This window comes from Andrographis paniculata, unplaced genomic scaffold, assembly GCF_009805555.1.
Source record: "Andrographis paniculata isolate CXL003 unplaced genomic scaffold, ASM980555v1 Contig9END, whole genome shotgun sequence".
In the NCBI taxonomy this organism is placed as follows: domain Eukaryota; kingdom Viridiplantae; phylum Streptophyta; class Magnoliopsida; order Lamiales; family Acanthaceae; genus Andrographis; species Andrographis paniculata.
This window is the reverse complement of record NW_026137639.1, coordinates 2,837,318-2,909,406: the sequence shown is the minus strand read 5'-3', so window position 1 is coordinate 2,909,406 and position 72,089 is coordinate 2,837,318. Positions and strand designations below refer to the sequence as shown.

General features: G+C 34.3%; 7 protein-coding genes across 10 annotated transcripts; 4 read left to right on the top strand and 3 right to left on the bottom strand.

The window, feature by feature from the left end:
* Nucleotides 1-13,667: 13,667 nt before the first annotated feature.
* Nucleotides 13,668-17,201, top strand: LOC127244024 (putative E3 ubiquitin-protein ligase XBAT31). 4 transcript variants are annotated; one of them, XM_051264301.1, is made up of 8 exons: nt 13,668-14,063; nt 14,167-14,226; nt 14,317-14,388; nt 14,489-14,610; nt 14,809-14,967; nt 15,396-15,503; nt 15,593-15,839; nt 16,442-17,201. In XM_051264301.1, exons 1-8 carry the CDS (start codon nt 13,884-13,886, stop codon nt 16,784-16,786), a joined length of 1,293 nt encoding a protein of 430 aa, XP_051120258.1. In that variant the 5' UTR covers nt 13,668-13,883; the 3' UTR covers nt 16,787-17,201. The 4 variants fall into 4 exon arrangements, with proteins under 4 accessions (XP_051120258.1, XP_051120260.1, XP_051120259.1 ...); XM_051264303.1 differs by having other exon boundaries at nt 13,673-14,063; nt 16,460-17,201; XM_051264302.1 differs by having other exon boundaries at nt 13,674-14,063; nt 14,809-14,955.
* Nucleotides 17,202-33,089: 15,888 nt separating this feature from the next.
* LOC127244402 (outer envelope pore protein 16, chloroplastic) lies at nt 33,090-36,005 on the bottom strand. Its single transcript, XM_051264928.1, has 6 exons — nt 35,751-36,005; nt 35,608-35,659; nt 34,838-34,869; nt 33,874-33,907; nt 33,694-33,761; nt 33,090-33,437 (listed from the first exon to the last, which is right to left on the bottom strand). The coding sequence occupies exons 1-6, from the start codon at nt 35,862-35,864 to the stop codon at nt 33,297-33,299; spliced, it is 441 nt and encodes a 146-aa protein (XP_051120885.1). The 5' UTR covers nt 35,865-36,005; the 3' UTR covers nt 33,090-33,296.
* Nucleotides 36,006-41,731: 5,726 nt separating this feature from the next.
* Nucleotides 41,732-45,682, top strand: LOC127244316 (mitochondrial import inner membrane translocase subunit Tim9-like). Its single transcript, XM_051264796.1, has 2 exons — nt 41,732-41,948; nt 44,035-45,682. The coding sequence occupies exons 1-2, from the start codon at nt 41,851-41,853 to the stop codon at nt 44,216-44,218; spliced, it is 282 nt and encodes a 93-aa protein (XP_051120753.1). The 5' UTR covers nt 41,732-41,850; the 3' UTR covers nt 44,219-45,682.
* Nucleotides 45,683-48,212: 2,530 nt separating this feature from the next.
* On the top strand, nt 48,213-52,395 carry LOC127244314 (uncharacterized). Its single transcript, XM_051264793.1, has 2 exons — nt 48,213-48,320; nt 48,438-52,395. Exon 2 carries the CDS (start codon nt 49,340-49,342, stop codon nt 50,399-50,401), a length of 1,062 nt encoding a protein of 353 aa, XP_051120750.1. The 5' UTR covers nt 48,213-48,320; nt 48,438-49,339; the 3' UTR covers nt 50,402-52,395.
* A 3,144-nt stretch (nt 52,396-55,539) lies between these two features.
* Nucleotides 55,540-60,486, top strand: LOC127244312 (uncharacterized). Its single transcript, XM_051264789.1, has 7 exons — nt 55,540-57,535; nt 57,616-58,682; nt 58,750-58,913; nt 58,983-59,231; nt 59,299-59,553; nt 59,628-59,762; nt 59,834-60,486. Exons 1-7 carry the CDS (start codon nt 56,883-56,885, stop codon nt 60,032-60,034), a joined length of 2,724 nt encoding a protein of 907 aa, XP_051120746.1. The 5' UTR covers nt 55,540-56,882; the 3' UTR covers nt 60,035-60,486.
* A 3,353-nt stretch (nt 60,487-63,839) lies between these two features.
* LOC127244315 (uncharacterized) lies at nt 63,840-64,713 on the bottom strand. The gene is made up of 2 exons (XM_051264795.1): nt 64,061-64,713; nt 63,840-63,972 (listed from the first exon to the last, which is right to left on the bottom strand). Exons 1-2 carry the CDS (start codon nt 64,711-64,713, stop codon nt 63,840-63,842), a joined length of 786 nt encoding a protein of 261 aa, XP_051120752.1.
* Nucleotides 64,714-69,408: 4,695 nt separating this feature from the next.
* On the bottom strand, nt 69,409-71,475 carry LOC127244437 (uncharacterized). The gene has a single exon (XM_051264985.1). It carries the CDS (start codon nt 71,473-71,475, stop codon nt 69,409-69,411), a length of 2,067 nt encoding a protein of 688 aa, XP_051120942.1.
* Between the last annotated feature and the right edge of the window lie 614 nt (nt 71,476-72,089).

The following is a 72,089-nucleotide window of genomic DNA, read 5'->3' as shown; positions in this document are numbered from 1 at the left end:
TGTAAGTATATTTTTTTTATCTTTTTTGTACTATGTAATTTTTATAATTTTTCAAAATTATATTATTTCAATTTATAAAAATCATATTTTATATATTATTTAAGCATTTAATTTTTACAATGTTTTTAAAAATTGTATTAAAATATAAGTTTACAAAACATCCTATATAATTTACAATTTTTTTGAAAAAGTCACCAAATTTTTTTTTCATTAATTCTCACTCGTTAAAACTCGCTTTTGTCCGATTAATCATTTATTCTTATTGATTCATTCAGATAGTTTCTTTTTATTTATATTTCTCAATTGTATTATCTATTTTACCAAAAACAAAAAAATTAATCTCTATTAAATTCTTTTTATCTTCAATTCTATTATTTACTCTCATTTGTCTCTGTAATTTCATTCTTCCTATATATTAAACGCCCGCAGTAAAGAAAATTGATGGATATGTTTGTTTAGTATTTTAATTTAATTATTTTATATATATATATAATATAAAAAATTATATCAGTAATATAAATAATAATATTTTATATATATATATTTTTTTTTTTCTGAAAGAAATAGAACATATATGTTAGCAATCCCATATTCCTGGGGGAACAAACTCATGTTTTCTATCCTATTTATTTGGTATGTGATAGAAATTAGTAGTACTATTTTAGACTATATGTTTGCATATATATTATTTAAAATTTTAATACTATTTATTAATAATAATTGAAAACAAAAACATTAAATATCTATTTTATTTTACAATATGGAATATCATATTATTACTATTTTTTTTCAAATATCAAAAAAAAAAAACCCTTAAATTAAGAGAGGGTCATATCAACCACATAAACATATACATACACATATGTTACGCTGCAACAAGATTATTGTATTTTATTTTATAATATTATAGTATTATATTAGAAAATATGTAATAATATATATATATATTTATTTATGGTGAGATTCAGTATAGCTTGATAAACAATTGAAAATGAGTGATGTGGATGATTTTTTATTATTATTATTATTATTATTATTATTATTATTGTAGGGTTTATAATTAGGTGACTTTGGCCACCGCAATAACTGTTCTCTGAATGGCGTTTAACAACTGCCGCCTACTTTTATTATTATTATTATTATTATTATTATTATTATCATTATTATTGTTTCTCTCAAGTTCTAATCCAATATCATTAAAAAAATAAATAAAAATCGGGTATATATATATATATTGGAATATAATATGGTAAGATAAAATATGGCATTTTTTTTATATCTTTTGCATGTTTTAATTTTTATTATTTTTAAATAATGTAATTATTAAGTATGATACTCCCTCCGTGCCATTGAAATGTTGTTATTTTTCATTTTTGTCTGTCATGAAACAAGGTTACTATTTCGTAATTTAGTAATTGTACTACTAACCTAAAACAATAAATACTTTTCCAACTTATTAGACAAATACAATCTTAAAAATTCTGATTTAGCTTTTAATTTGAGTCCTTTTACTTTTTAATTTATACAATTTAATTTATTTGTTTTTTCAATCTTACTTGATTGTAATGAACAATATAATTATTAATAAGATTAGATAGAATTTTTTTTTTTCAATATTTTTTTTTACAAAAATTCTAAATAGTGCATGATGATAGCTAACACAAAATGATAGTATAAGAATTTGCTAACTTTAATTAATAATGTTTTTTAGTTCAGAAATTTAATTAACGATTTCTTTTTCAAATTTTTTTTTTTAAAAAAATGATGCAATCCTAATTAATGATATTTTTTTCAAACTTATAAAAACGTTCATAATGATGTCTAAGCTTCAGTTGAAATATTTCAAATAATACAGCAAAATGTCGTCATCAACTCACCCAATAATATAACATGCTTGAAAATCCAATAAACTCAGAAGGTCATTTTAACATACTCAAAATTAGAGCCGGCAAAAATGAACCGACACGACAACCCGATAAGATCCGACACAAAATAATTGAGTTTGGGTCGAAGATTTCAACCCGATTAGGTATACGGGTTGACACGAACCCGACACGATAATAAACGGGTTGGGTTAGAGTTGAGGCTCTCAACTCGAACCCGACACGACAACCCAATTATAATATATTAATATTGATTAATATATTTATTATATATATAAAATAATCATAATTTAATAATTTTTTTATAAATTAATTTAAACTAAGTTCAATTTTAAATAATTCAACCTAATTTACGCTCAATCCAATAAAAACTAACATAACACGACAACAAAATAAAAAATTATTTAATTTGAATCAAGAAATTAGACTTAATTATGTATACGGGTCAACACGAGTCAACCCAAACCCGAACCCGACACGATAATAAACGGGTTAACACGAACCCGACACGATAATAAACGAATCAGGTTAAAATTGAGTAATTTAACCTGTTTAAAATATTCAACCCGACACAAATCGACATATTACCGGCTCTACTCAAAATCATTTGAGATAAATGTTACAATACACACACATATATAATAAACCATATTGATTTATTGAAATAATGTATTGTTAAAATTTAGGTTTTGTTGTTTTAGCATTTGGAGTCAAACTCAATATTATTTACTTTACATAATTTTTAATAACAAGATATTTTTTTTTGTCAAAAAAATATCACATTAACATACTATTTAAATATAAATTTAAATCAATATTTTATTTCATATTAATATAAAACCACGATCAAACAAATGTAGATATATATAGTTTAATACTCCATATTTATTTTAATTATGATCATTAATGTGTTATATTTGAATTTTTATTTAAATAGTATTTTGATATGATATTTTGTGATAGATAAATAGTGTATAAATCATTCAATGTGAATTGTGTTGATTTCTATATATTGAATGCGGTATAAATAATATTTATCTATCACATCCAATCAAAAAGACACTTAAATAATTTAGAAAATGTCGTATAACACTCCTTAAGATAATTTTTTCATTGACATCGAAATATTGTTATATAAACTGATTAAGAAAATATATTATAATTGAATATGTAAAATAACATGCTTTCCATTTCATTCACGAAATGTTGTGTGATATATACATATGATGATTATGTTAGGAAAATAATTTTCCGGGCAAATAATAATGTACGGATATATTAGCTATTTTGATTTATCTGATTGATTTAAATTACGTAATCTAATTATAGAAAAATAATTAATAATTTATTTGATTGACTTAGATTACGAGATTTGATTATAGAAACAATCAATTATTTATTTAAATGACTTAAATTACGAGATCTGATTATGGAATAAGTCAATTACTACCTTCTTGATACGAAATAAATTGAGCATATACCAAATAGCGTATCAATTAGATGATTATGGGTGGTCTATTGATCACTATATAAAGGACATTCGGTTATTTCTCCAATACACTAAAACTATTATTGTTCTCTATTCTTTCCATTGGAATAGACTACGAAAGACCCATTAGATGATTTAATTGAGGAACACCGGAATATCAACTGCTTAGGTTCTCAATTTCGCATCAAGGAATTCGATGGATCTAAGTATGTTAATAATTTAGTTTTTATCATGTAAATCGTTATAGGATATATGGATTAGAGATATGCCGAGTGCATTATCAATGAAACGTTTCCATTAAGTGGTATTAGAGTCACTTATATACGATTATATGTATTTATAGTATATATATATATTTTGAAAATTGACTTTGTCGAACATTATCATTAGATGATTCAATCGTTGTGCGTGTAAAAGATGATGAATCTTATTGTGGAATATTTATCCACAATTGATGGGTTTATTCATTTATGAACATATATATATATATTTTAAAGATAATTTACTTGATTTTATTATTATCTCGTGATATATATATTTTTTATATATATTATAAATTATGTATATATGTAAATATATGATTTGGGAATTTATGGCATTGATCCCTTTACTCTAATATTATTTTGAATCAGGGGAGGCACTTTAGTGTCATAATATTATTTAACTGGTCTTGTAAATTATTAATTTTATCAATCGAGACATCAAGTTGCATTCACAACCTCTGTGTGTGAAGATCGATTTTATTGATATTACATAGATGTAGTGTGAAATTAATTATGCATTTTGTAATCAGTCCTCCCGTAGACGCAATTTGGCCGAATAGTAACGCACATGTGATGATAAGTATGTGATAATTATTTATATTATTCTTTTGAACATCTTTTGGGTATTCGATAGACTTATGTTTGACAGAACTTATTACCAATACTTGATTATTGCACCAAGATTACCTTTGTAGTTAATTTTATGTCCTCCAACGAGATTAATGTTCGGGTGTCTTGGAATGAGTCCCCAATTTATTTTATCCTTATTTTCTTCATGCATAAATTATTTATGACATGAATGTTTAGTGAGTAATTGTATTGTTCTCTTTACAGTGTCCATTGCTACTTCTCTCAATATTTCTACTCAAGTTAACAATATTCAATGCTTAAAATGGGACAAACTTTAAAATATGGAAGAAAACTGTAGAATTTGTCCTCGATTGTATAGATGTGGACCTTGCCCTTCGGTCCGCCGACCCATCATTACTGAGGCAAAGCCTAATGAGGCTAAAATCAAGAAATGAGACCGGTCGAACCGAATGTGCATGATAATCATAAAGCACTCCATTCTAGAGGCATTTCGGGGCTCTGTTGCTGAAAGCGAAACGTCTAAATAATTCATTGAAGCTGTTGAGCAATACTTTGCCAAAAATGAAAAGGCGGAGGCGAGTAGTCTTTTGACTACACTCGTCTTCATGCGGTATAAAGGCAAAGGGAACATGAGAAAGTACATTATGAAAATATCTAACATTGCATCAAAACTGAAGGCACTAAAGTTAGAGCCGTCTGAAGACTTGCTCGTGCACTTGGTTTTGATCTCACTTCCTACACACTTTGGACAATTGAAGGTGAGTTAAATAATCAGAAGGACAAATAGTCCCTTAATGAACTTATATCTCACTGTGTGCAAGAGGAAAAAAGAGTGCAGAGAGACGAATTTGAAATTGCTCATCTAGTCCGTAATGCTCAATGCAAGAAGAGGAAAGGACCTAAGAGTACTGCGGTTGATGCTTCGAAGAAGCAGAAGAAGGAACAAGTGAAATCAAAATGTTTCTTCTGTAAGAAGCCAAGGCACATGAAGAAAGATTGCTTTATACCTAATGATACTTCGTGGGTAGTTCAGGAGCCACTATTCACATAAATGTGTCATTGCAAGGCTACCTGTGGAAATGATTGCCAAATGATGATAAAGATTCATCTTTATGGGTGATGGAAATAAAGTTGCAGTAGAAGCTATTGGAACCTTTCGATTGCACTTCAAGGGAGATTCTTATTTAGATATATTTGAGACTTTTGTAGTGCCGTCATTTAGATGGAATTTGGTTTCGATTTTTTCTTTGGATAAACTAGGATTTTCCTGGTCTTTTGGAAATAATAAAGTTAGTCTCTTTCAAAATTCTAAATTTATTGATGATGTCTCTTTAATTGATAATATGTATATACTTGATCTTGTAATTTCCAATAATTTTGTACTGCAAAATTCATCAAGAGGTACAAAGAGAAAATTTTTAAAGAATTTTTTCATTCTATGGAACAAGCACTTGGGTCATATTTCAAACCAGAGAATGCTAAGGCTTATGTCCGATGGAATCCTTAATCCCTTAGATGATACAGATTTTCAGTCTGTGTTGAGTGCATCAAAGGGACGCAAAAAAATATAAATAAATTAGGAGTTGAGCGAGCTAAAGAAGTCTTAAAACTTATTTACACTGATATATATGGTCCATTTCCTACGGCATCTTGGAATAGCCAACAATATTTTATTACGTTCATAGACAAATACTCTCATTTTAGATACCTATATTTGATTTATGAAAATTTTGAATCATTGGATGTTTTTAAATATTTCAAATTTAAAGTGGAACTTCATCTTGGAAAGAAAATTAAGGTCATTAGATCGGCTCATAGAGGTGGATACTACAGCCGATTTGATGGATCAGGAGAACAACATCCTGAACCCTTCGCACTTTTCCTAAAAAAATATGGTATTGTTTCTCAATACACAATGTCGGGGTCTCTTAGCATGAATGGTGTTACTGAATGGAAGAACCAAACTCTTAAGAATACGGTAAGGAGTATGATTAGTTATTCTCTCTTACCAGATTCACTTTGGGGAGAAGCTTTGAAAATCGCATTTCATATTCTCAACTAAGTACCGAGCAAAACAGTTTTTCAAACCCCTTATGAGCTTTGGATGGGCAAGAAGCCTAATCTTAGAAATTTCCGAATTTGGGGTTGTCCAGTAGAAGCGCGATCTTATAGGGCGCATGAAAGAAAGCTGGACTCAAGAACGGTTAGATGTTATTTTTTTGGTTACTCGGAACACTCACGGGGTTACAAATTTTACAATACCACATCAAGAACATTCTTTGAGACGTGAAATGCTAAATTTCTTGAGGATATTGAGTTTGGAAGGGAAGAAGTTATTAGGAACGTTGATTTGAGGAAGACTTTGTGGTTGATAATGATTTGGTTTAATTGTCTATAGTTGTTTAGGATTTAACCCCAATGTTAGAAAACAATGTTAAGATTCAAGTCGAAAATATTGTTCCAAACCAGGGCAACACTGAAATTCTTCTTCGAAAAACTAAAGTACAAACTCAACAACCTCAAGAAATGCAACTAAGGAGATCCACTAGAGAAAACAAAAATGAGAAATGATATTTCAGAAAATTATATAGTATTTCTCCAAGAGCATAAGGATGACATCGGTTTGACCGAGAATGATCCTACCACAATTGGACAAGCCATGCGTAGCTCTATTTTCAAAGATGGATTGATGCATTGAAAGATGAGATGAAATCTATAAGTGACAATGATGGTTGGAATCTTGTCGATTTTTCAGAAGGTGCGAAACCCATTGATTGTCAATGGATATTTAAAACCAAAAAAGATTCCAAATGCAATATTAAAATATATAAGGCTCGTCTAGTTGCTAAAAGTTTCACTCAAAAGGAAAGCGTTAACTACAAAGAGACTTTCTCTCATATTTCTTCGAAAGACTCTTTTAAAAATATCATGGCACTGATAGCTCATTTTGACTTAGAGTTACATCAAATTGATGTCAAGACCGTTTTTCTTAATGGAGATTTTGAGGAAACAATTTATATGGCGCAACCTGAAAACTTTGTATCTGGAGACACAAAGTTTAAGGTATGAAAGTTAAAGAAATCCTTATATAGTTTAAAGCAGACATCCTGTCAACTGTACAACTAATTCCATCAAGTTATCACCTCATTTGGTTTGAAGTATTATAATCTCATTTTTGCTAACAACGATATGAGTTTATTGCATGAAACTAAGAGATTTTTTACAAAGAAATTCAAAATGAAAGATCTTGGTGATGCCTATTTTGTATTAGGAATCCAAGTACTGAGAGATCGTTCTTGAGGTATTCTTGGATTATCAAAAAAGAATTACATCGATATGATTATGGGAAGATTCGGTATGAAAGGTAGCAAACCACTCGTTACCCCTGTTGCTAAAAGAGAAAATTTTAGTCTCAAACAGTGCCTCAGCAATGATCATGATAAAAAAGAAGTTGCATATGATTCCTTATACATCGGCTGTAGGAAGTTTTATATATGCTCAAGTATGCACTCGTCCCGATATAACATTCATAGTGGGAGTTTTAGGCAGATATTTGAGCAATCCCGAAGAACAACACTGGAAAGCAGCCAAACGCATAATGCGTTATTTCAAGAGGACTATGGATTATATGCTCACTTATCGGAGAGCAGAAAACTTGGAGATCGTGAGATACTCTAACTCCGACTTTGTTGGATGTTAAGATAGCAAACACTCAACATCAGGATATGTGTTTATGCTAACAAGAGGGACGATTTCTTGAAAGTCTATTAAACAGACTATTTTAGCTTCCTCTACCATGGTTGCAGAATTTATCAGTTGCTATGAGACTTCCAATCACACGATGTGGGTACGAAACTTTGTCACTAGGTTGCGTGTGATTGATGGCATCAAGAGGCCATTGAAATATTTTGTAACAATAACTCAGCCGTGCGTTACTCCAACAACTCAAGTGCTACTAAGTCAAAGTTTATTGACATTAAATTTCTTGTTGTTATAGAGAGAATTTAGAATAAACAAATTGTTATTGAATACATAGGAACGAATAATATGCTAGTTGATCCATTAACTAAGGCATTGACATCTAAGGTGTTTCATGAACACACTGCACACATTGGTGTTCTTCTGATGTTGCCCTAGGTTTGTGAGAGTCTATGTTCTATGTGGAAAATCTTCACTTTGTAATGTCCAATTTTCTCAAGAATAAAGTTGATGGATTTATTTTTATTCTGTATTCAATTTAAGTTATTCTGATTTATTTAATTGACTTATATTACATAATCTAATTATAGAAATAATTAATAATTTATTTTATTGACTTAAATTAGGAGACTTGATTATAGAAACAATCAATTATTTATTTAATTGACTTAAATTTCGTGATCTAATTATGGAACAAGTCAATTACTATCTTATTGATATGGGATAAATTGAGCATATACCAAATAACGTATCAATTAGGTGAGTATGGGTGGTCTATTGATCACTATATAAAGGACATTCGGTTATGGTCCCCAATACACTAAATCAATCATTGTTCTCTATTCTCTCAATTGGAACATATTACGAAGGACCTATTAGACGATTTAGTTGAGGAATGCCGTTATACCAACTGTTCGAGTTCTCAATTCCGCATCAAGAAACTCGATGGATCCATGTATGTTAATAATGTGGTTTTATCATATAAATCGCTATAGGACATATGGATTTGAGATATGCCGAGTGCATTAGCAATGAAACTTTTCCATCAGATTAATGGTTATTTCATTATAAGGATAACAAAAATTTATAAGACATACGGTATAATGTGGATTTTACTTGCGTTGAATATTGAAATCAAAATGCTTGAAAGAACTAAAATATTCTAGTATTTGATTACGATATAACTAATAAATATTGCTAGTAATATTGAATTTTTTTTCATCATAGTTGTGTTACTCCTAAGTATTTTTGGGCCTCCAGATGTGATTAGCAACCCAACTCGGAGGAGTAGATGAGCCGGGTCAAACAGTCTCAATCCAGTCCAAATTTGTATATGGATAAAGACAAACTTAATTTGGATAATTAAGATAATTGAGCAGTGATTCAAATGTTTCCTAAATAAGTGAGAAATTGAAAATGAAGGGGGGTAGAATAATTATTAGAATTTAGTTTAGATTTATAATATTATACTACCCTTGTCTCATAAGAAGAGTACCATGGGTTTTTTGTGTATTGATCTTTGAATATCAATTATTATATCAAATACGTAGTACAAATCAAGAGAAAATAACAAAAATACATCTATTAGTCTCTTATAATACAAATACAATGAAATTTGTAGAGTAAATTATACAAATATAAAAATATTTTTAATGTTAAATATAATAACGTAAAAGACAAATGATACTGATTTTATGGGAGGAAGGTAGTATTATAAAATATTGGGTAAACTGTTTTTTTAGTCCCGTAACTGGATCCCCTTATCATTTTAGTCCCGTAAGTGGAGCCTGTCGCAAACTAGTCCCATAAGTGAAAAATTTTCGTTGTTTTAGTCCTCCGGCGCTGGAGACGGCGTCCAACAGCTTCGACTGCATCTTCACTGGGACACCTCCGAACAGCATCGAGGCCTCCGACTGTGACCACATCAACCACAACACTCTTCTTCTCCAAACGGACTGCGGCAGCGACAACAGTCATTCCGGCAACCGGCAGCTCCTCCGACAAACCCAACTTTGAACAATCCCAATTTTTCTTCGATCTTCCTCAATCTTTCACCGATGAAGGGACGATGGATTTCGGCTCAGTCCATTGTGCGAGAATGGCCCGAGGTAATCATGTTGCAAAATGGAGGTTGGAGCATCACGTTAAACCTTGACACCTACGGGTGATATGTGTTGTATATAATGATATTTTATTATGTTTTGGGCGACTTTTAGGATACGAAATTTCGTATATATGCTCATCATGGTATGTTTTTTTATTGCATAATAGGTTTTAAAGAGTTGGCAAGTTTTGGGTGTATTTGGGAGATAATGAGCAGAACGCACGAAGGCTTTAGGCGTGATCACGCAACACAATGTGGGAAATATGAAATTTACAAAAAGACCCTCCAGGGTAAATTGACAATATAAAGATTATGTGAGGATTTAATTGCAAAGAGGATCTATTTAAAAGGGATTTTGGGATGGAGAATCAAAAGACGATTTGTAATTGAATAGGGGAAGAGAAAAGGACTACCACGTTCTACCACGACATATTTTTCTTAAAGGGAGAAGGGAGAAAGAAGAGCACGAAAGAGAGGAGAACTTAGAGGAGGATTGCATACAACTTTTCGGGGCGTTCTTCTTCCATTTTCGTATTGTTCTTCTTTTTCGATTTCAAAATTTGAAGGCATGATGAACTTCTTTATTTTTTTTTGTGTTTTCAATTTCTATGAATTCCGAGTAATTTCATTTCTAGCGTAGGTGTGAATTGATGTTTGGGATTGAATTTGTGATAATTAGTTTTGTTTAATTGGGTGTTCATCGATATTGGGTATTTCTAATTCTTCTACTTTATAAGTTTAGAAATCTTAAATTGATTATTGCCCACGTAGTGATTTGAGATTTCGTAAGATTAACACCCGTAATTGTGTAATTTTTCAATTGGTGTAGCAACCTAGAGGAATACTCTAAGGAAGAATTAGAATCAACTTTAAACAAATCCGCGTAGGAATTTTTTAAAATTGAATTGGGCCTTTCTAGTATGTAAAATTGTCGAATCAGTAAAACTACGGTCGTATCTAGGATTTTTACTCGATTAGGGAAATAGCTAACGGCCGTACCTTAGCTATCGACAAAGTTAGGAAATGTTGGTTTTGAACGCGTGTAGATCAACTATAACCAATTTATCCAACTAGTCAATGAACTTGATTTTAAGTCGATGAGCAAAATTTATATCCCAAACAAAAAATTCATGCATATACTAGAGTTTAATCATCTTTGGTAATCCGCCTTGCATTTTATTTTTTTATTTAGTTGAGCGAATTTATTTTCTCCTAATTTAGTGTGATAAATCAAACCCCCCCATTATATATATAGTATAATTATAAATAACCGAATATTCAATATTGTTACTATTCCCTGCAGAGACGACCCTACTCACCGAACTACTGCATTTTGCGCATTTTTTGTGGTGTACGAACTGATACTTTATTTTGCAGCTTTGCGACACGCGTGCAATGGGAATCGGCCATCGGAAAGATTTCTAATCTCACCTGAAACCTATCGGAAAAACTGGCTGGCTTCTCCCCCTATCTTCTCACTCTCTCTTTGTCTCTATCGACGGTTTTGGTGTACCTCTCTTGAAGAAAAACTGACTCACCACTCCAATCTCGAAATTATTGGATTGGCCTAAAAATCTTTCCAGGCGTCGGGCGCTGTCTCCCTCCTGTTTAGCTACTAATTAAAAACCGTAAGACCGGAGCGACAAGACTAATAGTATCGACAAAAGGCTAGATCAATAGCTGAAACTTTTTTTCAATCTACTCTCTTTATATATCTAAAGCTACAAACTAACTGATATGATAGGCATAGGATATGGCTTGGGATTAAAAGGTCTGGGTTTGGTTTTGGGAAGATAGAATTGGATTTGGGTAAAAGAGGATTGGGACAGTCCGATGAGTCGGGTTAAAGAATGGGCCGATTAATTTTATTTACCGAGGGAGTCATTGGATTAGACCTCGAACGGTCAAAATTTTCAACATGCGCTTTGTTGTTAGGGTTCTTCAGTTGGGAAGGGGTTTGATTTCTTATTTGTACATGAAGAAAGGAAATAGGAACTAGGAAAACATTATACAAATCGGAAATAGTGACGCGCGGTCGATTATGTGAACCTTATCCGACGCCGATGTCCCGTTCCCTAGGGCTTGTGGGGGAGTTTTGGTAAAATGGATTGAGATGAGGTTTGATTTTAATAACGAAGGAGATGGTTTTGACGAAGGTTTTTCTTTATAATTATTTGGAAGACCACTATGGAGATTCATTTATCGTCCAGTGTCAAAACACCCTGACACGTTGGAAAACCCTTGATACGTCGACAATGATGAAACTAGCATCTAAATTCCGGGGGACAAAATATTATAATTTATTTAATATTTAACTAATAAATTTAAATAAAAAATAATGACATAATTAAATATAAATTTGGATAATTTTGGATGGGCAAATTGTATATAAATACATAACAATTAATATTTTTAACACTTACAAAATCATACAAAATTACCCTCAAGCCCTAGTGTAGTTTCGTCCCTGCACGGCGGCGGAGATGATTAAATGGAGGTCTGACCGTTGTTTGTGTTCTAAGCTTGGTTGGAAGAAATTCTAAATAATACAATGTTAAAATAAGTATGTAAAAAATAAATTAGATGTACTATAAAAAAAAGTTTATTATAAAATTGATTAAAAATAATAGGTTTGTTTATTTGTAAAACTTTGGTTTTGAGTTTTAATTTTGAATAATAAAATTTTGAGTTGAAATAGTTGTTTGATGTATATAAATATGTATTGATGTGATATTTTGAATGTAAAATTTAATTTTAGTGTAATATAATAAATAGGTGTTTGATTGATATTTGTTTTGAGAAGAAAAAATTAAGAATAGTAAAAACAAATATTCCCTCCGTCTTAATACAATAGTCTTGTTTACCATTTTTGTCCGTCCCAAAACAATAATCTCATTTTTATAAATAATCATATTACCATAAAACTATCTCTACTTTTTCATCATTATTACACAATTGTCGTTACTTTTTACACTAATATACTCACAAGAGCAAAAAAATCATTTATCTTTATTTTTTACCAATTACCAATATAATATCAACATTTCTTAAATCTCGTGGTCAACACAATAAGACTATATCTTTGGGACGGACGGAGTATCATATACCAATAAGTAAACACACCCATTGTTTATTAAAAATAAAAATAATAAGATTATTTACAATAAATAAAAATAATACTCCCTCCGTCCCATTGGATTATTGTCATTTTCCATTTTCGTCCGTCCCAAAATAAGATTATCATTTCCTAATTTAGTAATTGTATTACTTACCTAACAACTCTTCCAACTTACAATATATTACACAAATGTCATTGCTTTTATATTACACTATACTAATAAGGATATTTTTGTATTTTTTATTACAATCCAATATAATACTAATATTTAAAAATATACGTACAAAAAAAAGCAAATGCCAAGCTTTCACCGGAGGGAGTGAGTAACATAATTTAAGTGGAGAAAAAAAAAATGTGTTATTAAAAACAAAGAAAAAAATGCACGAAATTCTTGAACTAACGGTTTAGGTGATGATGTAATGAAAGCGTCGAATTATTTGGACCAATAATTTCAGTGACTGACTGACCGACTGACTACTGACCCACTCACTTCATCCTCTCTCTCTCTCGCTCTCTCTCTCTCTCTCTCTAAAGTATAGATACATAGATATATGTTCCCTCCCATTTTGGTGCTGATTTTTATGCTCCAACAACCATTTTTCAGTCAGTCGTCATATTTTTAACAATCAAATATCAATTCATACGTCACTCGTCTTCAATTCTCCCATGGACTGATTTATTCCTGCCCGCTGCCCTCAAAAAATATCTCCCCTGCGCCTGCCCTGCCCGGATATCTATGGGTCAGGCCCTCAGCTGCGGCGCCGCCGACGAGCACGGCCTGTTCGCCGCCGTCCAGCGGGGAGATTCCGATGCCGTCGCGGCGGCTCTATTGAAAGACTCCTCTCTGATTCGCCGCACCACCGTCTACCACCGCCACTCACTTTTGCATATCGCCGCCGCCAATGGCCAGATCGAGGTCCAATTTCTTACAATTTACAGTTTTTTTTTTTTTTTTTTTTTTATATTTGCTCTTTGAAATTTAATTTTCAAAAAATCTGAAATTTAATTATAAATTGCAGATGCTTTCGATCCTTTTGGAGCGATGTGTGAACGTTGATGTTCTGAATCGATACAAGCAGGTTTGTCCGATCTCAAAAAATATCCAGTCTCTCGCAATTTTAAGCTTGAATATATAATTGGTTGCTGAATTAATAAATTAATGGCAATAGACTCCATTGATGTTGGCTGCAATGCATGGGAAGCTGTCGTGTTTGGACAAGCTAATCGAAGCAGGCGCCAACGTACGTATATCTATATCTATGTTGTCTGAATTTCTTTTTACCTTTATTACCTTGTCGCCATAATACTATATATATATATATATATATATGGAATCATCAGATTCTAATGTTCGAGGGTGTGAACGGAAGGACGTGTTTACACTACGCCGCCTACTACGGCCACTCCGACTGCCTTCTCGCCTTGCTCGCCGCCGCCCAGACCTCCTCTGTCTCATCTTCCTGGTACTCGATCTTGTCCGAACCCTATCAATAGTGTAAAAATGCATGATTAGTTATGATGCTGATTATGGTTAATCAGTATATTGTAACAATATACACAACACATAGTTATTATAGTTATTGTATTGTATGAATCATTGTCATAAGTTGTTGATATTGTATGTTTTTAATTGTTGATTCAATCTGATTTATTACATACAGGGGATTCCCTCGGTTTGTGAATGTCAGAGATCGGAAAGGCGCGACGCCGCTGCACTTGGCTGCCCGGCAAAGGCGGGCGCGTTGTGTTCATATATTGCTGGACAGCGGAGGCCTCGTCTGCGCTTCCACACACGGATACGGATATGGGTATGGATACAGGTCTAATAAGGTCCAATTTATGAGTTCGAACTTTTATTACATCCAAGGTCGTCTTGAAATTTTTCAGGATCCTGGGCAAAATTAAATACTAGGCCTGATTAATTTTTTTTCAAAATATTATAAACTACAAATAATTAAAAAAAAAAAAAAAAACCACACAAAAGTAAAAATTATATTAATAATATATCCAATAAATGAAATATACTAACTCAATAATAATAACACCAATAATAATAACTAGGAATTTTAATTTTAGAATAAGAATTAGTTTGGTAATTATAATGAAAAATATGAGATAAAATTTTAAAATATGGATCATCTTCAAGCAGAAGCCCTGAACAATTGCTCATGTTGCTCCTACTATTAGCCGACTCTAATTACATAATATTTGACCTTGTGGTTTGTTTTGTTTTGTTACATTGAGGTAGGTTATCGAATAGTACTCCCCTGCACATGGCGGCGAAGGGAGGTTGTCTCGATTGTGTTCGGGAATTGCTCGCTTGGGGCGCCGATCGGCGCCAACAAGACGCATCGGGGTAAATAGTTTTGCTATCCTTTCAATCAAGGAATATTATTCGAATGTAAAAATAAAAAAAATAAAAAAATATTGATTTACATGGTTCAGGAGAATTCCATATGCAATTGCGTTAAGACATCGCAACGGGGCGTGCGCGGCTCTACTAAATCCATCGTCGTCCGAGCCACTCGTGTGGCCGTCGCCGTTGAAATTCATGACCGAGCTCAACCAGGAGGCGAAAGCCTTACTCGAAAAGGCATTAATGGAGGCGAACCGGGAGCGAGAAAAGGCCATTTTTAAGAAAACATCCTACTCGATGCCGTCTCCGTCGCCATCCGACGACAATATGTCCGAGGTATCGAATTAACCAATTTCAGTACCTTAAATTCTGAGAACTACGGTGTGTTTGGTACAGGGAATTGACAGTAGAGAAATGAAAATGTTTCTATTTCTCTTGTTTATTTGAATAGACAAATGGAAAAGAAATAAATCATTTCTATTTTCTGTTTTCATTTCTCTCCTATAACCAGAGAAATTGAGAGAAATGATTTTGTAGTATATATATATTTTTTAATTTATTTTATCCTTTTTTAAATATTTAATTTTTATAATTTTTTAAATTATATTATTTCAGTTTTACAAAATTACATTTAATTTATTATTCAAGTATTTAATTTTTACGAGTTTTTTTAAAAAATTATACTAAAATATGATTTTACGAAACATTGTATATAATTTATAATTTTTTTTAAAAAAAAAACTCACTAAAAATATTTTTTATAAATTCTCACTCGCTAAAACTCTATTTTGTGAGATTAATTATTTATTCTTGTCCAATTCATTCATTTTTTCATATTTCTCAACTGAGTTTATCTATTTTAATTAATTCTCTACCTAATTCATTTTCTCTCCAATTTCATTATCTACTCGTATTTCTCTGTACCAATGCACCAATAGTGGTTTCTTACATCTCAGGCGAACGACGCCGACTTGTGCTGCATATGTTTCGACCAAACGTGCACGATCGAGGTTGGCGGGTGCGGCCACCGCATGTGCGCCCAATGCACGCTCGCCGTGTGCTGTCATAACAAACCCAAGCCGGCATCCTATCCCGAGCCCGTCTGCCCCTTCTGCCGGAGGACCATTGTAAGAATTGCCGTAGCTGAGCCGAGGAATTCTTGGAATTCCTTCAGCGAGGGTAGCAGCAACAGTAGCTTCAAGGGTTTGTCGGCCGCCACCGCCGCTTCCTTCCGGCGGATGCCGAGTGGCGGCTCCGATGACATTATTGATATTGAAAAATGAATAAGGTAAAACTTGGGTCTTAGACCAAAGTAAATCATCTGTCCCATTAACACACCCTATCCTCATACACATAGTGTGTATATATATACTATACATACACATATGTGTATATATACATATTATGTATGTGGGAATAAGGGGATAAAATTTATTAATGGGATAGAGGATCCGATGGAGTTTTAGACAGTTGGATTCTATACTACAAGGATCAAGACACTTCCAAAGTAAGGTTAAGGTATTTCCTTTATTTGTTTTTCTTCATTAAAAATGCTTAGGATGAAATTCATTGCTATTGTTTATAAATATAGTCATTGTAAAGATTCCTTTTACTTTTATTGTGACAACATAGGAGTTTGTATTGTATTATTGATTCGTTGTTGTTTGGTTGTGAGGAACAATAAATTAAAGAATTTGCATTACTAATTTGGTTTAATAATGTATATAAATATAAATAATATTGTCTCCATCCCTTAAAAATTTATCTATTTTTTTTATTTTCATTAACAAAGTATTCATTTTCTTTTTCAGTAACTGTACTATCTACCTAATATTACGAATACTCTTCCAATTTACAATATATTACACAAATATCATTACCTTTATATCATACAATATTAATAAGAATAATTTTAGTCTTTTCACCTTTATTTCTACAACATCCCAATATAATATTAATATTCCTAAAATTCGGTGTAAAAAGTAAATGGATAAATAGATATGAGACGGAGAAAATATATGAATTGTCAATGTATTGATTATATTTAATCCGCATAGTATTGATAATTGATTTGAACACACAAATTTATTAACACAACAACATATAGAATAAAATTGATAGAACATATAGACACTCTATATATATAATATGTTGTCTTTTTTCTTTATATATATATATATATATATATATATATTACTATATTTTTATGTACTATTGAAGCTAATCAGCATAGAGTATCGTGTCGATTAATCTCTCTATCAACACTTTGATCTCTAACAAAAGCTATATATATATATTTAGTATATATGGGGCCAGACAAGTTGTGATTTGTCCTAATAATAATAATAATAATAATATAATGTTGAATAATGAAATTGCGTGTATGATTAATTTATCAATTGTGTGTGAACCATTTGAAAACGATAGATATTGTATTGTATTGGGTACATTATATTGGGTGTGTTTATTTGGGGGTTTGGATTTTGACTTGGGATTTGAATAGTAAAAATTTTGAATTTGAATAGTTGTATGATGTGATATAAACAGGTGTTGATGTGATATTTTTAATGTAAAATTAATTTTTAGTATAATATAAAAAAATAAAAAACAGGTATTTGATTTGATGTTTTTGGGAAAAATTTTTTGGATGAATAGTAGAATTTTGTCAAAATCCATCAAACGAACACACCCTATTATTAAATATCTGCAAATTAGTCACTGTGTACGCCTACGTAATCAAACCAAGCCATAATAAAAAATGTTAGTCCCTCCGTTCCAGAACTATAGTCTGGGGTGTATTTGGCACAAGATTTAAAGAATATTTATATTATATTAATAGTCGGTAAAAAGTACGGGTAAAAGATTTTTTTGCCCTTGTGAGTGTATTAGTGTAAAAAGTAGTGGCAATTGTGTAATAATAATGAAAAAGTAAGGGTAATTTTATAGTGATATGGTTATTTATAGAAATGGAGACCATTGTTTTGGAACGGACAAAAATGGTAAACAAGACTATTGTATTGAAACGAACGAAGTATAATAAATTAATACAAATGTTTATATCTGGATGTACTATATATATTTTTTCCTTGTTTTTAATCTTCTTATATTTCTTGTCCTATATCTTAAAACCAATAGATTGATAGGTTGCTGCCCCGTCCCTGTGTGTTTGATTTGTTTTTTTTTTGTTTGAAGAGATATAGTTTTATTTAAAATTATGTTGATAATATAAAATTAATTAATGAGTCTATGTAATATATTAATTTTTTTGAAAAAATGTATTGAAAAATTGTATAAAAAACACACACAATTTGTGTATTTAGTTAGTATTTTTTAATATAGGTTTGAATGTAATATTTGTAAAAGAAATATACTTATTATAGAAACTTAATGGTGTGTTTTTACTTTTTTTTTAGAAAAAAAAAAAAACCCTAAATTCTTGTATTTATATTTGTTTTTCTTGATTTTCGCAACAAATGCCAAAATAAAATTGACATCATAAGAACTAGAACTTTGGCAACCTTTGTATAAAAATTTTGAAGTTTTAAAATATTTTTAAAATAATAATAAAGAAAATATATAGGGGTTTGTTCACTCAATAATTTTTTTGGTGGCACAATTTTTTCATAAATATTAAAAAATATTAATATATAATATATATTAATACAATATATATAATATATATTTTATTTTTATAAAAAGTCAACAATTCAATACAAAATATTATTATTTTTTAATTATCGACATAATTTTCTATATTAACATAAAAAAAAAAAAAACATATTCATTTAAAAATACAAATGAACATATCTTAAGTATTTGATATGATATGTTGGCCCTCTTCAAGTTCTTTAATAAAAAAAAATGAAAAAGAAAATAATACACACGTATAAAAATGGTGGTATATATTCAAACATTCACATGAGTGATCGATAAATTATTGGTGAAAGATATTTTCATTAATAATATATTCTTCACTGATAAGCCATCAAATTAAATGATTCATTATTGAAATAATTAAGAGTAGTGTGTCAATCCACGAAACTCTTATGACTAATTTTACCCAATCAAAACGTGTGAAGAAATTTCAATTGCAAATAGATTAATTTATTATTAATTTTACTAATACGATTAATAATATAAAATCATATGCACATAATTCTAAAAAGGTACACTGTTTTTTTTTCGTAACTGGACTCCTTTATCATTTTAGTCCTGTAAGTGGAGTTTATTGCAAACCAATTCCATAAGTGGAAAATGTTCGTTATTTTAGTCCTTTGGCCCCAGAGATGTCCGCATGGCTCGCCGGAAGCCACGTGTCCGCCAGGTGTCCCGCCAAGTCAGCGACACCTGGCGGACCCGTAGATTTTTTTTTTTCATTCTTTTTTATTTTTTTTGTCTATTGGACCAAATAAAAAAAAATAAAAAGGCAAATAAAATTTAAAATAAATTAAAAAAAATGAAAAATGAAAAATAAAATCTATGTGTCCGCTATTTGTCGCTGATTTGGCGGACACGTGGCCTCCGGCGAGCCACTCCAACGTCTCCGGCGAGCCACGCCGACGTCTCCGGCGCCGGAGAACTAAAACAAGAAAAAAATTTCACTTATGAAACTAATTTGCGACAAACTCCACTTACAAGACTAAAATATAAAAGAATCTAGTTACGGGACTAAAAAAATAGTTTATCCATTCTAAAATGTTTTCTCATCTACCTAAAATACATCTAATAATCTCTAATCTTACAAATAAATTAATATTGATTTAAATTAAAATTTAAAGAGTTTGTTTGTTTGTAAGTTTTTTTTTTTTTCTTTTATCATGTTTTTATTATTTATAAGTGCAACTTCAGTCGATTCCGTATTTTATACTTCTGCAAATATGTAGTCTCTGATACAACTCCAGTTGTCTCCATTCATTTAAAAAACTAAAGGAATTTTTTATTACATTTTGGTCTCAAAATTTATTTCATTTTGTATATTTGGTATTTTTAATATATTTTTATATTTTAAAAATTGAATATTAACATTAAATATTCGTATTATGATAATATAATAATATTACACCAATTTTAATTATACATCATTACAATATTTCATAACATAAATTAATTAACTTATCCAAATATACACAAATATTAAAACATAATATAAAATACGAATACAAATATTATAAATACTAAAATTTAACAGGTTTGTTTGCTTGTGATTTTAAATTGATTTGAAATAAAATATTAATTTAAATTTTTGTTTAAATAGTATTTTTAATATGATGTTTTGTGAGAAAAAATAATATATTTTTATTTAAAACTATAAAAATTAATAATAATATTAATTTTAATTTGAAATATTAAAAATATAAACTCTGATATTTGTAAATAATTTTATTTTAAGAATTATCAATATTCTATATTTTGTAATTATAAAATAATATTTTTAGATTAGAACATAAACAGATAAATAAAAATTAAATATAATTTATGTAATTCTTTAACCCAATTGGTACAAGGGTAGATTAGGAATATGAGAAGGAAATTAGGGTTTGATTGGACCGGTGGGTCGGGTTACAAAATAGATCAAATTTTTATTATTGCTGAATAAATTAATTGAAGTAGACCACGAAATATCAAAATATACAAAATTTTCCACACATTTAAGCCTTGATTTAACCAACTCCGATTACATATGATATATATACTGATGTGAATCTCGTGCTACGCACGGTAAAATTACGTCGGATATATTGTAATATAATTATATATATGTTGGATAATCGGTTATTATGCAATCGATTATTTTGTGAGTGAAAATGCGACGGATCGGTGTACCAAATTAATATAATTAATTTGGAAGAAATAAATAAATATTATTTACTTATTGTGTATGGAATTTGGTTAATATTTTGGCTACTTTGTCCGTCTCAAGACAAACCAAATTGTGCAACTCTAAATTAAACCCGGGTATATGGCCTAAGTCGCAATATTATTTGGATAAAATATTATCCGTTGAACAAATTTATTATAATCTCAAACGGAATGTTTGAAATTAAAATAAATTACAATCGTTTCAAACGAGAGGTTTGAAATTAGAATAAATTACGATCGTCACAAACGGAAGGTTTGTAATTAGAATAAATTACGACTGCTTCAAACGGAAGGTTTGAATTATAATTAATTACATCGATAATTAAGGTGGTAATTATGATCGTAATTAATCCACTGCAATTTGGCGGAGTGGAAACGCCTTTATAAAGGGCCTCCCCCTTCATTCTAATCACCAACAACTAATAATCGTCTCGTCCTACTCTCCTCTCTTCTAGCTTTCCGGCAGCTTCCCCAACTCAGTTCCTCTCTTGTTTTTGTTCGCCGGAGCTCCAACGATTAGAGGTGTCACTCTCATTGGAGACGGAAACCGTTTTATCTTTGGGTTAGAACGTCATTCACCGGAGGCATTACCGAGGCATATCTAATTTTCGGAAAGAGGATCCATCCTCGACTCGGTTTCACGTTTATTCTCGCAATACCCATACTTTCCAACAATCGAAAATTAGATAAAACTTTGCGAGAATGTCAACTCCTTCCGGAGCCACCGCCGGAGCCGCCGCCGGAGAAGTCTCCGGTGCCGTTTCCGGAACCGCCGCCGGAAAAATCTCCGGAGCCGCAACCAGAGATGTCGCCGGAGGAGTCGCCGGAATCTCCGCCGGACCGCCGCCGAAGGAATCGTCGGAGGAGTCGCCGGAACCGCAAACAAGGTAGTCGCTCCTTCACTTGGGCCAGTTCCCTTTATGGGCGGGCAACCCTTTGTTTTCTGGATTTGCCCCTTGGGGATATGGGGGATTTCCTAGGTTTATGGCCGCACCATCTGCTTCATTCGCGGCCCAAACTGTTGGTCCTGGGCTTGGCCCACGGATGATGCCCCATGTACAAGCTCCACAACCATTCACGGGAATGGACTTTAAGAGGTGGCAGAAGAAGATGTTCTTCTACCTGACTGCGATTAGGTTTGCCATGTTCGTGTTGCAGGATGACCCAATCACCCCAGAGCCCGATGCAGATCAGCAGACGCATGCGAATTATGCATCGTGGGCACACGGAGACTACATGACAAGAAATACTATATTAGGTAGTCTTTCTAACTCTCTTTATAATGTATATTGTAAAATAAAGAGTGCGAAAGGGTTGTGGGATGCCCTTGAGAAAAAAATATAAGTCCAAGAATGCCGGCTCTAAAATGTTTGTTGTGGCCCGGTTTATGGACTATAAGATGGTAGATGGCAAGTCTGTTGTCAAACAAGCGGAAGAATTTCAACAAATTGTTCACTCTGTTGTCGACGAGGAGATGCCACTGCCAGAAAAGTTCATCACGAGTGTGATGATCGAGAAATTGCCCCCGAGTTGGAGCAACATCAAGCACGGGCTGAAGCATAAGCTAAAGCAAGTGGGGCTTGAAGATCTGATTGTCCGAATCCGAATAGAGGAAAACAAAAGAAAACAGCACAAGGCTAAAAGTGGAGATATTGCTAAAGCTAACTTGGTCGGAGATCCCGCCAAAAAACGTGCACGCCCAACTCAAACGGACAAGGGCAAAGCCAAACAGTCCAAGTTTACAGGTAACTGTTTTAATTGTGGTAAAACAGGACACCAGGTTAAGGACTGCAAGGCACCGAAAAAGAAGAAGCCGAGTTCCCAACTGGTCGAAACGAGCCACCGGATTGATCGTGATCTCAATAGTGACGACCTTGTCGCTGTTGTATACGAAACAATAATGTGGATAGTCCGAGAGCTTGGTATATTGACACCGGAGCAACCTGCCATGTTTGCTCCGACAAAACAAACTTCTCGACCTACAAGGAGACCGAAGGGAGGAAACTGCACATGATAAATCATGCAACTTCTGAGGTCCAAGGCATAGAGAACGTGGTGCTGACGATGACCTCTGGCAAAGAACTAACCCTGAAAGATGTCATGCATGTGCTAGACATTCAGAAAAATCTCGTCTCGGGATCGCTACTAGTTAGGCATGGTTTTAAACTTGTCTTTTTAGCAAATAAATTTATACTATCGAGAAACGAGATGTTCCTAACAAGGGTTTATCTTACAAATGGATTGTTCAAATTGAATGTAATGGCCGTGCGCCGAGCACTACCTACTGATAATAAAAATATTGCTTCTTCTTCGTAATTGATTGAGTGTTCTGATTTATGGCATTGCAGACTAGGTCATGTAAACCTAAATGCTATAAAAAGATTAGTAAATATGAATTTACTAAATATAAAAGAAGTGAACACTCAAAACAAATGTGAAGTTTGCGTGGAGGTCAAAATGGCAAAATTACCTTTCCCGTCTGTCGAAAGGAAGACTAAGCCATTAGAGTTAATTCACACTGATGTATGTGATTTAAAATTTGTGCAAACTAGAGGTGGAAAGAAATTTTTTATCACCTTTATCGATGATTGCACAAAGTATTGCTATCTTTACCTATTAAGGGAAAAGAGCGAAGCAATTAAGGCCTTCAAGAACTTCAAAATCGAGGAAGAAAATCAACTTGACTGTAAAATCAAGACAGTTCGAAGTGATAGAGGTGGCGAATATGTGGCCTCGTTCGAAGAATTATGTAATGAAAGTGGCATAATTCATCAGACAACGGCTCCATATTCATCTCAATCGAATGGCGTTGCAGAACGCAAAAATTGAACACTTAAGGAAATGATTAATGCCTTGCTGATAAGTTCAGGACTTCCCCAAAACCTGTGGGGGGAAGCGATACTAACTGAAAATTATATCCTGAACAAGATTTCACTTAAGGGTAAAGATGCCACCCCTTACGAACTATGGAAAGGCAAGAAACCCACATACAAATACTTCAAAGTGTGGGGGTGCCTAGCAAAAGTGGAAGTTCCGCTTCCAAAGCAAGTCGCTATCAGCCCAAAAACGGTAGACTGCATATTTATCGGATACGCACTAAACAGTAATGTCTATCGTTTCATAGTTCACAAATCAAAAATCCCTGGGATGACCGAGAGAACTACGATAGAATCAAAGAATGCCACATTCTTTGAAAATATCTACCCTTGTAAGGAACGAATGCAGTCAAATCCAAAATCCGTAGATGAAGAACTACGGGGCGTAAAAAGACAAATGACTAATAGCACTGATCAAGAGGCTTCAGAGCCTAGGCGTAGCAAAAGGACAAGGGTCGAGAAAACCTTTGGTCCGGATTTTGTTACGTATATGTTAGACAATGATCCAACAATGATCAAGGAAGCACTATCCAGTCCTGATGCTCCTTTTTGGAAGGAATCAATAGATAGTGAAATAGACTCTATAATGCATAATAACACTTGAGTGTTATCTGACCTACCCGAAGGTTGCAAACCACTAGGGTGTAAATGGGTGTTGAAAAAGAAACTCAAGGCTGATGGGTCTATTGACAAATACAAAGCCCGTCTCGTAGTAAAAGGCTACAGACAAACCGAAGGGTTTGACTTCTTCGACACATATTCACCGGTAACCAGGATAACATCCATTCGAATACTTCTTTCGATTGCTTCTTTGAACAATCTTGAGATTCACCAAATGGATGTGAAGACTGCTTTTTTAAATATGTCGTTCCTGGCCAAGAGAAAAAGGTGTGCAGACTGATAAAGTCGTTGTACAGGCTGAAACAAGCACCTTTACAATGGCATTTGAGATTTGATAACGTTATGCTATCAAATGGTTTCAAAATAAACAAGTGTGACAAGTGTGTCTACATCAAAGAAACACCTTCCGGTTTTATCATAATATGTCAATATGTAGACGACCTACTAATCATGGCCAAAGAGGTCAGTCTGATCAGTGAGGTCAAACGCATGTTGAGTCGTAACTTCGACATGAAAGATTTGGGGGTTTATGACGTCATCCTTGGAATGAAGATTCTAAGACAAGACGAAGGTATTGTTCTGACTCAGTCTCACTATGTGGAAAAGATAGTGAGAAAATTCAATGCCTACGAAAACACTCCAGTGAAAACCCCAATGGACCTCAGTGTACACTTAAGCAAGAATATGGGAGACCCCGTAGCTCAAGAAGACTATGCCAAAATTATTGGAAGCCTAATGTACTTAACAAATTGTACAAGGCCTGATCTGGCTTGCTCTGTAAACAAGCTGAGTCGATACACTAACATCCTCAGTTATGAACGCTGGAAAGCGCTAGTAAGAGTATTAAGTTATCTTAAATTTACTCTGAATTTTGGCATACACTACGCGAAATATCCACCGGTACTCGAACAGTACTGCGATGCCAATTGGATATTGGATGCAAAACTCACTATCTACAAGTGGATATGTATTTACAATTGGAGGATGAGCTGTCTCGTGGAAATCCACAAAACAGACGTGCATTGCACGGTCCACAATGGAATCGGAGTTCATCGCCTTGGACAAAGCTGGCGAAGAAGCCGATTGGCTGAGGAACTTCATGGATGATATTCCATACTGGACTAAACCAGTACCTCCCGTAATGATTCACTATGATAGCCAAGCTGCAATAGCAAGGGCTAAGAATGGAATTTACAACGGTAAATCCTGACATATCCGACGTAGACATAACACTGTAAGACATTTGATCACCAAATGGGTTTTGACTATTGAATATGTAAAATCAATAGAAAACCTAGCGGATCCGCTAACCAAAGGGTTGCAGAGAGATCAAATGTACAAACTGCTAAAGGGAATGGGTTTGAAATCCACAAGATAGAGACAATTACAATGGTAACCCAACCAAATCACTTGGAAATCCCAAGCTTTGGTTCAATGGAAAAACTAAACTGTAAGAGTCCGGCATGAACACTCAATACAATTCCCTGAAAAGCAATGAGTGTTATAATGCGCAAAAGTGGTGAGGTTGAGTCAATGACTCTTAATGATTCTAAAGGTGTGAGTTAAATACCTTGATATAGGATTACCTATATAAGTGTGAAATGTGGGCCGCTTCAAATGAAACACTTATGAATCCAAAGACGAGATCCATGGCCGAAATGGATCAAATCGTGAGAACAAAGTTTAGATTGAGACAGTGACACGCCAATATTATTGACTAAGTGCACGCAGAGGCGGAATAGTTCAATGCATCATGTCAACTTGGCCACCAATACACTCTGTAATGTTGACTATGGAAAGTTCAAAGTCAAAAACTACCTGTTCTGATGTGTCAATGTCTCACAGGGATTGAGCTGGGTTTCTGTCCTTTATGGGCATTTTCACTCATGTGGGGGATTGTTGGATAATCGGTTATTTTGCAATCGATTATTTTGTGAGTAAAAATGCGACGGGCCGGTGTACCAAATTAATATAATTAATTTGGAAGAAATATATTTATTGTGTATGGGGTTTGGTTAATATTTTGGCTACGTTGTCTGTCTCGAGACAAACCAAATTGTGCAACCCCAAATTAAACCCGGGTATATGGCCTAAGTCGCAATATTATTTGGATAAAATATTATCCGTTGAAAAAATTTATTATAATCTCAAACGGAATGTTTGAAATTAGAATAAATTACAATCGTTTCAAACGAGAGGTTTGAAATTAGAATAAATTACGATCGTCACAAACGGAAGGTTTGTAATTAGAATAAATTACGACTGCTTCAAACGGAAGGTTTGAATTATAATTAATTACATCGATAATTAAGGTCGTAATTATGATCGTAATTAATCCCCTGCCATTTTGGCAAAGTGGAGACGCCTATATAAAAGGTCTCCCCCTTCATTCTAATCACCAACAACTAATAATCCTCTCGTCCTACTCTCCTCTCTTCTAGTTTTTCGGCAGCCTCCCCAGCTCAGTTCCCTCTCGTTTTTGTTCTCCAGAGCTCCAACGATTAGAGGTGTCACTCTCATTGGAGACGGAAACCGTTTTATCTTTGGGTTAGAACGCCATTCACCGGAGGCACTACCGAAGCGTATCTAATTTTCGAAAAGAGGATCCATCCGCGACTCGGTTTCACGTTTATTCTCGCAATACCCATACTTTCCAACAATATATATCTTAATATCTTATTTTTTTATATGTTAAATATATATTTTTTAATTATAATTTATGAAATAAATTTATGTAGTGTAATTATATAATGTTATACAAATATAAGTAAAAGTAAAAAAGAAAAAATTAAAACAAAACTATATAAAATAGTATACACACAACGACGGAAATATATAAATTAGACAATCCGGTTTGATAAAATACCATCAAATCTTAAAATGTCAAAAAATAGAAAAATAAAAAAGTTACAATTATGGAGATCTTTTTATAATGTGCATATTTTTCACACTAATCTACCGGAGACGTAGCATCTGCTCTTGCAAATATTTGAGGCACAACAACAATGAAGGTGGACACGCAGTTAATAAATACAGTTAAATAATTTTTTTAGCATTGTTTTTCTATTTATCTGAAAATATAAGTAAAGTATATAAAATATATTTTATAGTATAAAATTATATAAAACTAATATATAAAATATATCTGGTCGTCATAGACTTGACATATGGATTTTCAACATAAAATATATATTTGAGATGTCTGTCGAATAACTTAAATTTTGTTGTCTCACTATTATCATACGTCTTTATGTAAACTTGATATATAGAATTAATTAAAAAATTTCACATGCTATCAACATCAATTTCTTGGACACGCACAAAAATTATATATAGTCGAAGATATATTTAAAATTATATATCTAACCTCATCTTCATGTCTGAAGTCACATATTCGAATTTGTTTGGCATTTGATATTTTCAATAAATTTGACCTAAAAGAATGACACCAACTTCTTCGCACAACACTCGCCCATAAACCTAAATAAAATAGTTAAAATTAATTATAATAAGAAGATTAGGAATAAAAAAATATTTGATATAAATATTAGATTTAATTACTCACCAATTATAAAAAGTTTCGTTAAAGCTCGTTGGTGGATTTATATACATTTTAGTATAATGATGTGATACCTATCAAATTTTAAAAATAATAAATATGTAAATAAAAAAAAATTACAATATAATATAATCAATGTAAAGATAACAATATAATTTAAATAAAAATATAATAGAGAGTTAACTATATACCTTCAAAATTCTTTATCATAACACCACATGTCTATAGACTAATATTTTTTTGAAATATATTCTTTAACATTTCACCGTCATCCATAGCTTGTTTGATACGTAGAATCATGCGAACAACTGTCATACTTATTTATATATATATATATAACAAAAGTATATATAATTTACTTTGATACTAAGATATACTAAAAATTAAATAAAAGAACAAAAACAAAAACAAAAAAAATAAAAATTAACAATGTATCTTGTATCAAAAAGAATAATCTTATGCAAAGGATAACCATTCTCCGATAAGTACTAATCATCCACGTAAGCAACCCGTCTAAATACATCTACACAACAATTTAATAAAATAAATTATGAATTTTAAATTAGCAAACTATTATATATATATATATATTTACGTTTATAGGTCAATATACCAATGAGTTGGTCTTCTCTATTCACATGACAATCTAATTCATTTAGAGGAACAATATTGTGGAATTCGCGCAGAAAATCTTTGTCGGAATCACGTGAATCTTCGATGGTCACATTATGCCGCAATATTAGTTGATAATGTTGAGGTACTAATTTGTATTCTTTAACTGCTATTATCACTCGTGTGTTATGAATATTATAAATAGTTCATTTTGTAAGACATAAACTAAATCGGTCAATATTAATCACATGAACTATGTCTTGCATGACAAATCCCTGCAGTGAAAATTGTCGTAAGGAACAATTATAAATTATGAAAATATATATATTATCAAAACCGAATATATCTAAGTAGGGAATGCAATTATAGATATATATATATATACACATTAGCATCAACAAACAATATCTTCAAATATTATTTTTTAAATAATTTTTAAATATAAGAAGTTGTAAAGTTTTTCTTTGCATTCAATATTATTTAAATATCTCATCTCATTTTAATTTCTCACATTCATTTTTCTTTATGTACTTCTTCCTTCGTCTTCTCTTCTTCTTTGCACTCTCTTCCTTATACTAAAAAATTTATAATTCTCACACACTTCTCTTTGAACGACACTACAACTCTACATATCATACATTTTTTACATAACATCATAAACCTACTATTCTTCTCTTATCTAAAACCATCTTCTACACACTCTTCGTGCACAATCAATAGTTATAGGTTTGAATGTATTTTGTATTTGTTTATATTATTTCTTATTTTAACGCTCGTGAGTTTCATGTTTCATGAGAACGCTTGAACATAATTTTACATTCTAAAGGTTTGCATTTATGATTATATTAGTGTTTGATGAATGCTATGTCACTTGCAAAGATGAGATGTATATTTTTTTGGTATCTACTCATGCAAATAACATTTAAAGTAGTGATAGAATATTTGTAAATAATTAGTTTAAATATAATTATAGAATTTAAGTACAAAAAACATATATAAAAAACTCTATACAATTCCATGAGAAGAATTTGTTTAAAAATATAATTATTAGTTTATTTATTAAATTATTATCACTTTTTTGTGGTATTATTTAATATAATTTTGATAATTTTAAATAAATTAATTTTTGATATAAAATAATTAAAAAAAATTACTAATATCAATTTTATTTTTTCGAGGATCATAATATATTTTATAAAATTAGTTGAATTTTTTGTAATAAATACCATGTCATTAACAAATTGCAATCAATTAGACAAATTTGGACATGTAATCAGACAAAGAGAATAAAAGAATAAATTAGTTTTACTGGTGATTTGAATGGGTAACGGTGATGAATGGTGGAGCTTCAAAACCGCGAGGAAGGCGGGGGTGCAGGGCAGGGGTCGAAGGCAGTGAAGCAGCAGCGCAAGACAGGGGTCGATAGTGGTGGAGCTGCTGTGGATGGCGAAATCAGGAGATAAAGGAAGAAGAAGGGGGAGAGTTTTGGGAGGGACGGCTGTTGTAAAAATAAATTAAAATTTCTAAATTTTGAAATGAGTTAGATTAAACGTAATTTATTTTTTATTTATAATTAATATTAAAATATTTAGTGTATATAATTGTTGTAATCCATCAATCAATATAATTAATAAAATATTTAATTAAAAATTTTAAAAATCTTATAAATTAAATACAATAATCAATCAAATACTTCAATCAATCAAATTTTTTTACAAAAAGAAAAAATCAAAACCCCTAAAAAAATTTTACTTTACATTGTGGTAGGGGCCACAATGAGTTCAAATATATATATATATAAGCTTTATTATTTACTTAATCTTAACGAATTTCATCATTATTTTTTGTCTATTGCTGCAGTGACAAACAAATATTAATGCAAAATAACATATCGCATATAGAATGCATACTTCATAACATGCATCTATAGATTGAACACATAACAATCTATCATTTCGTACACACAAATACTACTACAATCAATCATGCCAAACGCTCAATGACCGCAACGCAAAACAACAACAAAAAAGTTTAAATAAATTCAATACATGAACTTACAAATTCTCATGTTTCTACGGTTAGTTCTAATTTTTAAAATGCATATACTAATTTCCACAAAAGAAATATGCAATTTGATTTCTATATTTGACATTTATTCACGAGGAATGCTAAAAAAAAAGAATTTCTAATTCAAACACATACCATAATAATCAAAGATCAAGTCATGTATTCAACTAATTCACCCGGAAATCACATAGGCAACAAAATCAATTACATTATTATTTTTTTTTTCTCTATTTTTATAATTATAGTTATAGCTATCGTGCATTTACCGTCTCATAGAGAAATATAAACACACATCACAAATTGACTAGCTACTTAAAATATAACTCAAAAAATATATCAAAACTAAAAAATAAAAAATCAAGTAATTAACAAAAAATTCCAAGAATTATTTATCTAATCAACAAAAAATAAAAAATAAAAAATAAAAACATACATCCAATCAACAATAAAATTTCAGCATATTATCACCCACCTTTTCACAAAAAATATATATATATATATATATTAAAAAATAAAGAATGAGAGTTTAGCTTTTTTATCTATAGTCGAATCTTATTTTACTTGAACCGTAGCTAATCTTTTAGTTTCGCAATCACTTAACTCCTTAGCTCTATTGCTATTATTGTGATATGTTCTAATGTTGGTGGGCTTTTTTTCTTGTTTTCTTTGTTCTTTTTCTTTACATCATCGCACCAAATATAATACTCCCTCCGTCTCATATCTAGATATTCATTTGCTTTTTGGACGTAGTTTTAGAAATATTAGCATTATATTGGGATGTAGTAGGAATAAAGAAGAAATGACTAAAATAACCTTACTAGTACGTGTGATATAAAAGTAATGACATTTGTGTAATATATTGTAAATTGTAAGGGTATTTCTAATGTTAGTTAAATAGTACAGTTACTAAAAAAAATGAAATGAATACTTTGTTATGAGACGGATTAAAATAAAAAAATGAATATTTTGTTATGGGACGGAGGGAGTAAGAAAAAATGAACCGACATTTTATTGTGACTCTCCCAAGTTCAAAAGCTAGTTCCACCATTGTTCATAACTAATCCACACATGTTTTATCACTCTAACAACCAGCATAACACATCTAATACAATGATAGATTGGGAATATAGAGAAGGAAATTAGGGCTTGGTTGGCAACTTTTTGTTCTTATTGAGAAATGAATTGAACTAAATGAAATCACACCGTTGCAGTGACGAATTTTAAAATTTAATACCGTGCTGATAGTAGACGTATAGTAACACACAATACATTTTATTACTAATATAATACAAATACAATATATAAACTAACAATATATGTTATAATCTCATATAAGACACACAACCGTTATATTAACACACATATTCTTATACAATATATATTTAATTATAAACAAACAACATGTCCTTATTGCACACAACATATATTGTATATAATAAAAACGTGTGTTATTTATATATATTACACGTGCTGATTAACCATTCTCCGAAAATGTCAAGATATCCAACACCCTACAATTTATTTTAATATTTTATAAATTATATTTTAAATTTTAAATTATTTAGTATAATTAAGAAATTATATCATTTAAATATAATATCTCAATTATATTTTTTACTTTTAATATAAATATAACATATAAATTATACTGTTTCTTTATGTTATTAATATTATTATTTAGTATTAAGAATGTTTCTAAAAAAAACTATCCCTAAAGTACTTCTAGCCAAAAAAAAAACAATAATAAAAAAATTTAAGCTTAAACAAATTGTTTCTTTGGAGAAAAAATAAATATAATACAGACAAATATATTTTAAAATAAAAATAAAAATAAAAATAGAACCAGCCCTTTTCGAAAGACCATTCAAAGAGAGTCTTAGGTCTGTTTGTTTGGGGGATTTGGAATAAAAATTTTGAATTTGAATAGTTGTATAATATGATATAAATAGACGTTGATACGATATTTTGAATGTAAATGGTGGATTTAAAATCTAATTCCCCAAACAAACACACCCTTAATAAATACAAAAACTACACGATTTAATGTTAAAGCTTGCCCACATTACACCATCACATAGATGTAATTGAGATGACAAGTCCATTTTAATTATTAAAAAAAGAAAAAGATGATGAAATACGAAGCCCCAGACAGAATAGGAAGCAAATTCAACAACAAAACACTTACAATAAATCAGAGTTTCAGCTGATATAACTCAGCAGCTCAGCAGCAGTTGCAACAGCTCCACCAGTTATGGCGTCGGCCACAATCTTGTCCCGGTGGTTGTTTCCGGCTGCCGATAGGAATGCTCCGGTCAATGCACCTCCCAACATGGCATTCTTCTGCAAAAAGTAGTCAGTGTAAACAAGATAATAATTCAGGATACAGTCAATAATATATATAGATACTATTAGACAAGACGAGCTCACTGTTGGAAGTTGGAAGTTGGAACAATAAACTAAATTCTAGTAATTTTAAGAACCAAGAAAATCGATTACAGGAAGAGATATATGCAGGTGCACAACATATTTTCCATCAATCTTGATAGTCTATGATACAAAATTTACAAGCAGCTGTATATTGTGTTTCAAGAATTACCCAATCTCTCGTTCCTCGGATTCTTTCAACTCCATATTCCATTCCAACGTAAACTCCCGCCATTGTCCCTGCAAGTGCAAGTGGTGAGACTCGAATCAGATGTGTAACAACGATTTCCTAATTTGCAAATGGCAGCTCTATTGTCTGTCAGCACTCATCAAGAATCTTAGTGCAACTCACCCCAGTATACACCTTCCTTGCACATCTTCTTCAGCTGCAATAAGAACCAGTTTATAATCGATTTCCAAGATAGTAGAGGGTCAAGGACAGATGCTTTGTATATTGTTATTTGTCATCTTCAGCTCTTGTAATAATAGAAACCTTCTTAGTCAAAAATGTTTTTCTAAACTTGTGTGAATATGAAGATACAAAGGTGAAAAATGAGACCATTATATGGAAGCCATATTCTTAAGCTTTACAACTACTAGGGTTAAAAATAAACCTTCTAAAACTTAAGTTAGTAAAAATAAGTGTGTAAATTACCCAATTGTGTTCCTAAAAGCAATGCTATTAACAGGGGAGTTCTCAGTATAATAATTTCTTTAAGAATGTGAATATAGTGTAAGAAAATTATATTTCAACGGAACAAATGCATACCGTGACAACTTAGATAAATGTTCCCCCAAAATTGTAAACCCTAGTGCCTAAAATACAACCAAAGTAGCCGTTAAAGTGAAAACAATAAGGGACACAAAATTTAGTAACCTAGTTTGATATCTATGTCGGGATCGCTGCCAAGCTAGGAATTTCACTATTTGGAATTATGATGCACACTCACACTAATCACTGCTTTGTCACACAGCTCACACTAGAAAATAAGAATGTGTGGATATATATAGGGTAGCAACCGTAGGCCAACAACTGGCCATGTCAATAATACCCTAACCTCATTCTTATTTGTGTTTTAATAATGTTTTATAATCTAATGGTAGACTTTTAAATTTGGTTTCTTATCTGATCCTAAAAGATTATATACACTTAAAATGTCCATGGAAAAGCGAGGCTTTCTTCAAATGCTAGTTCATCATTCAAGAATCCGATTTTTTAAGTATTTCTATCAACAGCACCTTATAATCTAGAAGCATATCTTGGTGAACATGAACATGCATCAGTGTATTAATGGATGAGATAAGGGTGTTCTCACCGATTGCTCGAATTTGTGGCTTGAAATATTCCCTACAAAATATAGCCAAATCATAATATTTAGGTATAACTCAAACTAGAGAAACATAATCCATAATACATGATATACATACAAAGATTAATACAACAGCATGTTTCTTGTCCAGATCTACGAAAATATAAAAGCCAAGTTATATTCTACTAAGCTTATATTTTCTTGGTAGGATTATATGTGATAAATAATTTATCCAACCCAATCACAAGTTCACTTTGGACACTAACTAAATCTTCGTTGTCCTTCCCAGTAATGAAAATTTTGTGCACTTCAAATAGATTATCAGATTCGCAAAAACGCCGGCATTTACAAACCACATTTCATGCTTACAACCGGAACAACTTTGAGGAACACATCAAAAATTTTCTTATTAACATATACTGAAAATTGCAGACTAACAACAGTGAAATCAATAGAAGAAACAGAGTATCAAAGTTACCAAATAACCAATTCATCTTTACAACAGATCACATAAATCTCCAAACATTCATAGTCAGATTCACAAATAATCATGGATTAGTTGTTCTATAATCTACTAAATAACATCAGGTTAGAACTCAAAACTTCAAGCATTTGATTCACACTCATTAACCTCTGAAATTAAACCTACAAATTCCGTATCCTTCAACATCCTCACTGCAGCTTATCCCAAAAACTTCCATTACATTTACACCACCAATAAATCGATCGGATCTACCTAAACTCCTGAGAATTTCAATCTAGCAGGCAACGCTAACCTCGCTTAACAATGTGATAGGTTTCATCCGCAGCTACTTTCGCAGCAGCCACCTGAAATTAACAAAAACGTAAAAATCCACAAATGAGAACAATAACGAAGCCATGTAGAAGAGAGAGTAGGAATAGAAATTGTATCGGTCACCGTGCCAATCTTCAAAAATCCATCGATGGTATGATTGAGGAAGGGATTGCCCATATCGACAACCACGTCCACCTTTGGAGATGAAAATGCCCCCGCAAAGCTGCTCCTCGGCATGGCTGCACCTGCACTCACAAAATGCCCTTCCACTTCAATTTTCGGTGACGTAGAGATGCGGGTGCTGAGTTCCTGTCCTCCCTCTGTATGTAGCTTTGGCTGCACTGCTGTTTCTTCTCTTTCTCTCTGCTCTACTCAACTCCCCTTTCATGGGGATGGGCTATTTTGTCAGCCTCAACCCATATTTCGACACGTGTTCGCTTTGCTGTATTTGTGATGACACAGTGGACGGTCCTGATTTACTCTCCAATCTTAGCCGTAAAAATTTTGGTTTTTCTTTTTTTGCCTGGCTGGCGCTCAATAATAATTATAGGCTATGCTTATTCGAAGGATTTTGCAAAAAAAAATAAAATTTATTATTCATTTAAAATTTTTATTTAAAAAATAATAATTATTTTTTATTTATTATATTATTTTAAAAATTAATTTTATATTTAAAATATTACGTCAACCTCTATAATTTATACGTGATCAGTAACTATTTCAATTCAAAATTTTTAATATTCAAATTTTTATTTGTACACGGATCCATACCGATTTTTGTACATATGACACGTGTAAATATGTGATTGCACCCCAAAGTCTGCCACTTTTGTTGGTTGGAATTGTTATTAAATTTTCACAAAAATATTAAATTAAACACTTATTTTTTATTTTTATATTATACTAAAAATTAATTTTACATTCAAAATACTACATCAATACATATTTATATCACATCATACAACTAGTTAAATTCAAAATTTTTACTATTCAAATCTCAACTCAAAATCCAAATCCCCAAACAAACACACCCTAAGTGAAGTCGAATTAATTGGAATGAAATGTGATGAATTTTGTGTAAACTTGTGTTTTTTAAGTTGAATTAATTTTTTTTAGGTACAGGTAAAAATTGGGTTTGTTTCTTTAGTCATCAAACTCCAAGTTTCTACTACTTAGACTCTGCATTTTTCCAAAAAAAAAAAAATATATAATTTTTATTCTCATAAAACATCACATCATATATTATTTTAATACAAAGCTCAAACCAAGTTTTTTTCAAATTTATCAAAAGAATATATTTGTGTTTGTTTGAGGGTTTGGATTTTGAGTTGGGATTTGAATAGTAAAAATTTTGAATTTGAATAGTTGTATGATGTGATATAAATATGTGTTGATTTGGTGTTTTGAATGTAAAATTGATTTTTAGTATAATATAAAAAATAAAAAATAGGTGTTTGATTTGATATTTTTTGAGGAAAAAATTGAATAAATAGTGTAAATCCAATTCAATCCAATCCTCCAAACAAACACAGCCTGTAATTAGGAGCATCAAATCTTTTATTTTTCATATTTTCCTACTCCCTGTTCCTTCAAATAAAATGATGACAGCAAATGAGAGATATAAAGTATTAATAGAATTTAAAATCATGTATATTTTAACTATATTCTCGATCACTTATTAATTTTTTTGTTTACGTAAAAATTATATTTAAATGCAAATTTTATTCAATTAGTTTTTATTTCAAATTTTTTTGTTATACCTCTCTAATCCCGGGTCTCAATTACATTATGTGTAATTGTACTTAACATTAAAAATATTATTATATTTGTATATTTTTTTACAAAAATGTCATTATAATTGTATTATAAGGCACTAAGTATTTTTTTTTATTTTTCTTTAATTTGTACTATATTTTCATAGAATAATTAATATTCAAATATCAATACGCAAAAAGTAAATGAGAATCTTAGAGCCGACGATGTAGTATTATTTTTACTTAGTAGAATACATGTGCTATCCATGACAAAATGAACAAAAAAAAAATTGAATTAATAGATTATACATTTTTAACTAATTTAATATGAGTTTTAATATGTGTATTTTTATTTATAAAATAAAAATATATATTTAATGCAGTTGTATACTCTCTCTCATCGAAATATATATATATATTTTTTCTTTTGACATGAGTTTTAATGTGATATATATTTTTTTACTTTTTGTAATAAAAATAAAAATATAATAAAAAGTAATACTCCATCTATCGGCTCGGATTAAGTGTTGATAGGCAAGAATTGGCACCAGGCTAATTCATTAATAGTCATTAGATTATAAAAATTAATTTAATAGCTTACATTAATTAAGGGTATAGGAATAATTTCTTTCATTTATCTAATTAATATAATTGGCTCTGTCTTTCTTTCATCCATCCTCATTCCTTCCTCGCGAGCTTTCAGTTTAGCATTTACGCGTAATCGAGAAAGCATTTCATATTATATTATACAGCATCAAACTTGTTCTCCCTTATCTCACCTTCACCGTAGCCCACTGACATATTTCTTTGCGCTTATTTTAATACATACTTTCTTCGGTTGAACATCAACATTTATATCTTCTTCACATGAAATCTTTGCACCGAAATCAAGTTTCGTATTCTCTCTAATATACCCAATGCTTTGATTCTTCTCGTACAACAAGATTTAAACAAAAGACTCCTTCTATATTCTGCAAAAAAATTAAGCCTTGAATTGACATTTCCAATCTTTACCAACTTCTTCTCACTAGACAAAATTATTTCAATCTCAACATTAACTATATACTACATGCAACAAAAAACATATTAGTACTTAATTTATACTATAAACATTATGCATTCTATAAGTTAGCATATACAAATCAATCAATAAACATTTTTAGTTGAATTGTTAAGCACACAGAACTACAGATACTCACAGTCTTGTACGAGGACAAACAGAATCTGAATATTGATACACCCTTCTTCTTACTTCGTCGGTCCCGGTCGGTAGTAGAAAATGTGATATGTGATGAGACGTAACGGTTGCCGGAAAGAATGGAAGAGAGGTGGCGGTAATTGACAGCAGAGAATGGGGGAGAGAGAGTAGAAGAAATAAGGGAAAGACTGTTTTTTGTTGGCGGTGTGGCCGGAGGGCTACGACGGTCTGCGGTTGTAAGGCTACGGCGATCGGAATTGGAAGAGGGGTTCATGATGGTTTAAAGAAGAAGAAGGGGAACAAACGAAAATAGAGAAATTAACCCTAGATTAATTTGGAACCCTCTGAAAATTAAGTTAAAAAGACTATCATACCCTTGTTTAATCTAGACTATTATATTTTAATCAAACAAAATTAAAGGTCCAAAATTAATTAGCACGGTGTTGATGGTTGCACCCATCACCACCAGATTCACCTCCCCTCTATCAAATAAGAATGGTTCCATTTCTTATTTTTGTTCATCCTAAAACAAGAATATCATTTCTAGTAATGGTACTACCTACCTAGTATAATAAATACCCTTACAACTTTCAAGATATTAAACAAATGTCATTACTTTTTTATTACACAATAATAATAAGGGTATTTTCTATTTGATTTTTTTTTTGTAAGGTGTTAGAAATTTTGGCCGTTCGATACCTAACTCAACGAATCCTTTGATAAATTGATGATTGATCCACTCCTTAGCTTGACCCACCGGATTTGGCCCAAACTCATAATGTCAATCCCTAACTCATTTAGTTAGAATTGGTTATAACCGTGAGTAGTTATACATTAGTTAGAGATAAATAGTTTGAGAGAGTTAGTGAGTTTAGTTTCTAAGAAAGGCAGAAACCAAATAGAGTGAAAAAATGAGAGAATAGGAATAGAGAGAATTCTGGTGAATTTCCAGTGAGTGTAGAAGCCATTTTCAGCGGCCGATTCCGATAAAGGTCGAGATTTTGAGTGAAATATCGACTTCCATCTTGAGGCGTGGTTACCTCGGACTATTTCGCACCAAGGGTTTGAGATCAATAGCCATCCTAAAATGAAATGGCCATCCTGTTTTTGAATTTGTCGGGTTAAAAAATTATTTCTAAATTTAAAAAGAAATTTACTCGCTAATTATGAAAAGAGAAACAAAAATAACAAAAAAAATGTAGAGATCACCTGAGATCAATAGAGGAAAGAACTCGAAATTATTAGGTCTCTAATTTCACCAATTTTATTATTTTTTTAATGTAAATAAAAAATAAATACTTCCTCTATCTCACATAATTTGTTTCTATTTTTTATTTTCATCCGTCTCACGTAATTTGTCTATTCCTTTTTTAAAATATAATTATACATTTTATCACATTTTAAATTTTATAATTTTTTTAATTTTAATTAAACTATTTAGTTATTTTAATCTCAATCTATAATTATCTTTACTATACAATAATTATTTTTACTAATACACTTCTTAATTATTTATTAATTATATTTTACCTAAATTATCGTATCTACGGTAATGCGTTCATATTACATAGGACAGAGGGAGTAAAATATACAAAAATTAGATAGAAATGATCACAATAAAATATGAATATTTATTACATGTGATTTTTAACTATAAATTCCCAACATCTAGATCATATTTTTTTTCACACATAGATTCAGAACAAGCTAAAAGAAATCTCAGACGACTCAATATGATAAAAAAAATCTCACATAACAAAATTAAAATAAATAAATTTATAAGTGGTTACCGCTTAAGTAGTGATAGACTATCTCATATGCTTGATTAAAAATCAAATCTTTCTCTTTCTCACTTTTGTTATGGACGATTTTAGCTAGATTATTTGGTTAAATTAGTTATCATTTGTATATAATATTTTGGCTAAAAAACTAGTTTTTCATCTATCCGGCCACAGACGATATGTTTTTATTTTTTGTATGTCTCATAAAAGATAATTCAATCATATTTTTATTAAATCTATTAATTTTAAATATACTTAACAAATATATATCAATTTAATTAAATTCTCATCAATAAATATTTTTTATCTATATTTAAAACTTCTCATTTTTTTTTATAAAATTACTTTTAAGTTAATTATAAATAAATAAATCTTTTATTTATTTTTATTATATAAATTTTAAATATAAAAAAATGATATTATATATTTTATTAAAATATAATACGAAAAATATTTAAAATACTAACAACACTATTTATATTAAAAAAAATTAATAAAATAATATCATATATTATTATTAATACTTTACAAATTTATATTACTTTAAATATCGTATCACTAACCAAATGAGTTATTTGAACTGGGGACGGAAGGACTACAATCTATTATTATTACTCCTCCGCTCCTTAACAAGGCATTTATCTACTAATTGTATCATTGTACTTAATATTAAAAATATTCTTATATTTGTATAATTGTTTTTATAAATATCATTATATTAGTATTATAACACACTAACAGAAATATTTTTATTATTTCTCTTTATTTGTAATATATTTTGATATAATAATTAATATTTAAAGACCAATATACTTAGTTATGAGAACGAGTGATTATTATTAATATGTATGTGGACTTTATTTTAATATGAACCAAGTAAAATTTAAATAAATTCAAAATTCCAAAAAAAAATTGATTATTTCGAAAAAAATTTCTAACATATTCTTTTTAAAAAAATTAATATACCACACATTAATTATATTTGTCTTCAAGTATAATATTCTCTATATCTCATATAAATTTTTTTTCTTTAAATCAAAGCATAAAACAAACATATAATATTTTCTTGTCTTAATATAAAATATTCATTTTTTTTATTTCAATCATCTATATTATTTTTTTAAAAAAATATTATTATATACTTTAATTATACGTTAATAGTTTATAATTTTTATAATTTTAATTAAATTATAATATTTATTTAATATTAATATATAATTATTTTATTATTTTTTTAATTATTTTATTATTATTTTATATAAATTTCGTATAAATATATTAGTATAATTTTAAAAAATTGATATCTTTCTCTAGCCTCTATCTGATCTCCCTCTATTTCACTCGAACTAAACACACCCAAAAAAAAAAAAAAAGAAAAGCGGCGTCGCCATAAGTCCTGAACTTAAAACCCTAATTTTGGTCGTTCTATATAAGCCCTCTCTCTAAAACCTACAGCAGCAGTACGTGCACAGAAAAGAGCTACTCAAATCATGAACAAAGAATTTCTAGATTTAGATCTGTCTTTCCTTCCGGAAGAAGACAAGGTTCGAATTTCATCCAGTATAGCTGATTACGAGTTCCGCCAGAGGTATACCGAATGCATAATATTACTTAGGATTTCACTTTTTTTTTTCCCGGTTTTGTTCGAACTATGTTTCTTTTGTGGGCTCTTTCTCGAAAATATCTTAGAAACAGAGTTCAATTCGTGGAGTGATGAGAATGGCTGTTCTGCCATTTCCCGGCGTTTTTTTTTTTTTTTTTGTCCAGTTTTGTCTATTTCTGTTTCAGTTTGGGAAAGCAATTTTATCTACCATATATGTATGGGCGGAGGCTTCATATTTTTTAGGTTGCACGACCGATGTTGAACTTGTGCAGCTTTGTACGTGAAGCAACATCAAATATTCTCCTTTAAACCAGCGCGCCCTGGTTGATTGTGCGTCTGGACGTTAAGGGAATAACATTAATAATGAATATGTGATTGCAATTTTACGTGAATGAATACATTCATGTGGTTTAGCATCAGAATTGAAGTATTAGATGTCCAGACTTGGAATTCATAACATTGCTGTTCTATCTGGAAGATGGCATTCATTTGATAGGAATTGTGAGCTTATTTATTAGTGGCTATTTTAAAATTTCTTGAGAGGAGTTGTGAGCTTAGTATTTCTATGGTATAGGTTGAGTGTTGATCCATACATAGTGTGTTTTCTATTTATACTTGAGAGGTGTCAGAAGCAGGGTACATAATATTGCACTTTGGAAGTAAACAACTAATGCCTTTCAGAGAGATTTTTGAAACCTTAACATTGTTTATATGTAGCATTGTCTTTTCTTTTCTTTTTCCTTTTTTTTTTTTTTGCACCATTTTACTAATGCCATTGTTCTTGAATATATATGGCATTTTGTTTAGAGTTGCATTACTGTAATTTAATAACCTAGATAATATATAGAAATATATCAAGGTCTCTCTTCTATAGGTACTCTGGCTATACTTAGTTTTGATATATTATAGAGGTAATAAAAAGCTGATCAAATAATCTAATCCTGCCCTAAGGCCTAATTATTCAAGACAGTAATCCCAATTAAACATAGCATGCTATCATCATAGCCAGCGCAAAGTGCAAACTGCAAATGCAATATTGATATTGCATTTGTACAGAAGAGAACAAGATTAGAAGTTCCTACCCACCCACAGCCCCTTCTCCCCCTCACTGTTTAGCAGAGCTTTTTGCCACAGCATTGATGGATGCAGGAGAGGAACATTGAGGAATCAATGTGCAAAATTTCTGTACTCAATGTAAACCTGTCTTAGTAGTTAGCAAATAACAATAACATACTGTGACAAGAAGTTATAAGAAAATCTTTGTTGATGGTTTTGAACAACATAGAAAATGCCAACTTTTATCCATAAAAGTGGGGCTTTACCCTTGTTTGTGGGGGCGGAGTTTATTTTATAAATACCCATAAGATGATGGGTATATACTTAATTGTGCATGTAACTATAAAAGTTCCTGGTAAAATATCTTAATATATAACTAGTTGTTTGCTATTCTATTGTTAATATTTTGTTTAATGTATTTAGTTAATTATATTATACCAACTTTAGATTTTAATCGCAATGTCATGCTAATCAATATATTTAATGGTTTTGTAATTCTAACATGAAAAATTCCATGAAGAAATCAAATTAACATAGAGAAAAGGTAAGAGAATACACAATGTACATAGTTTTGATTTGGAAAGAGTTTGTTTAAACTTTATAGATAGAATTTCAGTGTGCAGCTAATGTCTAGTATTGGATTGGATGAATTGTTACTTCTGCATATTTGGGCAATGGGTTGATACCTTATCCTTGCCTCTTACAGTCATACAAATTAACGTTAAAATGCTAAAGAACTCCAATGGAGCAGTGTTGAAATGTACCCACCCTCCATTGTTATTTGACTGTCATGAGTATTTAAGGTATTAAAGGTTACTGTCTATCAGGATTTTGATTATGCCGTCATTTGTTTGATCTAGTAAACAGGTTCTTCTTTCTAGTCTCAAGTTGATTATTTTAGAACTCAATTGCTATTTCAATAATACTGTTTTCTATATTACGCCCAAACGTAACTTTGTTTTGATCATGTAGTTGCTATCATTTCCATTGTTGTGATGCCAGTGATGTTTTTCAGCCTTAGGACATATAATGCCCTCGTGGAAAGATGCTTCGGCGACTGTGTAAATACCTTCTATCGTAAGTCCCTTGGTAAGCAAGAAGAAAACTGTGTCAGGAGATGCGCAGAGAAATTCTTGCAGCACTCAGTGCGAGCAGCAACAAAGTTTGCGGAACTCAACCAGGGCGCCTCAACACAGTAATTACCATTCATTTTCAATTAGGTAAGTGGACTAACTCTGAACTGAGGCTCAATATTTTTCTCGTTTGAGGAGAATAGACTAACACTAATATATTCATTTTTTTTTTTTTACTGGGCACGACATACGCACATGCACACCTCCCCTTAGTTTTAAGACCCGTGAATCTATGTAGGTAAAGGAAAAATTGAAATAGCCGTTTAAATGGATATTCAAAATGATAGTATTTAAATGTGGTTTTGCCGGCCTCATTCTACTTTGAAGTTTAAAATGGTGTACTCGTATTTGATTAGTGATAGGAGATATGGTTTAGGGAGTCTCTTAAGTTGTCAATGATATACATAAGGGTGTGTTTGTTTGGGGGTTTGGATTTTGAGTTGGAATTTGAATAGTAAAAAATTTGAATTTGAATAGTTGTATGATGTGATATAAATAGGCGTTGATGTAATGTTTTGAATGTAAAATTAATTTTTAGTATAATATAAAAAATGAAAATAGGTGTTTGATTTGATGTTTTTGGGAAAAAAATGGGATGAATAGTGGAAATCTAATCCAATCTCCCAAACAAACACACCATTAGTGAATCCCAAAAATACATAGTACTCATTATGTCCGTCTCTAAGGGTTACATTTACTTTTTGTGTCATTGTACTTAACATTAAAAATATTCTTATATTTGTATAATTTTTTTGTACAAATATCATTCTATTAGTATTATAAGATACTAATTGAAGTTTTTTGGTGATTTTTCTTAATTTGTATTATGTTTTGATATAATAATTAATATTCAAATATCAACACGCAAAAAGTAAATGAAACCCTTATAGCTGGACGGAGGTAGTAGTATATATGAGTAGTGGTGTCAATTCATATTTTTGAGTCGTAATTGTTGTTGTGGGTATAATGAAGATCTGCAAATTTGAACAAGACATGAATTCTTTTAGGTTAGGTTCAGGTTAACTGTATTTTGTTTCAGGTCACTCGATAATCCAAATAAACTCATAATTCTACTTTTACCGGCTAACCCATTTAGTACTCTCATCTCGGTTAACCTGCCTCATAATCTCTCCAATTTTAAGGCCTAAAACCGAAGGAAATTCTAATTTGTGTTGAACTGAAGAAGGCAAGATTTAAGTAGTAACAATATATTTTACAGCAAACATTGCAAAAAAATGTGCAACTGAGAAAATAGTAACAACTTTTTTTATATTTCATTAATCCTTCTCTTCGTTTCTTTTCTAGTTTACCTTCCAATTTTTTAGCCAATTTTATGAATATATTTGTATGTTTTGGGGGCAATATTATTTATAGGGGAATGAAGTGTGAGATGTATTATTTTACACTTAATTGTAGATTTATTGTAACAATTTATTGTGACACTAGAATGAATATCAATAGAAGATGGTGGTTTTTAAATTTGTTTGGATTATTCTCATCGTCTGGTTGTTGAAATGCGATGATCCAAGTAAGTTATTATTGAAATATATTTATTATTATACATATTTATATATTTCAATTTCAATCAGTAATAGGGTATGGATTTAGGAGATTTGTATGTTGAAACAAGAGTTAATTTTTCAACCTCCAAATTATGGTCTTTCTAAATTTAATCAAACCATATTGTATTGCAGTCAAATCAAAATTATAATAATAGATGAAAACACCTAAATACAATTTAACACTTAGGCCAACCCCAACATATATATATATATATATATATTTTTCTAAATTTTAACTTCACTTCAACCAATTTTAGTTTTTTCTTTAAAAAGAATATTTCACACACACATATTTTATATTATATAAACACGAGTTTCTACGGATCTGCCACTTGAAAAGTCTATCCTGTCCCTCATTTAGAAAATGAAAATTTAGCCCTTAATCTACCTTTGTACTGGCTTGAAAACACGTTTTGGGATCGTTCTACGGATCTGCCACTTGAAAAGTCTATCATGTCCCTCATTTAGAAAATAAAAATTTAGCCCTTAATCTACCTTTGTACTGGCTTGAAAACACGTTTTGGGATCGTCGCCAGCAAACGCTGTCAACCGCCCAAGATGAAACGTTTTCAAACGTCGTGTGGTTGGTTACATCAGTCGCCTCGCCAAACCCCTTCACCAGTTCCAGAACTGAACTAGCCCATCAGACCTGTCTGTCCGACCTACCGACCATTAGACTTGTTTGTCCGATTGTTGACCATCAGACCTGTTTGTCGGACCGCTGATCATTCGACCGATGGCCGCCAAACTAGAGCAACCGATCTTGACCCTTCCGATCTGTCTGCCCGACCGAAAACCGACCGACCTTATCATTCGACCAGAGACCAACCGACGAGACCAACCCCCCGAGGACCTTCTCAACCCTAAACCCTAAATCAGTTCCAGAACTCAAATAGCCCAACCGACCAATCCAGAGAGGAATCGGTAGTCAAAGAGTCTTTCGCCGCACCCACCAAGCGACCTGTTTATCTGTCTCCCGACCAACTGACTTGTATATCCGACCGCAGACCAGCCGAGCTACTTTATCTGGCCGCAGACTATCACACCTGCTTGTCCGACCTGCTGACCATCAGACCTGTCTGCCCGACCACATACCATCCGAAGGAGGTCAAACTGACAAGACTAAACAACCGACCCTGACCCGTGAACCAAGAAGAAACCGACCGAGGACCTTCCGGCCTGCCTATCCGACTGCTAAACATCTCACCTGACAATCTGACCGAAAACAACCAACCAGAGCAACCGACTAGACCAAACAACCTAAGGGCAAACACCATATTGTACGGAACTGCCACTTGAAAAGTCTATCCTGTCCCTCATTTCCAAAATAACAATTTACCGTCCGTTTTTACTATCTTCAAAAGACGAGCTTGTACGGATGTGTCACTTGAAAAGTCTGTCCTGCCCCTTATTTCGAAAATAACAATTTACCCCTTCAACCTAGCTCTGTACTGATTTGCTTATCGACAACCCCTTCACAACTGTCTTTTCATACAGCCACTTGCTCTGCTTTTCCGCTTACCTCCTGAAATCGCAAGTCAGGCCGCCGTTCTTGGCGTCCAGCCACGCCGTTCTGTATCATCATCTTCATCACAATGTACTTTTCCTAAACAGTTGGGCTTTCCCCTGTGTGATCTTCGTTGTTGTGAACCGGAAGCGCGATTTTGATTCGGCCATCGAAAGTACAGATCTCTGCCTCGACCAGTTTTAGTTTAAGTTTTGTCTCGTTTTTGCTTCCGTAGAATTTAGTTATTGCTATTGTTGGCGTCTTTTAAAAGAAGGGCTATTTTTATTCTATTTTGTCATGGTGTTGATTCTTACCCACTGAATTTTGGAAGAAAAAGAGCCACAACTTATTGCATTATCTTTCGGGCAGCTGAAATACGAGGCTTACGGTAGAATTGGTTCTATTTTTTCAGGACCATGTTGTCATATTTCAATATTTCAGGACCATGCAAATGGCCCTAAGAATTGCTCTCTGACCTTATAAATTGCATTCTACGTAAACTATTTGACTTAGAGTAGCATATTTACTTTTACGACTTTTTCGGCAATAGCGTTGATAATTTGCTCTTTGTTATTTCTCATTTTCATATTGAGGGCTCTTGATTGTGGAAGAAATGGTCAAAACATAGAGTAATCTTGTGCAAAAAAAAAAGTATATTTTTTGTTTAAACATGCTTGTTTTTCCCCAGTTAAATTTTAAAGTGAAAAGTAATTATATTTAAATCTCATTGTTATTGAATTATTTGAGAAAGTTTTGTTTTTACCACGAACAAAATGGATTTAACATGTTTACTAATTTTCTATAGTTGACTTTAAAAGTAAAGCTAATGTATTAGTTGATTTGGGTATTAAAACTTGTATATTGTTATCAATTTATATTTACTTTGTGGGGCATAAGTAAGTTTCTTATTTACTTTTTTTTTTTCGTTGTGTCTTTTTCTTTTCTCAAATTCTTATTATTTATTTATTTTCTACCTATAACTACTTTTTACAGCCCATGACACAATCTCAGTCATTGCAATGTATTAGACGTCGGCAACAAACATGTGATCGCCGATCAGCTAACCAAACAAGTAATAGTCAGTCGGTTAACCAAACATGTATGCACTTTCTGTCTTTTACTTTCGTTTTTTAGTTTATTAAATTTTTAAATGTTGTTACTTTACTTAATTTATTATGTATCTTCGTATCTATTGAAACTTTACTCATCTTGCCAGCATGCTCTCCACTACTACGATTGTCTGCCATTTATGTGTCGCCTTGGGTAGCACCCCAACCGACAAAATGTCGTTACTGTGGTGCATTATTATTCCACCGTGAGGATAAAACCCTATGTTGTGCTGGTGGGAAGTTTTCCTTACCCCTATTGGACATGCCACCTCCCTTGCAAGACCTTTTCCTTAATCGCCATGAACTATCATCTCATTTTCGTACCTATGTTAGGACTTATAATAACTCTTTTGCTTTCTCTACGTTAGGAGTTCACTATGACGTATCTTTATGTAATAATGATCACAACTTATATATATTTCGTGTTAACAATACAATTCACCATTTCATTAACTCATTGCTCCCCTCAACAAATGTACGGAGAAACCTGCAACTTTATTACTATGATCCTACACAAGAGCTTGCCACACGTTTGAGTAATTACCCTACTTTACATCCATCTATTGTTACAATCTTGATTGAGTTGTCTCATCTGAACCCTTATGCAAGTTTATTCCGTCAATTGTATACAATGCCTTGTCTTGATAACTATAAAATATTTCTAAAAACCTCCAATCGATTAGATCGAAGAGTGTATAATCTTCCACGGGTTGATGATATATCAATTATATGGCAAGATGGGTCTTCAGATTGTCCCCAATTATCTAGAGACATACAAGTATATCCGGTTGATGGTTCTGTGAAAAAGGTTGATTATTATTCTTATGCCTATGATCCTGTTCAATATCCATTGATCCATCCTTTTGGCCAGCCAGGTTGGTATCAAGGTATTGTGAAAAATTCTGCTACATCTTCGTCTTCCTCTACATAGTCAACACCTAATTTATTAGCAGAGTCGTTTTATACTGAACAAGTTGACCTATCAATAAATAGCTCCTCAGATTACAATATGCAATTAGGGTGTAATAAACACCGGATGGACAAGAGTCATGTCTCTATTAGAGAATACTATGCATATCGTCTACAAATACGGCCTACAAGTCCTACTTTACTATTACATACTGGCCGTTTGTTACAACAATATATAACTGACCAGTCCATAAAAATAGAAACTCAAAGGCTAGATTTTTTCAGGTCTGAACAAGTGCAAAAACAACACCGTCACGACACCATGCAGGGTATTCTAGATGCTTTTAACCAATCCCAACATGAACCGTTATCTATGATTGGACAACCAGTTGTCCTTCCATCTTTTTTCATTGGTGGTCCCCGTGACATGCAACAAAGATATATGAATGCTATGGCTCTTGTACAAGAATTTGGTAAGCCTGATTTTTTCCTTACAATCACTTGTAATCCACAATGGCCAGAGATTCAAGAAGTCTTAGAACCATTTGAATTATCAACTGATAGACCTGACATTGTTGCTCGAGTGTTTAGAATGAAACTTGAAGAACTAAAAAACGAACTCTTCAAACAACACTTGCTAGGTAAAGTGCAGGCGTATTCATATGTCATTGAGTTTCAAAAAAGAGGATTGCCACATGCCCATATGTTACTTATCATGTTTCCACAATTTAAATTACACAACCCGACAAGTTACGACAAATTTATATCTGCAGAACTTCCTAATAGTAACTTAAACCCCTACTTATTGCAATTGGTCTTGAAACATATGATGCATGGTCCTTGTGGCTCTCAAAACCCAACTAATGTGTGCATGGTTGATGGACAATGTAAGAATCATTACCCAAAGGAATTTGTGGATGAAACAATTCATACTCCAAATGGATATCCTAAGTATAAAAGACAAAATAATGGCATTTTTGTTATTGTGCGTGGACGTACTTTGGACAACCGTTGGGTGGTACCATATAATCCATATTTACTTGCTAAGTTTGATTGTCATATAAACTTGGAAGTATGCTCGAGTGTCAAACTTGTAAAATATCTCTACAAAAATATGTGTATAAAGGTCATGATCGGGTTGCCTATACTGTGGGCTCAGTAACACCCGACACACCTCGTGATGAGATTATTGATTTCCAAACTGGCCGTTGGGTTGCTCCACCTGAAGCTTGTTGGCGTATTTTTGCATTCCCCTTGACAGATATGCACCCTCCTGTACTTGCTCTACAATTGCATTTACCTAATTTTCAGTACACTTCATTCAAAGTAACATACTCTTTACAAGATGTTGTAACAAATGCACGTGCCCACAAAACTATGCTTACTGAATTCTTTGTCATGAATGCAACCAACGCATATGCCAAGGCACTTAATCTACTTTACAAAGAGTTCTCAAAACATTTTGTATGGGATCGAGTACACAATAATTGGAATTTTCGCAAACAAGGTTCAATAGTAAGGAGGATTGTTACAGCAAGGCCAACTGACCAAGAAAGATATTTTCTTCGCCTTCTTTTGCAGTACCTTCGTGCTCCTGTATCATACGAGGACTTAAGAACAGTTGATGGTGTTATACATGATTCATTTAGAAATGCATGAAGTAAGGGCTAAACCAAGAGATCTACGAGGGTTCGGGGTAATGGGCACCCGACCACAAAAGACGTTCGGAAAATAGAGTCTCAGCCAAAGCTCCAAAAACCAAAAAGGACCAGACGCAGCTGTGTCCGCCCTCTTCGTATCTACTAGACGGTCGCTAACTCTGGATAACCCCTCATACAAATTGGCCAAAAAGAGGGTCCCTAAAGAAAAGAAGTGACCAGTGGCTAAGTGGATGGCTAAGTCAAGTTGCGAGGTCAAGATTGATTTGGAGGGAGAAAGAATTACATATCTGAAGAAAGGAGCAGAAAAGAAGGTTCAATATAAAAACAAATATATAAAAAAATGAATTACATAGAGGAAATTCTATACCTGCATAGCCAGAACAGCAGAAAAGCGGTGTGCTCCAAAGCAGTTACTGGATAACCCTCTGTACCCCGAAAGCGGAGGACAAAGTTGGTCCAGCCGCGTTCCCTCTCAGGTATGCGCGCAAGCGACCAACCTTCATGGTCGGGCGCTGGTTCTTGCCCATCCAACGACCCAAGGACAGGGTCGTCACCAACCACGGGGAGGTGGGCAATCATAGCCACATCAATCAGGGTTGGGCCCATGGGGCCAGTTGGGAGAAGGAAAACACCCAGTTGGGCATTCCAAAAGGCAGCCATAGCAAAGAGAACTTTGTCGTGAAGATACAACGGTTGAGTCGCTAGAAAAATGGCCTTATCAATCCCTTGCCGTTGCCATTATTCATGAAAAATAGGATATAGCCTCGAATACCACGAACGAAAGGCATCTTTGGGATCGGTAAGATGTGTTTTAATATGATCATTAATGCGTTCGGGTTTGAAATCAGGACTATTAATAGCTAAGGGAGTTACAGAACAGATAATACTCTTCATACGAACAACATCCTCAGAAGATGTACAATAAGGACGAACAGTGGGAGTAAGAACAGCAGAAGAAACAAAAGGGATTTCTGGATATGAACCATCAAAAGGTAGAGCTGGGACGTACTGGTTAGCCATGGTTGAAAGCAGCAAAGCGTGAAAACATGAAGACAAAGTATTGGATCGCAAAAGCAGAAAAGCAATTACAATGCATAAGGAAAAAGATGAAGACGAAGGGGATTTAAGTAAGGTTTTCCTGCAAAAGCCCCTAATTAAACACCGTAATGATCATCTGACTCCCTCAACAAATCACATCTCACACTGATCGAGAAATTACGGCAGGGAGTTACGGCAGGGAGTCCGGCGGGAAAAGCCAAATTGTTAAATAATTTAGGGTTTATATTATTTTGTAAAAAATAATTTTTTAACAAAATAGAAAAAAATTATCGAAAGAAAAATATATATATTTTTTAAATTCGTTGGTTCCACAAATATAAAAAATATAAATTTATATAATTTATTATATTTTTTTCTCTCATCATTCTATCCCAAACGACTACCTACCGGACGTTTCTTCTTCTTTTCATACGACTAATTAAGTATATATATGATCTTGTACACAATTTTTTAATAAAATAGAAAAAAAGTATTATCTAAAGAAAATATATATTGTTGAAAATTCGTTCGTTACACAGATATAAAAAATATATATTTATATAATTAATTTCTCATCTTTCTAAACCAAATGAATCATTGGTCGCCCAATCAAGCAACCACCATCTGCTCTCTTCAATAAGCTAAACAACCATTCGTCCAGATGATTCATTGGTCGCATTAACAAGCGACCACCATACGTCGCCTTGAAATGGCCGAACAACAATTCCTCCAGAGGATATATTGGTCGCTACAATCAAGCGACTGAACTACTGTTCACAAATATGGGCGACCAATTAACAGACCATTCTTCGGACAACCTCCGTATGGGCCGTTTTATCCTTCTGTCGGTCTTTTTCTCTAATCCGACCACGTACCGTTCGTCCCATTCTTCTTCGCAGGAACTGACTTACTCCCAAGTCGGCATTAACCGACCACCATATCAAACGATCTCCGTGTGGTCCGACTCAACCGACCGCACGCTTTGCTCAACCGACAGTCGACCATCTGACCTATTTAAACGACTGAGAAGCAACCGACCCCCGATGAGCCAACTGAGAACCAACCAACCGTGGATCAACCGACGACGAAACAGAATCCTCTGCTCGCATTATCTCCTTAGATGGACGACTGGTCCAACCGACCTCCTTTTGACTCTACTACCATACCGTCTTACCTTTGCCCGTCCGTGGGCCAACCAACCAACTTACTTTCGTCGAACTACAGACCAACGGACCAACTTCCTTTTGTCAGACTCCAAACCAACTGATTTGCCTATCCGACTGCGTACCATTCCATCTCCATCTTCGCCAGACTTCCTCTTTCAACCGACCTCTGAGCCGTTTAGCTTATATTCAGACCCATCCACAACCGTACTACGGTTATTAATTATTATTATTATTATTTTTTCTGCCCAACAAGAATAATAATAATAATAATAATGGTAGAAATAGAAAAAAAGTAATGCATTTATGATAATGAATACCCAAAAAAACAGACTCTCATACGACCAACCATTTAAATAAACACACAATTTACAAAAATACTAACTGCAATCACATCCTTTACCTTGAATTCAGCTACAAAGTTAATCTACATACGTAACTATATCTACTAGAGCCAATCTACCTGACCAAAATAAACACATAGAACCTGCCACTCACTAACTTCTATCACTTCTTACATGAAAAAACGTATCACTCACTAACTTCTATCACTTCTTACATAAAAAAACGTGTCACTCACTAACTTCTATCACTTCTTACATAAAAGTTACCACTCTAACACAGCAACCACTCTAACGAAGCAACACGCCAACAACATCAATTTAATTATAAAGACAAGATTGACTTTCAATACGTGCTACATTCTTCCTTAGCTTTTCTTTTTCACACATTTCATCACTCTTCCATCAATTCTCCTTACTGCTAATCACTACAAGCCAATGGCCAACCACATAACACCCATAACTGATTTAACCATGGAAAATAGAAACTGGACAGTCCGTGCGTTACTCGTAGAGATGTCCGCTATCAGAACAGCCAGGACCAGTGGAAAGCCCTACAGACGATACGTCTTTATTGACACACAGGTATTCAAACAATCCTACTTATAAAAATAATTGATTGAATTTATGTACTACTATCTAAATTTTACATTTAATATACTTTATTTAATATGGAATAAAATTTAAAATTAATCATATTTACTATGCATATAATTTACTATTAGTTATTTTATAGTAGAAGAAAATTGATACATCAATTTTGTACATTACTAATTAGTTTTTTCGGGGTTAACTATCTTATTTACTTATTTTGTAGGGCACCAAACTCATGACGTGTGCCTTTTCTGCGGATATGGAAGCATATGATCATTGTTTAAAACTCTTTAAGACCTACGAGATTTTTGCTAAACAAGGCAAAGAGTACAAGACGGATCTACCAAACTTCAACTCTGAAATCCAGCTCTATCTCAACAAACACTGCAGCATCGTCCCTGTTGAAACTGATCCTATATCTTCTCTAACTGGAAAGACATCTTTCAAAAGCTCTCATGCATTGTTGATTGCCTAGCAACAAATGAGTACATCATATGCTTCCATGTCCGCAAAAAAGGCACACGTCATGAGTTTGGTGCCCTACAAAATAAGTAAATAAGATAGTTAACCCCGAAAAAACTAATTAGTAATGTATAAAATTGATGTATCAATTTTCTTCTACTATAAAATAACTAATAGTAAATTATAAGCATAGTAAATATGATTAATTTTAAATTTTATTCTATATTAAATAAAGTATATTAAATGTAAAATTTAGATAGTAGTACATAAATTCAATCAATTATTTTTATAAGCAGGATTATTTGAATACCTGTGTGTCAACAAAGACGTATCGTCTGTAGGGCTTTCCACTGGTCTTGGCTATTCTGATAGCGGACATCTCTACGAGTAACGCACGGACTGTCCAGTTTCTATTTTCCATGGTTAAATCAGTTATGGGTGTTATGTGGTTGGCCATTGGCTTGTAGTGATTAGCAGTAAGGAGAATTGATGGAAGAGTGATGAAATGTGTGAAAAAGAAAAGCTAAGGAAGAATGTAGCACGTATTGAAAGTCAATCTTGTCTTTATAATTAAATGGATGTTGTTGGCGTGTTGCTTTGTTAGAGTGGTTGCTGTGTTAGAGTGGTAACTTTTATGTAAGAAGTGATAGAAGTTAGTGAGTGACACGTTTTTTTATGTAAGAAGTGATAGAAGTTAGTGAGTGATACGTTTTTTCATGTAAGAAGTGATAGAAGTTAGTGAGTGGCAGGCTCTATGTGTTTATTTTTGTCAGGTAGATTGGCTCTGGTAGATATAGTTACGTATGTAGATTAACTTTGTAGCTGAATTCAAGGTAAGGGATGTGATTGCAGTTAGTATTTTTGTAAATTGTGTGTTTATTTAAATGGTTGGTCGTATGAGAGTCTGTTTTTTTGGGTATTCATTATCATAAATGCATTACTTTTTTTCTATTTGAACCATTATTATTATTATTATTATTCTTGTTGGCCGGAAAAAATAATAATTAATAACCGTAGTACGGTTGTGAATGGGTTTGAATATAAGCTAAACGGCTCAGAGGTCGGTTGAAAAAGGAAGTCTGGCGAAGATGGAGATGGAATGTTACGCAGTCGGATAGGCAAGTCAGTTGGTATGGAGTCTGACAAAAGGAAGTTGGTCCGTTGGTCTGTAGTTCGACGAAAGTAAGTTGGTTGGTTGGCCCACGGACGGGCAAAGGTAAGACGGTATGGTAGTAGAGTCAAAAGGAGGTCGGTTGGACCAGTCGTCCATCTAAGGAGATAATGCGAGCAGAGGATTCTGTTTCGTCGTCGGTTGATCCACGGTTGGTTGGTTCTCAGTTGGCTCATCGGGGGTCGGTTGCTTCTCAGTCGTTTAAATAGGTCAGATGGTCGACTGTCGGTTGAGCAAAGCGTGCGGTCGGTTGAGTCGGACCACACGGAGATCGTTTGATATGGTGGTCGGTTAATGCCGACTTGGGAGTAAGTCAGTTCCTGCGAAGAAGAATGGGACGAACGGTACGTGGTCGGATTAGAGAAAAAGACCGACAGAAGGATAAAACGGCCCATACGGAGGTTGTCCGAAGAATGGTCTGTTAATTGGTCGCCCATATTTGTGAACAGTAGTTCAGTCGCTTGATTGTAGCGACCAATATATCCTCTGGAGGAATTGTTGTTCGGCCGTTTCAAGGCGACGTATGGTGGTTGCTTGTTAATGCGACCAATGAATCATCTGGACGAATGGTTGTTTAGCTGATTGAAGAGAGCAGATGGTGGTTGCTTGATTGGGCGACCAATGATTTGTTTGGTTTAGAAAGATGAGAAATTAATTATATAAATATATATTTTTTATATCTGTGTAACGAACGAATTTTCAACAATATATATTTTCTTTAGATAATACTCTTTTTCTATTTTATTAAAAAATGATTGTGTACAAGATCATATATATACTTAATTACTCGGATGAAAAGAAGAAGAAACGTCCAGTAGGTAGTCGTTTGGGATAGAATGATGAGAGAAAAAAATATAATAAATTATATGAATTTATATTTTTTATATTTGTGGAACCAACGAATTTAAAAAATATATATATTTTTCTTTCGATAATTTTTTTCTATTTTGTTAAAAAATTAATTTTTACAGAATGATATAAACCCTAAATTATTTAACAATTTGGCTTTTCCCGCCGGACTCCCTGCCGTAATTTCTCGATCAGTGTTGAGGGAGTCAGATGATCATTACGGTTTTTAATTAGGGGTTTTTGCAGAAAAACCTTACTTAAATCCCCTTCGTCTTCATCTTCTTCCTTATGCATTGTAATCGGTTTTCTGCTTTTGCGACCAAATACTTTGTCTTCGTGTTTTCACGCTTTGCTGCTTTCAACCATGGATAACCAGTACGTCCCAGCTCTACCTTTTGATGGTTCATATCCAGAAACCCCTTTTGTTTCTTCTGCTGTTCTTACTCCCACTGTTCGTCCTTATTGTACATCTTCTGAGGATGCTGTTCGTATGAAGAGTATTATCTGTTCTGTAACTCCCTTAGCTATTAATAGTCCCGATTTCAAACCCAAACGCATTAATGATCATATTAAAACACATCTTACCGATCCCAAAGATGCCTTCCGTTCGTGGTATTCGAGGCTATATCCTGTTTTTCATGAACAATGGCAACGGCAAGGGATTGATAAGGCCATTTTCCTAGCGACTCAACCGTTGTATCTTCACGACAAAGTTCTTTTTGCTATGACTGCCTTTTGGAATGCCCAACTGGGTGTTTTTCTTCTCCCAACTGGCCCCATGGGTCCAACCCTGATGGATGTGGCTATGATTGCCCACCTCCCCGTGGTTGGTGACGACCCTGTCCTTGGGTCGTTGGATGGGCAAGAACCAGCGCCCGACCATGAAGGTTGGTCGCTTGCGCGCATACCTGAGAGGGAACGCGGCTGGACCAACTTTGTCCTCCGCTTTCGGGGTACAGAGGGTTCTCCAGTAACTGCTTTGGAGCACACCGCTTTTCTGCTGTTCTGGCTATGCAGGTATAGAATTTCCTCTATGTAATTCATTTTTTTATATATTTGTTTTTATGTTGAACCTTCTTTTCTGCTCCTTTCTTCAGATATGTAATTCTTTCTCCCTCCAAATCAATCTTGACCTCGCAACTTGACTTAGCCATCCACTTAGCCACTGGTCGCTTCTTTTCTTTAGGGACCCTCTTTTTGGCCAATTTGTATGAGGAGTTATCCAGAGTTAGCGACCGTCTAGTAGATACGAAGAGGGCGGACACAGCTGCGTCTGGTCCTTTTTGGTTTTTGGAGCTTTGGCTGAGACTCTATTTTCCGAACGCCTTTTGTGGTCGGGTGCCCATTACCCCGAACCCTCGTAGATCTCTTGGTTTAGCCCTTGCTCAGCTAACTCCAAACTCTTCCACTCTTTCTCCTTCTGACTGTGTAATTGCGGCTATTCTTACGGACGACCGTACAAACTCCAAATTTTTTGTCTATGAGCTTTACGTTCAGTATCTTACTGAACTTTTTTGGCCTTACTCGGAAACCAATTACCCCTTGTCGTATCCAGACCCTTTGCCTCACCCGACTTATCGTCATTATTGGGACTCAGCTCTGAAGCCACGGTCTCTTTTTTCTAGTCCCAAGTTTGATAAGAGAAACCGTAAGTCTTTTCATACTTTTAACTATCAGCCGCAATTTTTGTCTCGACAGTTCGACTGCTGTCAAGGTTTACCGGGCCCACTCGCCCGTCCACACCTAATAACTCAGAGCCCGGACGGGCGAGTTACCCCTTCTTTGATTTCACCTTATCTCTCCCAGCTCATTTCTTACATATCTTCCAACTCCTACCTTCCTTTCCGTCGTGACCCGAAGAAGGTGGAAACCTTTCCGTCTTGGTGGTCGGATACCTGGGCGGTGGTGGCGCCTCCAAGTGACCGATTGCTGGCGATATTAACCCTTCCTCCAGCACTTGCTTTGGGGTCGCGAACTCCTGCCACGGTGATGAGGAGCAAACGGGCGGCTCCTGCAGAAGGCCCCAGCGCTCCAAGGAGGAAAAGAGCCACCCGACCGAAGGCCACCACACGCCCGGTATATGATCGGCAGGCGGTAGAGGATTATTTGGTGTCCCTACCTGTGGACCCAATCTGGATGCCTGCCAATGTACGGCGATACATGGGTAAGTATAAATGGTAACTTTAATTGTGTTTTTCCTTCAATTTATTTTTGAAAAGGTTTTTTCTCAGAGTCGCTTGCTGAGAAACCAGCCGACCAGACTGGCGAACATGGAAGAGATAGGTCGGTTGATCCAGCATGCGCCAACGTAACCGATCAGCCAACCACCCGACCAACTATGTTGGCATCTGCCCTACCAGCTTCTTTGGGAAGCGACTCAGTATCCGTCCCCGAGGTAATCCCCCCAAAGTCTTTCATTTTTCGTAATTATGGTTTGTAACTTTACCTCTTTACGTGCGCACAGGCAACTTCTTTTCCGACTGCAGCCCGGAGTGGTATACCGAATGAGCTGCCCGTGATGCGTCTTGACAAGGACCCGACGTTGAGGCAGATGTCTTCATCCACCTTCTCCCACTCCGAACGGGAAATGCCCGTCGGCCAAAGTTCCGTCAACCCATCGGCGGGACCCTCAGTGATTCGTCGGGAAGAGGACCCGACCGTCATGGTGATTGGCTCATCCATATCTACCCTTCCTCAGCCGCGTGTGCTCCCGGTGAGCATTTAGCATGTTGTGAGATTATCTTTCGTATCTAGAGCCTAACTTATATTCCTTATCTCAGGGACTTGCGGCAGCCGATTCGGTTGTCGAACCACCGATCACTGAACAACAACGGCCGGTGATTCCTGAGTTGGTTGAACCGAACGCAGAACCAGGACCGGCGATTCTTGCATCAGTCCAAGCAGACCCTGAACCAGTCCAAGCAGACCCTGAACCAGTCCAAGCAGACCCTGTACCAGTCCAACACTTTGAAGCAGTCGACGTCTCTTCTTCAGAGTCGGGCGACCCTTCTGTTAATCAGAGCAGCGAAGCCGTGGTTAGTATTTTTCATTGTCTTCATCTCCGTATGCTAATCGCAATTGTCTTTGAGTTGACGTTTTACATTTTTAGGGTTCTGAGCCGGGCTTCATAGGTCCTCTGCCCGCAGCCGCCGAATCGGTTGGTCATATGAGGAACCTTTCTGGCCCTGCCCCACTAACTCCGGTTTTGCTAACTCCTTCTGAAGCTACGGCTGTTCTCCACCAGGTAACGTCCATATAACTCCATTACCTAAATTTAACTTATGAATCTTTAATCATTGTGAGGTAGTTGAACAGGCAACCCGTGAGCTTACTTTCCTGAGCAAAGTGCCATTAGTGGAATCTGCCCGACCAGTAGTACTGCGCTGCGTGGATGTTTCGTTGGCTGATCTGAGCTCTGAAGATGTAAACTCTCTACGTCAGGTGGTTGTTGATTTATTGGTGCAGACTCCGAGTGAGTTTGTCGTGGCACCAATTCTGAGTCGGATGATGGAATGAATCATTGAACTTCAAATCGACTTGCCTTTCATTCGACCTCCATCATCCGACTCTGCATCTTCTCAGGCCATTCCTGACACTGCGATCATTGAGGCGTCTCAGGAACTGGAGAAACTTCAGAAACAGCTGGAGTCATTAGAAGGCTGCATTCAGGAAGATAGTCGCCTGGTGGAGGAGCAGCGCCAGAGTTGCGCCAGCCTGCATGACCAACTCCAAGCCAGTACTCGGTCAAGGATGATCCAGGAGCACGAAAGTGCCGTCCATCAAAGAAGAATGGCGCGCACTCAACAGAAATGGGCCGACCTAGTAACCGCCTTCAAAGCGCTTCTTATGTAATGTGTGTTGTCGGATTTTTATTTACTTTTATTTTTAACTAAACTTGCAAAAATACTCCTAACTATCTGTCATTTTTTCAATAAAATGTTTATTTCTCTTAAATTCCCGAACACAAATGGACTATTTTTAGCTGAAGAGGAAGTATTAATTAAAGATGTAATATAAGGCCAACTCTACAGTTCCAAATTAATGCATGCTGAATTTCTACTCTTTCTTTTTATTTTTAAAAATATATATATATATTTAATCAATTGTTATTTTATTCATCCAAATTCCAAGGGATATGTCACCTAATAACTCATTAAACTCCATTGGGACAAAATTTAATCATCTTCTATTTTATTTATTTTTTAAAGAAAAATAAAAGTAAATCAATTAAAAGTTTCTTTCTCCCCTTTAAACAAACATCATGGCTATGTAAAATAAAATACTAATATTATTAATTAATCCCATCAATCAACAATCACCAAATTAACATTCTTCAACTATAGTTAATTATGTACTTCTAGAATATATTAATTAGGGCATAACTTAGGCATGCATTGGGCCCACATATTCAAATATATTAAATTAAAGTACCATACAATTAATAAATATATATAAATATGTATATTATGAACAGTGATTGTAAACTTGTGACCGTAAAGTAATAAGTTCAAATGTCGATACTTTCAGACTGCGAATTCCTACATTATATATATATTAATATGAGGGGAAACATTAAGGAAAGATAAATATAATATTCGTTTAAATAAGTATTCTAGTTTTTATGTTAGGTGATTTAGTAATAGGCAATAAATACGGATCTATGTTTGCTGGATTAGACTCAGTAAACAATGCAGGAAAGATAGGATCTGTTTTGTAGAAATAGGAACAATATATTTGCATTACAAGGAGAGAAGCGCCCGTAAAGCAGTTTTTAGATCGGCCCATTTGAGTTCTGACTTGATGGCCCGACGACGTTGGTATGCTTCTTGGTGTCTCTGGACGAGTCTCGTTTGAATCGCTGCCTGAAGTTGGTCGCAAAGACTGGCTTGGTTAAGGCAATGTGTTTCAACCAGACGACTTCCCTCTTGTATGCTATCATCTATAGCTTCCAATCGTTCTTGAAGTCGTCGTAGTTCTTCAGTCTTTTGAGCGATTTCAGTAGCTAATGTTTGTCTCTCCTGCCGGAGCTCGTCTAGTCGGGCCCTAGCCACGCTAAGATCTTGGTTAGCCTTCTTCAAATCTGCTTCGATATGATTAGGATCTGCTGCCGGACGAGAGGAGGTCGCTTCGGATAATGGGGGTCGGATCAGAGGTAGTTCAGCTTGAAGTTCAGTGATCCTGGCCATCATCCGATCGAGAACTGGTGAAGCTCCCGACTCCAGGACAGGTTGAACCAATAGGGATATTGCGACTTGGACTAACGCCGAAAGGTCAGCCAGTTCTAAGTCGGCAAAATCCAAATTGGCGCATCGTTCGACAATGGTTCTGACGGGTGTCGGGAGATTTATTCGGGTCAAAATGTTCATCTCCTGAGCAGCCTGAACCAGAATGAGATTAGCAAGCTAAAAGACATGGCAAAATTGTTTAAGGAATAACGGCGGAAGGTTACTTGATCCAGGGCAGCTGTAGCCTCGGAAGGGGCCATAAGTTGGAAATTTGAGGGGTTGACTGGTCGGGTAATCGGACCAGCAACTGATTCATCCCCTGGTGGAAGTTGTTGGGCGGCTGCTAAATCCATACCCTGAACAGAAGATAAAAGTTTTCGTCACCGTTGGATGGGCAAAAATAAAATCCGAAAATGGATGAGAAAGGGTACCAACCGGATCCAGCGGGGCAAAATTAACAGAAGCTTCACCCGATCTTGAGGAGAGGAAATTTCCTCTACTTCATCGTGTGGTTGGACTGGTTCGGGTTGGACTGGTTCGGGACCAACAATAGGAACCTCATCAACTTGCTGAACAAGCGGGTCGGGTAAAGCCACGACCTGGTCGGGGTCGGCCACTACCACATCTTCAATAGGAGCCTGGACCAAATATGTTTTAGGTATCATAAGTTTTATCAGGAGGATGTTGTTGAAGGAAGGTTTAGCGCTTACTTGTTGAGGTTCCGCAACTTGGTCGGGGAGGACAACAAGTTGGTCGGGCATCACCGCAACGATATCCGACGTTGGGGGAGGAGGTACCCTGCCCATCGATTCGCCTGGTCGGTGTGCCTACAATAAAAGGTTCGAAGTTGTTGTTTAAAATTAATATATTTTGTTGGTCTCTAAGGAATGTCAGAAACTATCTTTTACCTCTGATTGTCTGTGGGTCGGTTGTGTGGTAATCGGGACTATGGCTAGTCGATCGGTGGTCCGGACCATAGATGATTGTTCTATGATCGGGACGGCTGTCGATCGGGATGAAGATAAATTGATGGGAACTTGTGGTTCGGGCGATTGTTGGTGGGTCGGTTGAGACGTGGTAGGGCCAGTGGTCGGGAGCATTGAAGGATCTTCTGAAATAGACATATTAGAGTTACAAACGGGCAGCATGAAAATAACATAAGGAAAGGAACAAAAACTTACCAAATTGTTGCCTTAGATACTTTGGCATCCCGCTAGTATCTATTGGCAGAGAAGCCAGATATTCCTCGATGGCCTGCCTATCGATAGCAGGAGTGGCATTTGCTTTTTGTCTTTTTGCTCCCGACCCACCTGCCGTAGGGGTTGGCCTTTTCCTTCCTCTGACTGCCAGTCGGGCGGAGCCAAGAGCCAGAGCTGGGGGTGGAGCAAGTCTCCCGACCAATTGGTCAGTCGAAGGGGCAAGTAAAGACCAGGTGGTCGACCACCAGGAAGGGAAGTCTTCGGTTGTCGAAGGTTTTGGGCAGAACGGGAGATATGAATTCGAGGTGATGTAGGTGGTGAGTTGAGAAATATAGGTCGGGATGAGTTCGGGAATCACCAGACCCTCGGGGCTTTGAAATATGAGGTGAGGACTGGCTAATGGCCCTGGTATGCTCTGGCAGCAACCAAATTGCCTCGACAAAAATTGAGGTTGGTAATTGTAAGTGAAAAATGTTCTACGATTCTTCTTATCCGACTTTCTGCTAGAAAACAAAGATCGGGGTTTTATTGCGGCGTCCCAGGAAAAAATAAAAGTCGGGTGAGGGAGAGGATCTGGGCGAGTTAAAGGATAGCTAGGGTCGGGATAAAGGAAGAAAAGATCGGTCGAATATTGCATTAAGGTTGTATATACAAAAAAACGGGAATTGTTCCGATCTTCGGTCAAAATTTGGGTTATTATAGAGTCGGAGGATTTTAGACAGGAAGAGTTCGGGGTTAATCTGGCTAAGGCATAGCCAATAGACCTATAAGGGTTAGGAGAAATTGGGAGGCGACCAAAAAATGCAGAGGGGAAGTATAGACGGAACCACAGTTCCAGGAACCAAAATGGTCCTGAGGCTGCAGTATCCGCCTTTTTGATATCTGTAAGACGGGAACTTAATCGGATAAACCTTCAAAGAGGTTGGCTAGAAATAAGGTACCTAAAGAACAGAAATGACCACATGCTAGATAAATGGCTAGGTCAATATGAGTTGAAAGGACAAGTTTAGAAGGGGAGAGAATGATATATCTGTGAAAGATAAGAAGAAAGAAATGTAAGCTCAACATTCAAACTTTGTGTATATCAAGGAGGTTTAAAAATGGGGAAGAAAATATACCTGCAGAGCCAGAAGAGGAGGAAAGCAGTATGTTCCAACTCGGAAACAGGGGTATCCTCCTTACCCTGATATTTATTGACAAAGTATGTCCACCCTCTTTCTCTTTCAGGCAGTTTGGCCAGAGCCCAACCTTGATGGTTGGGGGGAAGTTCTTGATTCCCGAGAGAAACCAGAACGGGGTCCTCTCCAGTGATCGGAAAATGCGCGATCACTGCTACATCCATTAGGGTTGGACCCATTGGACCTGAAGGGAGGAAAAAGGCACCTGTTTGCGAATGCCAAAAAGCCGCCATGGCCATCAAAACCTTGTCATGGAGGTAGAGGGGTTGCGTCGAAAGGAGAATAGCTTTATCGATCCCTTGGGCTTTCCATTGATTTTCAAAATGTGGAAGGAGCCTCGCATACCATTTCCGGTAAGCATCTTTTGGGTCGGTCAAGTGAGTCTTGATGCTATCTAGAAGGCGTTCCGGTTTGAACGCTTCATTGTTCACGGTAATGGGAGAAACTTGAACAATGACTGAAGTCATACGCTCAGCATCGGGAGTGGTAGTGCAGTAAGGGCGGATTGTAGGGGTAAGAACTTTGGAAGATACAAGGGGTATTGAGGGTTCGGTTCCGTCAAAAGGGAGTGCAGGAACGTATTGGTTAGCCATTTACGCGAGGGTAAGGAAAGGTTGAAGGAGAAAACGAAGGAGGGAGTTATACGAGAGCAGAAAGGGTTTCAGAATTGTGAATGTGTAAGTTTGAGAAGTTGAAGTGGGGTTTAACATAAACCCTTTGATTTGACGCAGCGCAGTGCAATGATCATATTGTAACCCTAAAACGTCACGTCTTCCGTAGTTCGAGGAGTGACGTTTCGGCGGGAGGAGGCAAGTTGTTGAGCACAAAATAATGGATAGGTTTTAGGAAATGGGCCTGCCAAGATTAGGTCATCCGAAATGTCCAATGGGCTTTTGAAAGTCCGAATATAATTTGCAGTAACCAGGTTGGATGAGTTTTGAATTTGTCCAAAACCGGTCGTGTGAATCCCCTAGGTCCGACGAATGAGGAGATTGGACTCGCTCGGGACCAAATAGTTCGCACGTCTAAATCGGACGTAATCAGGTCGGAATCCGAGGGTCAGATTGAAGAAAGTAGGACGGTTGATAAGATTGGACCTGGTCAGGACCAAATAGATTGGATATAGAAGTCGGACTTAGTCGGGACAAATTCCAAAGGGTCGGTCATAGGAAGGTTAGGTATTCAAAAATAGTTATCCTATAGGTCGGGTAAAATGCAATTTCTGGCAGTGGGGGGTAGTTTCGACTGGTGAGCGGTTTTTAAAATCGGACGTGACGTGATGGTTCTCGTATGTGTCGATAGAAGAGGATTTTTTGGGGAGTTAATAGCGGTTATGGTAACCGACCGGATAGCGGTTCGAACCGTATCTTCAAGGGGTTATTTAAATATTCTGTACGGTAAGGAGAGGGCATCTTCAACGACATCAAATTCAAGAGAATTGCTTTTGGGGATCACCACTTTATTTTCCAGTCTATAGTTTTAATTTTTCTTATTTTATTTATGTATCCTACAGTGTTTAGAGATTCCTAATCTCAGGCAGTAATTATATCAAATTCGAAGATAACTTCCTATTTTCGGATTTTATTTTTTATTGTTAAAAAAAAAACGCATCAACAGGTATATTAAATAATATAACCGTTGATGCAGTTTTTCAACAACAAAAAGTAAAATTGGAAAATAGAGAAATATCTCCCTGAGATTAGGGCTTTCTAAGTAATGTAGAATACTAAAATTGTTACATATGAAATTTTTATTTATGTTAAAAAGCTTAGGATAAAAAGAAAAATGTGTGTAGGAATACACTTGATGAAACTGGCGGAGGGGCCCTGTTGGAAACTCAGGAATAGTAGATATATTTCTAATGGAATTGCGGGTCGGACAGGTCCTCAGGTCGAGAGGTTCACAAGGCGGAAGGTCCTCACGTCGGGAGGTCCGGAAGTTGGGAAGTTCGGAGGTCGGAAAATCCCCACGTCGGGACGTTTGGAGGTCGGAATGTCTTCCGGTCGGGAGGTCATCCGGTCTGGAGATACGCAGGCCTGAGCTCTGCAACTCCGTAAGTGCTCAGGTCGGAAGATCCCACGTCTTGAGGTCCCCAGGTCGGGAAATCCTGCGGTCCGACGGTCGTCGGGACGGTAAGTCCGTAGGTGGGAAGGTCATCAGGTCGGGAATTACTGAGGTCGGGGGGTTTGTAAGTTAGGAGGCTTGCAGTTGGATCAATAAAGCGGAAAGTCTGCGGTCGGTCCAGAGAGTTAGATATTGAAGAAAGTGAGAATGACAATGTGGTCGGATGAGGACACGCGTGGACACGAGAAGTGTTGGCTGACCAAGGAACTGTGGTCCCGGCTACTGAGCAACCGACCAGCTTTATTTGTCCTATCTCCTTAGATGGGCAGACTGTCCTCTACACAAACCTCTGCGTCTGTCTATACTTCTTCCTTGCCCGACCTTCCTCTTCATAGACATCTGCGCCTGTTCGACAATTTTTTTCCGGACTTTTGGGCCATTCGGTTTATATCCTGACCGATCCAGCATCCTACTGCCATTATTTATTACTATTATTATTTTTTTTATGCTCAATAATAATTATATTTTATATTTTATATTTCTTCTCTATAATTTTTATTTTACTTTTTATTTATATTATCTTATATAAAGATATTGGATAATATAATATTGTTCATTATATATTGTTTGAAATTAAATTTATATATTTATTAATTGAGTACAAATTTCAATGATAGATTCAATTAAAATTAATTTTGTATTTTATATATATTTTTTTTTATTTCAATAGTTGAATAATAAATATAGTTAATTATTTTAATTATTGTCAAATAAAAATTAACATTTAAATATACATGTATAATATAATACTATTTTAGAAATAGTTATGATTAATAGTTGATTAATTCATTTCTAAATATTTTAATTATGTATGCACTCGTGCATAGCACGGCTTGAAATGGTAGTTATTTTAATTATTATCACGTTATTATTTTGTTATGGTTAATTATTATCTCTAAGTTGGTCAATTGATTTTGGTTTTGGATTGTAAATGTTTTCTGTTGTTAGTATTTGTTAGGGTATTGAGTGGTAAATGCTTGCTTATTGAATACGAAAGTGGTGATTATCTACTTTAAGACTTATTCAGGGCAACATACCTTGCCTGAGGGAATAGGCACACGAGCGAAACTTTCTATGTTGAAAAACATAACAGGTTATAATCTTTTCTTCAGTCGGATTCTACTTGTTCAAAAATGACGAAATTGTTGCATAAAAATCGTTAAAAAACTTTGACACACTGAGCGGGAATAAAAAACACATAGACGCAGAGGTGATAACACAGTATATAAAAACAAAGATATCAGTTGTAATCATTCAATATTAATCTTAACAAGGATCAAGCTGATGAGATAATGCATGTTTCATCATTATGAAAGTGATGTTGCACTAAAAATCTTGCCCCCAGAATTTTTGGAGTTGCAGCTGTAGAATGGATTTTATTCTATCATACAAAAATCATGTTGAGATGAAATGGTTCTAGGCATTAAGACCACATTAGACTTTGTTGTATACCAAATAAGTATGGACTAAATTAATGTAAGGCTGTAATGGAACAACATATGCATCATATATGTAAATAAAAGTTTTCTGTCGTTAAGTATATGTATTCCAGTTTAGCAAAGAGTATGCTGTTGGCAGCAAGAATCTTCTGCCTGAAATCCGGTACTGTAGGCAGTTATCTCCCATTAATCTAGAGATCAGTGCTGGCAAACAACAATGGTAATATATCCACATACTTGATCTCTAAACCATTAATGGACTTTGAAACATCTATGGCTGTGTATATGGATTGATTCATTCCCAGCATTTCCTGTACAACATTGTCCAATAGCAGGTGATAAGCAGGACATTTACAAAGAAGATTAGCTTAGGAAGATTGAAATATAATTTCCATATTGCTAAATAAATCAATACATAACACAATATAAAAAAAAATGTTTACTGTATAGTCATTTGAAAGCAAACATAGTGCATAAATTATTGATTGTTAACATTAAGGGGAACAATCTCGTTACGAAGGGAAATTGGAATCACGATAAAAAATGTCATGTAATGACAAGTTTGATCACCACTACAATACGAATTTAGATTGAAACTATTGTTGATTTCTTTGATAAATTACCGGTTGATACTATATCTTAGCAGGATCTTCGATGCTCAATTCTGATCTTAGATGTTCGAAAATGTTTGGATCAGAGCTGAAGAATTAAATAGAAGATCATTACCTAATTTGAAACGCAATAATTAGTATTTAATTGTATTCTAAACGGTGTAGGAGAGCAAGAAACACTGATTCACTAACAAACCAGTGCCCTCTCTTAGCCTGTGAATGACACTGATCTTAGAATCTCTAATGTCACTGCATTTAAGTGTATAATAATACTAAATAAACAATATAATAAGCAAATAAGCAATTACATTCATAGGTAAGTACATCCCCACTCTTTAGTACAATAGACAAGTTAATTCTTCTATAGTCATTTACGAAATTTCGAATGAATATCATACCTTGACAGAACGCTAATGTGAATTTGTCTATGTAATAGCATCCAAGTCACTTATGTGAGTAATTGTGGCCATATTCCTCTAGTTAAGCACGTATTGGAGAACTCAATAAGAAGATGTAATTTTTATAATATAAACTGCATTGAATGTCCAACGTAGTTATGAACACTGGATTCTTTAGTTTCAAATAGCTTCTGAAAGCGCATGCCATCTCCTACTTTGGTGTGGTATATAGCCTTCACATATTTTGTCAGAGGTATAACAAACTCAAAGTGTTGACATCTGACAACAAATAGGAGAGCAATCTATAAGAGATAATATACGTACATAAGGTGCAGATGATAGAAAGTCAGTTTACATATATGCTACATGAAAAAACCATAGATGCATAACAATATAAATAGCTAAAAATCAGCTTGCATCAAACAGTAGGAAAAAGCAGGACTGAAAATTCTGACAGAAATAGAAGATTCATGAATAAATAAATGCAGCATAACTGTAACTCACACTAACAAAATTAAGTGTATCATAAAAATATTAGAGAACTTACCATGTTTGATTTAAGCCTCCATAAAAAAATAATCCATGAAAAATCACCCGAAACAAACTAAAGACGGCATGAGATGTGACCAAAAAAGGCAAAAACTGAATAAAAAAGAAATAGATTGTTGACAATAATGTGGGAGTAAGGGTAGCAGGTGGGCTCTTATGGATGCGGACTATGTGGGATTTGGAAGTGGAGGTATATTAATGCCAGCCAATTGTAAAAGCTTCTTGTAAACTATGTTTCTCGTCCAAGAACAATGCATTCCAGTGTTGATGTCTGAAGGAATGAGGACATGCAAAGAGTCAAAAGATTTTGCTCGTGATAGTGCAACATATAGTTGGCCATGCATAAATACTGGTTGTTTCATGTACACTCCAACAACGTCTAATGTCTGCCCTTGTGATTTGTTAATGGTCATTGAGAAGCACAACTTCACTGGAAATTGAGTACGTATGAACTCAACAGAGCATTCATGTATATTGTTAGGCTTTAAAGGTATTCGTGGTATGAAGCATAAAGTTCCTTTTTGTGGGCCAGTTGCAATCTCTGCTTGTAAGAGATTGCGTGTAATTTGCTTGCAAACAAGCCGTGTACCATTTGAAAGGCCATTTGTGGGGTCTAAGTTACGCAATAGCATTATTGGTGCACCTGTCTTCAAAACTAATCTATGAGGTGGCATACCATTAGGTGTCAAAGTATTTAGGTAATCTTCATAATGTGCTTGTTGTGATGGATCTTTAGTTACATCTCTTGCAATTAGTACGATTGGTTCTCCAAACATGCTTTCAATTATTTGATTGTTAATAGTATCAACTGTCTCGTTTGTTGGTGTCAATATAGATCTACCTATTAATGCAGCAGAGGAACTTGGATGGAGTAAATTATGTGGGTAGATCTTGTCAATTAGTTGCAACAAGTCATTATTTTCAGAGGTAATCAATGAAGTTGTTGGGATCTGAATCTCTCCTTTGTTGTTATTTACACAAGAGTTGTTCCCTACTTCCTCAAGAAATGCTGCAAATGATTTATCGTTTTGTGCTCGCATGTTGACAGTTAAGTGAAACTTATCTGCATGTGTAAATAGAGGAGACGATACACAACTTGCTTCGATGTACTGGTCCTTTGTTCCGTCTCTTATGACAGGAGTAATTTGACGGAAATCCCCCCCGAAGATTATAACTTTACCACCAAAACTGATGTTGTTATCCATAATATCTCTCATAGTAATGTCAAAAGCCTCAATTAGTTCACGTCTTGCCATTGAAATTTCATCCCAAATAATTAGGTCGGTATGTCGTAACTCATTTGCTAAGGTAGACTGTTTGCTTATCTGACAAGTCTTATGCTCATTAATATCCAATGGCAATTTGAATTTTGAGTGGGCAGTTTGTCCATTAGGAAGGAGCGATGCAGCAACTCCAGATGTTGCTACAACAATAGATTTAATGGTATGATCAGATGTGTATGACAAAATAGCAGTGTATAAGAAAGTTTTCCCAGTACCAGCTGGTCCATCAACAAAACAGACATAAGGTTTCTTGTTATGCAGTTTCTCAATAATAGTGTTAAAGACGAACTGTTGTTGTAAATTAAGTTTGTCAATAATTCCTGGGAGTGTGACCAGGTTAAATTCTGCAGGCGATGGCTGTTGTAAAGTTATTTCAATTAGGCCATTTTCGGACTGTTCGGGCATGCATATTCCAAAGTCATGAATATGCATACCAAATGGTTCAAGGAATTTTTCTACAATTATGGCAGCAGCACGATCAATAGGAAAAAGTGGAAATGAAGACGAGATTGTGGTAATTGGGACACAATATTGTTTGAACATCTCCCATAGTTGTATAGGTTTAGATGGTGTACAAAAAACAAGTATGGTAGCAAATAATTGTGCAAAAGCATGGGGCATTTGAAAAAGTGCAGCTTCTCGCAAACAATCCACCAATGGAATATCACTCTCTAATAATCCTAACGCGACGCATGCATTTCTAAATGAATCATGTATAACACCATCAATTGTTCTTAAGTCCTCGTATGATACAGGAGCACGACGGTACTGCAAAAGAAGGCGAAGAAAATATCTTTCTTGGTCAGTTGGCCTTGCTGTAACAATCCTCCCTACTATTGAACCTTGTTTGCAAAAATTCCAATTATTGTGTGCCCGATCCCATACAAAATGTTTTGGGAACTCTTTATAAAGTAGATTAAGTGCCTTGGCATATGCGTTGGTTGCATTCATGACAAAGAATTAAGTAAGCATAGTTTTGTGGGCACGTGCATTTGTTACAACATCTTGTAAAGAGTCTGTTACTTTGAATGAAGTGTATTGAAAATTAGGTAAATGCAATTGCAGAGCAAGTACAGGAGGGTGCATATCTGTCAAGGGGAATGCAAAAATACGCCAACAAGCTTCAGGTGGAGCAACCCAACGGCCAGTTTGGAAATCAATAATCTCATCACGAGGTGTGTCGGGTGTTACTGAGCCCACAGTATAGGCAACCCGATCATGACCTTTATACACATATTTGTAGAGATATTTTACAAGTTTGACACTCGAGCATACTTCCAAGTTTATATGACAATCAAACTTAGCAAGTAAATATGGATTATATGGTACCACCCAACGGTTGTCCAAAGTACGTCCACGCACAATAACAAAAATGCCATTATTTTGTCTTTTATACTTAGGATATCCATTTGGAGTATGAATTGTTTCATCCACAAATTCCTTTGGGTAATGATTCTTACATTGTCCATCAACCATGCACACATTAGTTGGGTTTTGAGAGCCACAAGGACCATACATCATATGTTTCAAGACGAGTTGCAATAAGTAGGAGTTTAAGTTACTAT

Bases quoted from the DNA above. Each gene is read 5' to 3' on its own strand.
- LOC127244315 (XM_051264795.1), bottom strand. From the start codon at position 64,713: ATGGCTAACCAATACGTTCCTGCACTCCCTTTTGACGGAACCGAACCC. The intron at 63,973-64,060 runs GTATATTTTCTT...TATCTTTCACAG, and splicing joins CTCCTCTTCTGGCTCTGCAG to ATATATCATTCTCTCCCCTT.
- LOC127244437 (XM_051264985.1), bottom strand. From the start codon at position 71,475: ATGAATGCAACCAACGCATATGCCAAGGCACTTAATCTACTTTATAAA.
- LOC127244316 (XM_051264796.1), top strand. From the start codon at position 41,851: ATGAACAAAGAATTTCTAGATTTAGATCTGTCTTTCCTTCCGGAAGAA. The intron at 41,949-44,034 runs GTATACCGAATG...GATGTTTTTCAG, and splicing joins GATTACGAGTTCCGCCAGAG to CCTTAGGACATATAATGCCC.
- LOC127244024 (XM_051264301.1), top strand. From the start codon at position 13,884: ATGGGTCAGGCCCTCAGCTGCGGCGCCGCCGACGAGCACGGCCTGTTC. The intron at 14,227-14,316 runs GTTTGTCCGATC...TAATGGCAATAG, and splicing joins TTCTGAATCGATACAAGCAG to ACTCCATTGATGTTGGCTGC. The intron at 14,968-15,395 runs GTCTAATAAGGT...ACATTGAGGTAG, and splicing joins GGATATGGGTATGGATACAG to GTTATCGAATAGTACTCCCC.
- LOC127244314 (XM_051264793.1), top strand. From the start codon at position 49,340: ATGCAATTAGGGTGTAATAAACACCGGATGGACAAGAGTCATGTCTCT.
- LOC127244312 (XM_051264789.1), top strand. From the start codon at position 56,883: ATGGATAACCAGTACGTCCCAGCTCTACCTTTTGATGGTTCATATCCA. The intron at 57,536-57,615 runs GTATAGAATTTC...TCCTTTCTTCAG, and splicing joins CTGCTGTTCTGGCTATGCAG to ATATGTAATTCTTTCTCCCT. The intron at 58,914-58,982 runs GTAATCCCCCCA...ACGTGCGCACAG, and splicing joins ACTCAGTATCCGTCCCCGAG to GCAACTTCTTTTCCGACTGC.
- LOC127244402 (XM_051264928.1), bottom strand. From the start codon at position 35,864: ATGCCGAGGAGCAGCTTTGCGGGGGCATTTTCATCTCCAAAGGTGGAC. The intron at 34,870-35,607 runs GTTAGCGTTGCC...TATATTTTGTAG, and splicing joins CTATCACATTGTTAAGCGAG to GGAATATTTCAAGCCACAAA. The intron at 33,438-33,693 runs GTAATTCTTGAA...TACTTTTTGCAG, and splicing joins TCCGAGGAACGAGAGATTGG to AAGAATGCCATGTTGGGAGG.